The following is a 53,755-nucleotide window of genomic DNA, read 5'->3' as shown; positions in this document are numbered from 1 at the left end:
AGAAATCTCCATACTGTTTGTAAAAAGGATTATTTTCTTCATTTCAAAGGCAGAGAGACAGAGAAAGCTCCCATACACTGGTGCACTGCCCAAATGACCTCAATGGCCAGGGAGGAGCCAGGACAAAGTCAGGAGCTTGGAATTCAATCTGGGTCTTTCATGTGGATGACAAAGCCCCAAGTACTTGAGCATCACCTGCTGCTTCCCAGAGTGCACATTAGCAGGAAGCTGGAATCAGGAGCAGAGCCAGGACTTGAACCAAGCACTCTGGATATGGGATACAGGTGTACCAAGCAGGGACTTCACCACTACACCAACCCCTACACCCACTCTGCTACTTTAAAAAGCAGGAATGTCCGTCAGTATGAGGAAAGATAAATCAATAAAGGTTCATTGGGGCCGGCACCATGGCTCACTTGGCTAATCCTGCGCCTGAGATGACCAGGTTCTAGTCCCAGCTGCTCCCCTTCCAGTCCAGCTCTCTGCTGTGGCCCAGGGGGGCAGTGGAGGACGGCCCAGGTGCTTGGGCTCCTGCACCTGGGTGGGAGACCAGGAGGAGGCGCCTGGCTGCTGGCTTCCAATGGGCACAGTTCTGGCTGTAGCAGCCATTTGGGCGGTGAACCAACGGAAGGAAGACCTTTCTCTCTGTTTCTCTCTCACATTGTCTGTAACTCTACCTCTTAAAAAAAAATAAAGGTTCATCTAGAATATGTCAGGCTAAGCAGAAATTTAAAAGGATAAAGAGGAATTTACTGTACAACCAAGAAATTATCTCAAAGAAATACCAACAGGAAGAAAAACTCAGAAGGCAATACCATATGCAAATGAACCTAATTATGTATGAATAGATAACACTGTACATTATATCTTGTTTATATAATTTTAAAACAATTTTTCATATATGAATCCACGGAAACAGGTCTAGAAGGTGGACTCTCACAACAGTGAGAAATTCTGGGAAAGAGAGTGGAATTGTGGTCAGTGTGACTGAAGGCATGGATGAGGAGGGAATTTTGCTCATCTATTGATTTTTTTTATAATTACCTAATTCAGCAAATAATGATTAGAAGCCTACTATGTACCAGTCATTGCTCTAGGTGCTGAGAGTACAGACAAATCCCTTATTTTTCTGGGACTCACGTTCTAGCTGGGGACACCAGGCAGTAAACAAATAAGTTAAAGGTGTAGTAGCTGCTGTGCACCAAGGAGAAAAATCAAATAGGAAAGGGTACAAGAAATGAGAGGAAAGGCAGTCGAATTGTGCAAATTAGATATTAGGTCCTTTAAAAGTGTTAATATAGTCTTGCTTGTGCTCAGAATTTTAAATAATTTAAATTTCCCCAAATAAATAATGTGATTAAGAAGCTACAGCGCTTCAAGATTGGCAGGCCCCAGTCTTGCTTATATAACTGCAGCATTGGGCCAGCACTGGGGCATAGTGATTAAGTCTCTGCCTGTGGTGCCAGCATTCCATGTAGGCGACAGTTCATGTCCCAGCTGCTCCTCTTCTGATCCATCTCTCTGCTAACGGCCTGGGAAGGCAATGGAAGATGGCCCAAGTGCTTCAACCCCTGTACCCACATGGGAGACCTAGAAGAAGCTCCTGGCTTTGGATCAGCCGCGCTCTGGCCGTTGAGGCCATTTGGGGAGTGACCCAGCATTGGAAGACCTCTCTCTCTGTCTCTCTCTCTCTCTGTAACTCCGCCTCTCAAATAAATAAATATATCTTTAAAAATGACAATAACTGCAGAATGGTGGTGTCACTTAGCTATAAACATCGCCACCTGATGGCCAAGGTGCTAAGATGGGAAAGGTTGGGAAGTTAAAGGAACTGAAGCTATGTTCCAGAACTATTTGCTGGCACACACTTTTGTTTAGGAAGTGGGATTAGCTGTTTACAGTGCCTGTTGAATTATCTTAAGTCACATAATCTTTCTTGTATCTTTATTTCATGATCAATTCAAAGTATACAGGCCTTCAAAAAGTACACAGAAAACTTGAATTATGACAAAACAATGTGTGGATTTCATTTATTTTTGCATCCAAATATACTTACTTTTTAATTCCATTTTTCCATGAATGTTTTGAAGTATCCTTTTAAGGGTTGAGTATCCATTAACTGAAATGTTTGAGGTCCAAAGGGTTTTGGATCTCAGATGTTTTTGGATTTGGGAATATTTGCATGGACATAATGAGATATCTTGGGGTATGAGACCCAAGTGTAGACATGAAATGCATTTATGTTGCCTGGAAGCAGGAGGATCTAAGAATGCTGGGTAGAGAAATAGCTGGAAGAGGGCGAGAAAGAGGTAGGAAGGAAATATGGCCTGAAGACCCTGCTTCCTGCTGGGAGAGGAAGTAGAAGAGATCATGTCTTTTGCAGCAGAGGTCATGGAGGACTTCATGGAGGTGCTGGAGGTGGCAGTGTTAACCACGGTGGCAGTAGCAAGAATCATTTCCATGGTGGAAGACGCAACAGAGGAGGATTTGGACTGGTGTGGCTACCAACGCTTTAATGGGGACTGCCCTACGATGTCCAGAAGATGTAGTCTCATTAGAAGAGTTCCTGCACCCCTGTGAAGATGATATAATTTGTCAATGTCCACAGATGAAAATAAGGTGCTGTGGGGCCAGAGTTGTGCCATAGTGGGTAAAGCCACTGCCTGCAATACATCCATATGGGTGCCAGTTTGAGTCTCAGCTGCTCCACTTCTGATGCAGTTCCCTGCTAATGCTCCTGGTAAAGCAGCAGAAGATGACCCAAGTCCCTTAACCCCTGCACCCACATGGAAGACCTGGATGAATCTCCTCGCTCCTGGCTCTGGCCATTTGGAGAATGAATGAGTAGACAGAAGATTCTCTCTCTCTCTCTCTCTCTCTCTGTGTGTGTGTGTGTGTGTAAAACTCTGCTTTTTAAATAAAATAAATAACAAGAAACGGATGAAATATTTGGCCAACTTAGAGATTTCTGTTTTTTTCTTTTTGTTGTCAGAAAACATTAAAGTGTCTTCCCTTCAAAAGCAACAAAAGTTGTCTGTAGACACATATAAGCTTCTGCCATTGCAGAAGTTTTACCTTGAGCTCCGGGGGGAGAAACAATCGTCAAGAAGCAGTGGCATGGGAGCTTGGGTGTGAAGAAGAAGAGAAGGTGGCAAGGGCAGTGATAGAGCCGGTGATTTTAGAGGTAGGAGGGAGAGTGGTTTCCAAAGGAGAAGACATTAGATATTACAGTTGACAGACTTTTCCAATTGATTCTGCTTTAACCTGAATGTTATACCTCCATTAAAAGTGGGAAACTTGCTTCCTGAACAGCCTTAAGTATATGGTCATTTTATGACAGTGGAACTAATATGTAAAAATGAGAGCTATAGAACAGTCAATTCTGCTTTAAAAGCCCATAAACAAGTCTTTTAATGTTTCGTACAACGCCTACTATTCTGTGCATGCTTAAAATTGGGCAGGAATTTTCATTTGAAACATACTTAAATTTCTAAAATAAAGTGTCTAATTCCTAAAAAACAAAGAAATTTATTTATGTTTCATGTATACCTTATACAAACAACCTGGAGATAATTTTACATAATATTTTTAATAATTTTGTGCTTGAAACAATGTTTCATGGGATGGAATTTTCTGCCCGCAGTGTCATGTTGACACTCAAAAACTTTTGGATTTTGAAGCATCTCAAATTCCAGACTTTTGGACTAGGGATGCTCAATGTCTATTTCTCTATTGAAAAATCAAAGTAGTTTTGAGTTCCAAATAACATACTCAAAGATGTGATTTATTATAATGCAGCTTGGTTGTTTGAAAGCAAGCTGAACTAAACCTTCACTGACTTGAGGTGTAGCTCATATCACATTATTCTGTAATAGTTTTATGAAATCTGGAGGAAATAAGTGTGTCTAGTTATCTTAGATGTAGATATTTATGATTTTTTAATTTAGTTGAAAATTCTCAGAACTCTAATATGAAATGAAAGTATTGACCTTGATTTTGTAGGAAATAGTTGTTTTTAATCACTAAACTCTACATAACAGAAAACAGATATAACTGACCCCTCTTTTGCAAAAATAGACAGTAAGTGAAAGAGTACATTTGATAATCTATTGACATATTTAGAATGGGAATTTGATGAAAATACTATAAAATTAGTTTGCATGATCCAAATAATATATTTTTAAAAAATGAACACAAAAAAATGGCATGGACTTTTATGTAGCATTCATATCACAGTTCTAAAAAAGATTTCACTTATTTGAAAAAATGACAGAAACAGAGTGAGGAACAATAAGAGAGCGAGAGGGAGAGGGAGAGGGAGAGAGGAAGAGGGAGGAAGAGGGAGAGGGAGAGAGAGAGAGGGAGAGAGAATCTTTCATCTGCTGGTTCAGTCCCCAATGGCCTGAAACATCCAAGGTTTATCAAACCAAAACATGGGAATTACATCCAGGTCTCCCATGTGGGTGGCAGGAACCAAAGCACCTGAGCCATCATCTACTGCCTCCTAGGAGCATTGGCAGGAAGGCTGGGTTGAAGTGTGGAGTAGCCAGGACTCAAGCCAGGCATTCTGATATGGGGTGCAGGTTTCCCAAGTGGTGGATTACCTCATTGTAATACCAGAAGGGCCAACCTATAGTACATCTCGATTCAAATGCCACAGAATAAGGTCATTAAAATCAGTGGAAACTGGCTAATCCATTGTGGGTTTTGTGGTTTTAATGGAAAAGTTACATTCAGGTTAACTTTGAGTTTGTTGTTGTTCTTTAGATGTATTTATTTACTTGAAAGGCAGAGTTACAGAGAGAGACAGAGGTCTTCCGTCTGCTTTTTCACTCCCCAAATGGCCGCAACAGTGGAGGCTGGGCCAGGCCAAAGCCAGGAGCCAGGAGCTTCTTCTGAATCTCCCACATGGGTGTAGGGGCCCAAGTACTTGGGTCATCTTGCACTGCTTTCCTAGGCACATGAGCTGGGAGCCGGATCCAAAGTGGAGCAGCCGGGAATAGAACCAGTGCCCATACGGGATACAGGTGCTGTAAGGCGGCGGCTTTACCTGCTATGCCACAGCGCTGGCTCTTGAGAGTTTCTTTAAATTTGGGGAAAAAAAAAAAAGTCTCCTGTGTAATTGCAGATGAATCAAAAATTTCTTCCATTAAGCTGTATTTGGAAATTGCTTATTTCACTGCCATTTGAAATACTCATCAAGACTCTTGGTTTAGTAGTGAGTACATGGTTAATGCAAAGATAATAATACTGATTTGGACACTTGTGATGTCTGAATATGAGACACTGCACAGATGACCCATTTTGGCTAAGAATAATAAAAAACAGTGGGTGGAAAATGCTGAACTTCAAAAAAGCATGGGACAGGATCCTTTCATCTTGCTAATATGCAAAAACCAAATCCTAAGCGAGTGAGGTCAGAAGATAGTGAAAATGAGCAGATGTAACAGAAAATTTAGTTGAAGGAAGAAAGTGATAAGAAGAAAAACATTTTTGTTTTTGTAGGCAAAGTTAGCTACAATGGAGACATCCTCTTGATAAAATATCACTAATTTACCTTATTTGCTTTGAAAAACAGTCCAAATGATATTTTGATACATTCTTTAATTCAGTACAACAATAAATCACCCCCAATATTTATTGGGTACCTCCTGTGTGCAAAGGAATTAGTTACAAAAATTGAAAAAAAAAATGAGGATGCTTCAGCCCTTGATGAACCCACAGCATCTGGAATAATCTAATCAGCTTTGTAAAGCATTGCTTAGAAAAGATACTCGGTGTATGGATTGGTTTTAATGTCTAAACTGCACTAAGATATCAGGGACCCTGTGTATGCCATGTGCCCGTTTCAAACATGAAGGTCGCTTCCTCTTTTGTGGTATGATAGTTAATATTTACAAATCTCCTACTTTTAGCATTTATCTTACCTTCAGTTTTATATTGTAATAAATAACGTTGCAGTGGACATCTCCATGAGCATGACATCACATATTTTAGATTATTTCCTTACTCCAGTTCTCAGAAGTAGGATTACTGGCTCAAGAAACTTTCGCAACTGACTCACTTTTGGAGTTCTTCCAGATTGCTTTCTAAAAAAGCTGTCTCAATTTATAATACCATAAGCAATGCATGACAGTGATGAGAGAAGCAGCTTAATATTCTCAACACATGGTCATACTTTAAAATTGAGCTTTAATTTAAGATTCAAATAATATTTGAGAATTCAAATACCTATTTGAGAATATGTACTTATTTTGCTAGACCTGTACTATGTGATCTGCACGGAAGCAACAGAAATGTAATGGGGAGTTTTGGTCTTTAAGGAAGTACCAGACAGCAGGGTCACATGATGGGAACATGCGCCACCTTCTCCTTTTCCCCACTTGCTCATCAAGGTGCTTGATTAACAGGACTCTAAAGGCAAAGTTTGTCTAGAATAAAATATAAACATACTCGAAAGCATTTTTAGGAAATTATAGTCTCATCCATCATTTAATTTTCTCATTTTAAAAGAACAATATCATTTTTGTTAACATATTAACTCAAGGCATATAATAAAATCACACTAAATTGTACAACAAAACATTTGAAGTCACATACTTAATGCAAAATGATGTTTTTGGTTAAAAACTAATTTAAAAAGCCACAAGCTGGAGCCGACGCTGTGGCAGAGGGGGCAAAGCCGCCACCTGCAGCGCTGGCATCCCATATGGACAAGGGTTCAAGACCCAGATGCTCCACTTCAGACCCAGCTCCCTGCTAATGTGCCTAGGAAAGCAGCAAAAGATGGCCCAAGTACTTAGGCCCCAGCACCTGCATGGGAGACCCAGAAGAAACTCCTGGCTCCTGGCTTCCGACTCATTCACTTCTGGCTGTTGTGGCCATTTGGGGAGAGAACCAGTGGGTTGAAGATCTCTTTCTATGTCTCTCTGTAACTCTATCTTTCAAATAAATAAATAAATCTTAAAAAAAAAAGTCTTAAGCTACTAATGTGAACCCTTTAGGGTTATTCTCTTTAGCTCTTATCAGAGTAATTTAAAAGTTTAAAATGAGCATTAATTAAAACATAAATTAATTTCTAGAAATCTTCCTTTCTGATTTTATAATGAGACAGCTGACAGTTAATATTTTTCTCTTTACCATTGTTAATATTTTAAGCCTATATGAAACCTCCCAGAGCTTGGAGAAGTTGCTGGCTTTTCCCAGTGAGAAGCTGGATTTATTCTCAAATGGAAAACATGCTGTACATAAATCAATGTTTCAAATAAACCAATAAACAAACAAGTAGCACAGTGAAGTTCAGGATCACATGTGCAAGTACATTTAGCAATGGGATCTGAGCCAGGCACATTTCAGTTTAGGTAGCACATGATCTAAGAAACTCCAATGTCCTGTACAGACAACTGGCCAGAATATTTTAGATCACAGCTGCCCCATACATCAAGCTCACATGCCTGCTGTGGGTACACTTCCTGTTCAGCACATTCCCTGATCTTAAAATCTGTAAATCTACATTTTTGTGTGTTGAATTGCATGCTGCTTGGATTCCAGAGCCTATTTGCCAGGGTTCAAGTCCCAGCTTTGCCATTTACTAGCTGTGTGAGTGACATCAGCCTATTTACTTAAACATTCTATACTTCAAATGCATCTATGAGATGGAAGCAATAACAGTATCCAGTTAGGGACCAGTATTGTGGTACAGTGGGATTAAGCCACCACTTACTTGCAACACCAGTAACCCATTTCAGAGTGCAGGTTTGAGTACTGGCTGCTCTGCTTTCTGTCCTGCTCCCTGCTAATGAGCCTGGAGGCAACAGAAGATGACCCAAGTCCTTGGGCCCCTGCCACCATGTAGGAGAATAGGATGGCATTCTTGGATCCCAGCTTTGGTCTTGCCTAGACCTGGCTATTGCGACCATTTGGTGAGTGAAAGCTGGAAAGAAATCTCTCTCTCTCTCTCAGCTGTTGCTCTGTCTCTTGCTCTCTTTCTGTCACTCTGCCTTTCAAATTAATTAATTAATCTTTTTTTTTAAAGAAAACAAAATAGATATATTTAAACAATTTTAAAAACCTAATAATAATACTCAATTTATAGAGTTATTCAGAAGATTAAATGAGTATATATATGCAAAGCCTTAAAATAATACCTGGCACATAGTAAGAACTATATAAGTGATTGCTACTACTACTATTATCATTCTTATTAATTTTATTACTGTTTCTATCTAAATTTAAATGAATGTATAGCTTTTATTAAGGAATCAGAAAGATAATGAACACTTCTACACATATAATCCATATTTCTCAGGTTATAGTAATTTGGGCATAGGAATATAGTCTTGGAATAAAAGTTCTATAGTATACATGCACAGAAGAATAGAAATTTGAGAATTAGTCATTTTTGGGTTTGAATTCTACCTACAATACTAGCTTACTGTGTGACTCTGAGAAATTGACCTAATCCACCCCTCTAAACCTCTAAGGAAAATCATACTTGCCTAAGAAGACAACCAAGAAGCAGTAAGACAATGAACTTGACGTATCTGGCAGAGCACCTGATGTATAAGGACCTCAGACCTACCTCAAAGAACTCATCCAGTTCTTGCATCTCCTTAAAGGATCCTCTCTTCTCACTCCTGGGCTCCCTGCTACTAAGCTCCTGCCATAGATGGTCACAAGTGTGAGCAGTATATTTTCTTAAAGACTTATTTATTAACGTATTTGAGAGAGTGACGAGGAGAGAGGAAAATACAGAGAGTGGGAGAGAGATCTTTCATATGCTGGTTCCTTTTCCAAATAGCCCCTAACAGCCAGAACCAGGCTGAAGCCAGGAACCAGGAGCTTCATCTAGATCTCCACATGAATGGCAGGGACTCCAAGAACCTGCTTCACAGGTTCATTAACAGGGATCTGGATTGGAAGCAGAATAGCCAGGACTCAGTGACATCCTGATGTGGGATGCAGACGTAGCAAGCAGTGGCTTAACCCATTGCACCCCAGTGCATTACTTAAAAATAGGAATGTGACTCTCCTAATTGCAACAATGAAACTCTGGAAACCTGCAGTGCAATCCTACGTGAGAAATTTATGCTTTTTAGAACAAAAGAAATTAAAAAAAAAAAAGATGTATACATGCTAAAGACTACTTCCGAAAGATAATCCATCTTCCTGGATCTCCAGTTTGTTCGATGCTCTACCAGTCCCTTTGCCTCTGTGCTCTACAGAGTAGGCATCCTTCTAATCCTGGGGAGGAGCAAGTAGGAGAATGGGCATTTCTGCATTGCAAGGGTGAAATGTGCCTTCCAGAGCTGCTTGCTGCTTCAACATGTACACTGTGTCAGTTACTGCATGGTTACTCTTCTGCCTGGTGAGCCCACACAAGCAAGAAACAGGCTCTGAAAATGATCCCTGAAAATGTGGTATAAGCTATAATTCATGATCCTGTCAGTATTAATTGCTACGTTACAAAGTTTAGCAGTGAATAGTTGGCTTACTGGCTAAGATGCCATTCGAGATGTCCTCATCCCATATAAGATGCCTGGGTCCAAGTCCTAGCTCCACCAACAATTCCAGCTTGTTGCTAATGCACCCTGGGAACCAGAAAGTGATGACACAGTGGTTGGTTCTTTTCCACCCACAGGGGAGACTAAGATTGACTTTGGCTTGGCCAGCTAGATGGAGATTCATTTGCTCTCTCTCTCGCTCTCTCTCTCTCTCTCTCTCTCTCCACCTCTCCTTCACCCTCTCCCTGTCCTCTCTCTCTGTAACTCTGCACTTCAGATAAATAAATCTTTTTTTGAAAGTTAAAAGTCAATGTTTCTTTATTTATTTGAAAATCAGAATTGAAAGAGAAACAGAGAGAGAGAGAGATATCTTCCACCCACTGGTTCACTCCTGAAATGGCTGCATTGACTGGGGTTGGGCCCAGGCCAAACCAAGGAGCTTCACCTGGGCCTCCCATGTGGGTGCAGGGGCCCAAGCACTTGGGCCATCTTCCCCTGCTTTCCCAGGCGCATTAGCAGGGATCTGGGTCAGAAATGGAACAATTGGGACTTGAACCATTGTCCATATGGGATGCTGGCACTGCAGGCAACTGTTTAATCAGTTATGCCACAATGCTGGCTCCCAAAGTCAATGTATCTTAGAAATATGCATTAATATATATGGGACAAATGATATATGAAATTTGTTTTAAAATAATTTAACAGAAGAGAAAAAAAAGAGAAGATAACATGAAACAAATGTGGAAAATCTTGATAATTGTTTAATTGGGATTATATGCATTCTAGGAATTCATTATACTATTCTTTTTTTTTTTTTTTTTTTTTGACAGGCAGAGTGGACAGTGAGAGAGAGACAGAGAGAAAAGTCTTCCTTTGCCGTTGGTTCACCCTCCAATGGCCGCCGCGGTAGCGCGCTGCGGCCGGCGCACCGCGCTGTTCCGATGGCAGGAGCCAGGTGCTTCTCCTGGTCTCCCATGGGGTGCAGGGCCCAAGCACTTGGGCCATCCTCCACTGCACTCCCTGGCCACAGCAGAGAGCTGGCCTGGAAGAGGGGCAACGGGGACAGGATCGGTGCCCCGACCGGGACTAGAACCTGGTGTGCCGGCGCCGCCCGTTGAGCCACGGCGCTGGCCTCATTATACTATTCTAATTTGAGGTTTTGAACACTTTCATAATGATAAAAAGTTTGAAATGTTTAAAAAAATCCTTCACATTTCTAGAAGTAATACATATGGTCCCATTGCAATGAGGCATAACATTCTTAAAAAAAAAAAAAAAAAAAAAAAAGAGGGACCAGCACTTTGGTGTAGCAGGTAAAGCTGCTGCCTGCAATGCCGGCATCCCATATGGGTGAAGGTCCCAGCTGCTCCACTTCCGATACAGCTCTTTGCTATGTCCTGGGAAAAGCAGTGAAATACAGCTCAAGTGCTTGAGGACCTGCACCCACGTGGGAGACCTGGAAGAAGCTCCTGGATCCTGGCTTCAGATTGGTGCAGCTCTGGCCATTGCAGCCAACTGGAGAGTGAACCAGCAGATGGAAGACCTCTCTCTCTCTCTCTCTCTCTCTCTTTTCTTTTCCTCTCCTCTTTGATAGAAAGAAAGATAGAGAGGTTTTCCATCTGCTGGTTCACTCCCAAAATGGCTGCAATGGCCAGGGCTGGGCAGATCAGGAGCCAGGAGCTTCTTCTGGGTTTCCCACGCTTGTGCAGGGACCCAAGCACTTGGATCATCTTCTACTGCTTTCCCAGGCCATAGCAGAGAGCTGGATTGGAAGTGGAGCAGCCTGGACCTGATCTAGAGAGCTGGATTAGAAATGGAGCAGCTGGGACTCCAATCGGTGCCCATATGAAATTCTGGTGCTGCAGGCAAATGCTTAACCTACTATGCCACAGCCTCAGCCCCAGGCATTTTCAATGCAGCACCTCCCATTTTCAAAGGATTCTAGTCAAATCCGATCATACATTTTCACCATATCAGTTCTTCTCAGAACAGTAAAATACATCTTATAACTTCCAAATATTTGTCAAAACTTGCTACTTCAGGAAGCTGCCATTTTCTCCAATATCACCACCCAAACACTTCGGTAGCAGACACTTGTATGTGAGTGTTGCCAAAAGTGGGACCGTGAGATAAAGCCAAAGAACCTCCAAAACATGTTCACCTGAGTGAAAAAACCCAGACACAAAAGATGAACTGTCATATGATCCCATTTATATAAAAAGTCCAAAAAAAGTGAGAACTCTAGAGACAGAAGGTGGATTAGTGGCTCTTGTGGCTAGAAGAATTGCATTTATGGTACATGGGCATACTCAATCTTATTGGGAGAGCAGAATCATGCTAAAATTGGATTGTGTGGATGGTTGTACAACTGGGTAAAATTACTAAAAATCATTAAATCATAAACAGGTGAATTTATACATGTAATTATATTTCAATAAAGTGTTCTTGAAGATTTATTTTACTTGAAAGAGTGACAGGGAGAGAGGGAGAAACAGAGAGACAAAGAGATCTTCCATTTACTATCTACTCTCCAAATGCCCACAATGCCTGGGACTGGGCCAGGCAAAAGGCAGAAACCAGGAGCTCCATCTGGTCTCCCATGTGGGTTTCAGGGGCCCAAGCCCTTGGACCATCTTCCACTACTTTCCATGGTGCATTATCAGGGCGCTGGATCAGAAGCAGGGTAACTGGGACTCTAACCAGCACTCACATGGAATGCTGGCATCACAGGCAGTGGCTCAACCTGCTACAGCACAACACCAGCCACAGGAAAGTTTTTTTAAAACAGGTTAATCTAGGTAAGTCACAAACTTTTTTTTACATATTAGGTATCAAGGCATTTTTTCACTTTAGCACATTAAGTAGTGATTTCACAAAGCTGATACCAACTTTTCAAATAAGTCCTGAAGTTTAAAAAGATGACAATTTAAATTGATTTAATAAATTATTTTGAATAATTAACATACACTAATCATGTAACTTTACATTGATTATTAAAACAAAAATGGTGATACAAATCAAAAATCTGGGTAAATGCTAGTCTAGGTCAGTGAGTCCTTGGTGATAAAACCTCGGTTTTGTGCAGTTGTATTTTAATCCCGGGATCACAAATAAAGGTAAAAGGGAATAACATTAATGAAATGCTTTATAAATTACTAATGCTATATTAACAAAAAGAAAAAGAGCGGCTTACATAGGCTGCCTGCTATTTTAGTATGAATGAAATTTGTGGAAGGGTGTGATAGAGACACTGCAGGTGGGGAGCAGTGATGTAACCATTGCTCTGAAGGCCTCCTCTTGGGTTACCATTTCTGCAAAGGTTTGTTCCTTCAGCAAATGTTACTGAATTTCTGCCTCCTGTCTACCAGGTGCCAGCTCGGTATTGGTGATCCTCAGGAATTGTTCCATTGCCCTTTGCTCTTCTTCCCTCAAGCCAAGATGCTCTCATAGAGAAAACTCCCTATGAAGTATCCCCTAGGCCTTTTCCTGATTGAAGTGGGAAGGCATTTTGAAACTTTCCCAAATATTAAAGGGGGGGGGAGGGAGGAACACAAGCTTACAAATTTTTAAATTCCAGAATGGAAGACTCAAAAAAAAAAAAAAAAGCTCCCCTATTCCCATCCATATTTCAGTTTCTAAATTCCTGCCTCTCACACTTACTCTTCCCAAGAAAGCTAGCACAAGGTGTTTCACAATATTCGCAGAAAATGGAATTAAAAGATTTATTTTGTTGGAAAAAACTGAAATTCATGCATAGTTTTTTCATCATGTGCATTTTCAAGAAATTTTAAACATCCTTTTTATGCATGGATTTCAAAAATCTATAAATCCCATTATCCATGAACTTTTTTGAAATCCTCTTGTATCTTCCACATTAAAAAAAAAAAAAAAAGGTGTGGTCAGTGGAGTTTAAGGCCCATTTTCTCAAAACAAAGCAGTTACCATATCCTCATCCCCACAGAAGCAAGGAGTCACCCTTTCTCTTCCAATCCCTACATTGTCAAGGGTGGCTTGCTTTCAGCAAAGTAGTGGTGTTTTTGTTATTATTTGACCTTAATTTGGCTAATGAATACATCAAGGGACTTCTTGTGGCATCCAGGCGTTCTGCCAAGTTGTCTAAACTTAGCTATCAGCCAAATTTCCAAAGGCCATGAATAAAAGCCGTCAGGGCAGGGCCCCTATCTTCGTGCCTCCGGAGCACACAGCGCTGTCACATGGTTTTGTTTCATCTCCTGCCAATTCTGGAAGGGTATGCGAGGCAGATCCTAATGCCCCCTGAGAAGACGCGGCGGCGTGGTGGCCGATGCCAGAGCCTGAATTGACATCTGCTTCGGATGACCTGAGTGCATTGCTCTCTTTATCCCAAATTCCTTAGTAATAGAGAAGCACCCCTCGTGGCAAGGGAGAACCGCGTTTACACAGGGATCGATGACAGGGCAGAGGGAGGGAGAGAGGCTGGGGTCAGCCCTCAGGGATGAGGGCTTTGCCCCCGCCACGAGGCCAGCATTTTCTTCGCGCTTTAACTAACTCGGTCGCATTGAAAAGGAGCCCGTTTGCAGGGGTCCCTGGAGACTTTGCCCGGGTAGTCTCACCGACTCGCCGACCCGCCGAGTAAACAACAGACGGCATAAGAAAATGCAAAGCCTACGACACACAGGGACTCATTGTTCTTGGCCCTTCTCCCGACCCGTAGCCGCGCCCTGTTACGACTGCGTGGCTGACTCGCCTATAAAAGCCCGTCTCGGGGCGTCTCGCCGCCACAGGCTCTTCCTGTTTCTGGCGTAGCAGTCGTCGCTCGGTGCTGGAACCGCAGCGGCCGTGAAGATGGCGTCCACAAGCCGGTTAGTGGGTCCGGCCGAGCGCGGCCGGCGAGCGCCGCGGGGTTCTGGGCGGCCGGCGGGGGCGGCGGCGTCTGACGAAGCGCCGGGAGGGATCGGGGAGCGGCGGCCGGGGCTGGCAGGCTGCCCCGGACAATGGCATTTCCATGCGGCAGGGCTGTCAGGGGGTGTCGCGGGGCTGCCGAGCCGTCGACGTTACCGCCCGAGCGTCCTGGGTCCCTCTCTAACCCCGGATTCCATCCTGCGCGGGCCCCTGTCTCCCCAGCCCCTTGTCCTCGCGTCTTGTGCGGAGATTTCAACCGTCTTTTTTTCCTTGTTAATTTTTTCTACGCTTGTTTTTTCCAATCCACGGCCCAACTGGCCCGAGAGTCCTCAGTTCTGTCTCCCCTCCTCCCCCCCCCCTTTTTTTTTTCTTTCAAAGAGCGGGAAACGGTTATCCTAGGCCCATATTGATCTGACAGCTAAAAAGTTGGAAACGTCAGCGCTGGTAAGCCGAAAGGAAACTGATTACCATCCCGGCGGCCCTCCCACGGGAAGCCAGGAGAGGCTGGGGCTCATCCCAAGACTTGATTAGCCCCCTTGCTGAAGGATTGCGCTGCGAATGTTGCCGTCTGTATAATCCTGAAGAAAGTCCTGCTTGCAGAAAAAAAATTACCTAGATATGCTGAGATACTCTGTCATATATTTTGAAAACGTACTCATCTACAGGAAATGCATGCAGTGCCCTCCGAGGCAGCCTTTAATCATGTGACCTGAAAAATGCTTACAGACCCTAATTACGTCTCTCACTGCTGTTAGGGCAGATACTAGTGTTTTTGCGTGAGTGTAAACTGAGTCATGGCCATGTTGACTTTTTCAAGGTTAGTGAGAGAGTGTAGTCTAAGACTCCTGTTTCCTGTTATATCACATGATCGGCCTATGGTTAATGCAGTGTATTAAAAATATCAGATTAAGTTCTAAGCTTCTAGAGGCAACTGTGGCGGTTTGTTCTGAACCCATTATCATGTGCGGGATGGATGCATTTCATCAGGGAACGCCATTGATCACAAAATAAGCTGGGAAGGTCCAGGATAGACTCACCATATTCTGGTAATAACAACAACGAAAAAATGGGGGTGGAGCAGTTTTTGCTAATGTCTGGAAATAACTCGTGACACCCTTGTTTATTGATTGTAATTCTGTGATTGAATGCTCAATCATAGTGTCTGGGTGTCGTTCTGTCAGCTAAGGCTTCCTTACAGATGAATGGAAAACTTCAGCTTCGCTAAATGAGGCTTACGTTCTCTCGTGACAGTTATTTGGGAGGTAGCCGTATCTATGCACAGCGCTTGCATATACTGGAGCAGGAAATTTTATCTGTAAAAAGCTAATGGTACACATAAAATAAAGTCACTGAATAGATTGTTTACACAAAGAATACACCAAACTTGATATACAGATTTTTTTTTTTCAGGCATATCCATCTCCTAAATTTACATGTCATTGTGGTTAATCCATCTTTCAAGGTTTTCTACTAGTGAAACAAAGTAAATGTTAGTATTTCTACTTTTAGCCTCCCCCCCCACACACACACACAATGATTTACAGGCAGTAAAAATTGGTGTTCTCAACAGAGAAGAGCGTGAATGTTCTGAGTTGAAAGTGTAAGCTCCACCACTTATCTTGTGACTTCAGGCAAGTCATAATCTTTAAAATGGTGATAATGCCTATTTTGTGGGATTGTAGAAAAGGTTGATGATATTCAGTGTATAGCACTAGGCAATTGATAGCCATAAAATGAGATTTGCGATTATGTGGTGCCTTAGGTAGTCTAAACTGTTTTAACATCATTGGTGGTAGTTCTTTCCCTTGCTTCCCTATTTCTCTTTACTTCCTCCCCCACCACTGGGTTTTCCTCTTGTATGTTTTGTATGAGTACTGTAGTGTGATTTCATTTCACTTTAGCTGGGTGCACAGTACAAAAGCAAAATACCAGACTAGACAGTGAAAAGTAGTCTTGTTTTCTCCTAGCTCCCAGCATCTAATTCTCCCCAGAGCATCCATTGTTTTGTTTTGGTGTTTTCTTGGTGATTATGTTTTAACAAACATGCATGCAGTTTTGATCTCTTTTCACCCCAAAATGTAGCCTGATGTAAACTGCTTTCACCTTACCTTTTGCCTCTTTTATGAACTTAGCATACAAAGTTCAAGTACACAACTCAGCTACAAAGTGAGGACATAGGCATAGCCACCACCCAGGTCAAGAAATCAAATAGTCCCAATGCACTAGCTAAGACAGTAACAAAGTCTCCTTTGTGTCCTCAGTCAGTGCCATGTCCCCAAGAAAGCCACATCCTGACTTCTACCTCCATAGATTTATTTTGTGCCTTTAAAGTTTATGAAAATGGCACAAGTATTCTGCTGTTTAGTTTCTTGGTTAGCTTTTGAGATTCATCCATGTTATTGCATGTAAGTAGCTCAGGTGTTTTTAGTGTTGAATAGACTCTATCTTCACTTAACATATCTTTGAGATTCCATGTCATTTATACAATACTTTAAGGTTTTCTGTATAGTTTTTAATAGCGCAGAAATCTTATGTCAATCCTTTGGATACTGTGTTCCATATGGCATCCTGTACTACTGGTTTATACTTAGTTATTCTAGTGCTTCAACGTAGTTTTGTTTTGTTTTGTTTTGTTTTTAATAATTTATGCCAGCTGCTTAATTTTGACACAATTTTATTGAAATATTTTACTTAAGGAATCTATTTAATAGGCTGAATTTAAGCTATATCTGGCACCATTTTCCTAGTTAGAAAATACAATACCTGGTTAATTTGACTATATAAATTTGGGAGATACTTTTTTTTTTTTTTAGTTTTCTAATAGATATCACCTTCAAAGTTGAGAGTGAACATCCTGAATTATATTTTAAGTACAAGAAGAATGTTTATCCATAACCATAAATATCCTATTTATATACTATAAGAACATTGATTTTAGTCTTTTAGGTGTATTTTTGTGATAGCTATAACATAAATATTTTTGTATTACTTTTTTTAAATGTGTTCTTTTCGATAATAGAGCATCTGTGGTTGTGAGTTTATACCACCTGAAATAATGATTAACTCTGTTAAATATGGTTATTGCTTTTAAATTTGATTCTATCAAGTGATTTCAGGTTAATATGTCTTCCCCAAACTGATGTATTGTTTTTTGTTTGTTTGTTTTAAGATTTTATTTATTTGAAAGGCAGAGTTAGAGATCTTCCACCCAATAGTTCAGTCCCCAGATGGCCGCAACAGCCAGATCTGGGCCAGACCAAAGTGAGGAGCTTCATCAAGTTTCCCATGTTAGTGTAGGGGCCCAAACACTTGGGACATCTGCTGCTTTTCCCAGGCACATTGGCAGGGAACTGGATCGGAAGTGAAAACAGCCAGAACATGATCTGGCACCCCTTTCAGATGCCAGTGTTGCAGGCAGCAGCTTAACCTGCTGTGCCACTACTCCAGTCCCTGCTTTATTGTTTAAGGCAAGATAATTGAGCAAACTATTAATATGGAAAATTAATTAAAAATCAGCTTTTGAAACTGTTTCCTGAATGAGTGCTAAAAAATTCAGTTCTAGACTAAATGAAATCAGCAGGTGTTAAGTTCTGAAGAGCCATATCTACTCTCCACTTACTTACTTGTTTCAGTGTACTATTCTGAAACTAATAAAACTAACAAGTAGAAAAATACAGACTTGAAACTTACTCTCTGACCAAAGAAATAAATTAGAAAGGGTATAAATCAGATGGCTCCATTTAAGTGCCACAGGCTGTGATGTTACCTAGTCATTACTTATCAAGATTTTTAAAAATCTTAGTAGCCTATATGTTAAGAGAGAAAAACACTTGTTATCTATTTCAAGTTTTGAAAACCTTCCATATCTACAAACCAATAACTGTTAAAAAAAATTCTAGTCGGGGCAGGCACTTAGCATAGTGGTTAAGATGCCTGTGCCTCAGATCCATGTTGGAGCACCTAGGTTCAATACTTGGCCCTAGCTCCTGATTCCAGCTTCCTATTATTGCAGACTGAGAGACAGCAATGATTACTCAGTTATTGAGTTCCTGCCACCCACATGGGAGAACTGAATTCAGTTCCTAGCTCCCAGCTTCAGCCTAGCCATTGTGGGCTTTTGGGGAGTAAACTAGCGATGGAAACTCTTTGTCCTTCTGCCTCTGAAGTAAATTTTTTAAAAATACATTTTTAATGAATAAAAAATAGTAATGGTTCCATTGAGTGTACTGTTAATTACTAGCTAGAATTTAAATTAACTGATATGTTTACTTTGAAAAATTGGGTAAAATGTATTATAAATATACAATATTAGAAAAGTGTTCAAACCTCTATTTATTATTTTGTTACATGTTTGGAAGATACAAATTATATATATTTTTTATTTAGTTTGGATGCTCTTCCAAGAGTCACTTGTCCAAACCATCCAGATGCAATTTTAGTGGAGGACTACAGAGCTGGTGATATGATCTGTCCTGAATGTGGCCTGGTTGTAGGTGAGTAGTTATTATGGTTTTAATGTAAATTGCTGTTTATGGTACTTTGCTGTTCTTTTTTTCCTCAACTGTTTTTCAGTGAAGAACTTTAGATTTTTCTCCACCTACAAGTAATTCATATTGTAAAACAAACAAAAAATTAGGAAACAGAAATAAGAGTAAAATCATCTGGAGATACCAGGTTTTATTATATATCCAACACATACTTTATAATGGGAGCTGATAAAAAAGAAACATAAGGCCCACAGTAATTTCCTGAGTCCTTAAGTATTTGATAGGGGGTGTGGGGAGAAAGGGATGCCACTTACACAAATCAAATAATGAATAAATAAAGTATGTCTTCATTCCATTTTCTGTGAACTTTTAAAAAGTTTTCATTTATTTATGAAGTAGCAAAATGGAGCTTGCATCTGCTGACTTACTCCCCAGATGTCAGCAGTGGCTGGGGCTGGACCAGGCAGAAGCTGGGAGCTCAATCCATGTTTCCAGTGTGGGTGGCAGGAACCTAACTGTTTGAGTCATCACCTGCTGCCTCCCAGGGTGCACACTTTCAGGAAGCTGGAATTGGGAGCAGAGCTGGGACAGGAATCCAGGCACGCCAGCATTGGATGTGGACATCCTAACCAGAATCTTCACTGCTAGGCTAAATGCTGGTCCTTCCATAGACTTTTTGAAGTACTCTCATGTATCTGTCTTGAGTCTCATGCAGGGCTCTCCTGTCAACAATTTGTTATAACTTTAAAATAAAATCATTTACTTAAGAATAGCTACTGTAAAATTGTTGCTGTCCAAAGATAACACTTATTAAAATTTTACTTTTATTACTACTTCTCACTAATCTAGTATGCAGTAGAACTTTAAAAATAGGGTTTGTTCAGAAAGTATTGTTACAGTGAAATTCCAGCAGCACTTCAGAATGGGTGTGATACTTAGTAATTTGAATTTCTTAGGAATGGAAACGTTAATAGGGTTGCAGGGAGTGTAGCAGAAACATTCTTATTGGTGTACTGTGAAATTGTTTTACTGAGAGGTTATTTGTCATATTCATTCCAGAGGACCACTTGCCTCAGAGCTGCAGTGAAAGTTTTAAAACAGAGTTGCTAATAGGAATTGAGTTCCACTTGCCATTGTAATCTTCTCAATAAGCAATAATAATAGCTAGTACATTTACTATATCTCTGTTTACTAGTCATTATTCTAAGTGATCAGTATATTCACACAGTATATCCTAACAACAAACCTGGCAGGTGAGTACTAACATAATCTTTACTTTAAAATGGAGCAACTGAGGCTTAGGTGGTCTGGTAGTCTGCTGCATTATTTCATGGGAGCTGGATCGCTATCCTGCATTATCTTTCGTAATAAAATGATTTCAGAGATAGATGTTTGGTGCAGCAGATAAGACACTGCCTGGGACTCTAGCCTCCCATTTTAGAGTGCCTGGGTTCAAGTCCCCACTTTCTCCCATTCAGGTTTCTGCTAATGTACACCGTGGGAGGCTGCAGGTGATGACTCAAGTACTTGGGTCTCCTACCACTCGTGTTGAAAGTTCAAATGGAATTCCAGGCTCCTGATTTCGGCCTGGCCCAGCCCCACCTGTTGCAGGCTTTGTAGGAGAGAACCAACAAATGGAACAACTCTCTATGTCACTGTGCCTTTCAAATAAAATAAATATGGAAATAAAACTTTAAAAAATTATTTTCAGAGCAGCTGTTTGGCCTAGCCATTGAGATGTCTGCATCCAGTATTGGAGTGTGTGGATTCAAGTTCTTCCTCTGGCTGCTAACTCCAACAGATTCTTTTTTTTTTTTTAACAGGCAGAGTGGACAGTGAGAGAGAGACAGAAAGGTCTTCCTTTGCCGTTGGTTTACCCTCCAATGGCCACCGTGGCCGGTGCGCTGTGGGTGGCGCACCGCACTGATCCGAAGGCAGGAGCCAGGTGCTTCTCCTGGTCTCCCATGGGGTGCAGGGCCCAAGCACTTGGGCCATCCTCCATTGCACTCCCGGGCCATAGCAGAGAGCTGGCCTGGAAGAGGGGCAACTGGGACTAGAACCCGGTGTGCCAGCACCGCTAGGCGGAGAATTAGCCTGTTGAGCTACGGCGCCGGCACTCCAACAGATTCTAACAGGCAGCAGATGATGGCTTAAAGTCTTGAGTCCCTATCACCCACTTAAGAGAACTGAATTTACCTTTGACCTGGCCCAGCCCTGGCTGTTGTGTGCATTTGTGAAGTGAACTGTGCATAAGAAGCCCCATATCTCAATTTTAAAAAAAACTTTAAATAGATTTCGATCTAAAGTAGGCAAACTACTTATCCAATGCTTGTTTTCATATAGTCTGCGTGCTAAAAATTGCTTTTACATTTTTAAATGGTTGAAAAAAAATTAAAAGAACAATACTTTGTGACACATAAAAGCAATATGAAATTCATATTTCAGTATCCATGAATAAAAATTTATTAGAACCCACCCACACACACTTGTTTACATAATATTTTTGAGTGCTTTCACATTTGAACAGCAGTTTAGTAGTTGCAATAGAAACCAGATGTGGTGCTTATCACTTGATTTGGCTGCTCAGTGGGCTACAAAAAGTGAAATTGAACTCCCGTGCTTTTAAGGCATAGTGGAGTGTGAATTATTGTGGTACTGCATTAGATGAAACTTTTTGTTTATTATGCAGTGATACTGTAGCTGTGCTAAAAGAATAAAATAAACATAAGCGTCACAATATTCTAACAAAGCAGTCATCAGAAAAAACAGTGTAAGATAAAATATTTAATCATAGCAAAATTTCTTTGCAAAAATATAAGAATAGGGGCTGGTGTCGTGGTTCACTTGGTTAATCCTCTGCCTGCGGCGCCAGCATCCCATATTGGCACCAATTCTAGTCCCGGTAGCTCCTCTTCCAGTCCAGCTCTCTGCTGTGGCCCGGGAAGGCAGTGGAGGATGGCCCAAGTGCTTGGGCCCCTGCACCCGCATGGGAGACCAGGAGGAAACACCTGGCTCCTGGCTTCAGATCGGTGTAGTTCTGGCCGTAGCGGCCACTTGGGGGGTGAACCAATGGAAGGAAGACCTTTCTCTCTCTCTCACTATTAAAAAAAATAAGAATAAAAATGAGACTGCAATTGAAGTAAAAGTCTTTGAGTGGTTTACTTGTAGATCAAGCAAGGAAAGATATTTACCAATGATGAGTTGATCAATTTGTGTTTGATTGCAGCAGCTAAATAAATGTGTCCAGAGAAAATAAATTTGTTCAAGACTTTTAGCTTCTTTTCAAGTTATTTTAAGAGTTGAGAACATTGGTGGCAACATCAGTAGTCAATTAAAAATCAAGCCAGATTTAAATATTTTTTCTTGATACTTGATGACTAGACATGTTATTGATATTGCTCAGTTGTTTGTTCAACAAGTCAGTGCAGAGTTTGTAGTGACAATTAGCTTCAGTGAGTTTTCTGCATGTAACAACTGGCAGAAAATATTTCCAAAGGAGTTATGGAAATACTAATTGAGGACAGCAAGTGGAATCTGCTAAGATTTCTTATAACTGATAGTGGTAAAAAAAAGTGTGTGCTGCAGAAGACCGACTTGACAAATTTACAAATATTGTGAGTATCTAATATGTTTAAAGCCAATTAGGGTTATTCATTATATTATTCCTTAGGAGGTACATTGTAGGAAAAATTTTAATCTCTTAGTTATTTTTGAACCAGTAGTGTCAACAGTGAACTTATTCACTCTTTGGGTTGGGTACTTAATCATCATCAGTTCTGTGAATTAACTGTTAGGAATAGAAGCTAAGTATCCTGCCTTGTCCTGTCACACAGTAATTTGATGACTTAGCACTGGAGAAGTTTTATTGAGATTTCTTGAGTTTAGGGCCAAGGATGAAATCTCTCTCTAATCAGTAATGCGATTGTATACTCAGTAGTTTTGGAAATTAGCTTTTGATGCAGACTTGCTATTATTTCTTAATGAATTTAACTTAGAATTGCAAGGCAAAACAGCACTTATATGCAAATCAGATATTTCAGCAAAATCAGTTTGACAAAAGCTAACACAATTTCAATCACAAGTAATGTCAAATTGCTTTTATGTGCTTAATACATATTCTTTTTTTTAATTATTATTATTACTGGAAAGGCAGACAGAGTTTTAGAAACAGATTTTCCATCTGCTAGTTCTCTCCCCAAATCCACATAATAGCCAGGGCTGAGCTGGGCTGAAGCCAGAGCCAGAAACTCAGTCTAGGTCTCACCCATGGCTGGCAGAGACTCAAGTACTTGAGCTATCACCTGCTGCCTCTCAGGGTGTGCATTACCAAGAAGCTGGAATAGGAAGCAGAGCTGGATCTCTAACCCAGGTATGACTCCTGTATGGGATGTCGGGATCCCAAGGTTAAAGCATCTTAACTTCTGGACCCAATGCCTGCTTTTATATACTTCATGTAAGTATATACTTGTATATTTCCATGCTGTCAGAAGTTGTGGTGTAGTGGTTAAAGCAGCCACCCACATTGCGAGCATCCCATATGGGCACCAGTCCAAGTCCTAGCTGCTCCACTTCCAATCCAGCCCTGCTAATTGCCTGGGAAAAGCAGCAGAAAATGGTCCAAGTGCCTGGACCCCTGCTATCCACATAGGAGATCTGAAAGAAGCTCCTTGCTTCAGCCTGGCCCAGCTCTGACCATTGCAGCCATCTGGGGAGTGAAACAGTGGATGGAATATCTGTCTCACTCTGTTTCTAACTCTGGCTTTCAAATAAATTAGTAAACCTTAAGCAAAAAATGTTGAAACAAGATCTTCATTACTATACAGATTTGCAGCAGCTAATATTTGCCAAGATCAAATGTTTTTCAGGCTTGGATGCAAATGCAAAGAAAATTTTCGGATTTTAAAATCCATTTTACTATGCAATTAAGGAGCTTCTACCAACCTTCAGTTGAAAATTATTAATCTGTAGTATAACAAGCAAATATCAGGGGTGGGCCTTTTAGGCTAGTGGTTTACATACCCACATCCCACACAGAGTACCTGGGTGCAATGTCTGGCTCCAGTTCTTTTGTTTTGTTTTTAGATTTATTTATTTATTTGAAAGGGAGAGTTACAGAGAGAGAGAGAGAGAGAGATATCTTCCATCCACAGATTCACTTCCAAAATGGCCACAACAGCCAGGATTGGGCCAGGCTGAAGCCAGGAGCCAGAAACTGTCCATGCTTCCCAACATGTGTGATGGGCTCAAGCACTTACTTCCCTAGGCACATTAGCAGGAAGCTGGATCAGAAATGGGGCATCAAGGGCTCAAACTGGCGCTCATGTGGGATGCTGATGTTGCAAGAAATGGTTTAATTTGCCAAGCCACAGTGCCAGCCCTGGCTCCAACTTTCTGCTAGTACAGATCCTGGGAGGCAGAGGTGATGGCTCAAGTAATTGGGTTTCTGCTACCCATAAGGGAGACCCGAATTGCGTTCCAGCTCCAGGCTTCTGCCTAGATGCTGTAGACATTTGGGGAGAGAACCAATAGATAGGAGTTCTATTTGTCTTTATCTGCCTTTCAGATAAATAAATTTTTTCAAAGGCAAATATCAGGAGAAGAATGTAGTAAAATTATATTATGCCTCCCAAACAATAAATATGCTCAATTAAGATCACGTGCTTAGGGATTAGTATCAGTATTTGGTAGTATTTAAAGACACGTGAAAATGAAATACGTAAAATAACATCATTGGCAGGTAAACATTAATTGATTTTGATGATAGGAAACAGCAACTTTGAATTCTAGTTAAGTGACTTGTTATCCCCAAAAAAGAATTCCTTTTCCCTCATTAGTATATGTACACTGTAGTAAATTATACTGTTGTCTTATTTGTAACTTTATCAGTGGATTTATATCAAGAGGACAGATTTCATGTATTTCATAGATAGTTCTAATTTGATAATCATGCTTCTCTCAATCCTCCCTCCTTCCTTTCTTGCAGAATGTCTGTGGCCATTTAGAAAGAAGTACAGCAAAAAATATTCCATTATATTTTTAGCCCTTCATCAACCTTACTTCCACTTTAACCAACAAGACTGTTGGGTCAGATTTATCAGCTAAAGATGGATGTTGTTCATGATGTTTCTTGTGCTTGAACTCTCTAATTTTTACTCACATTGTTCTGCTGTGTCATACTAAAGAAGTTCATTTTCTTTCACTTTTGCTCGATTAAACTTACCAGTCCTGAACATCAACATCAGGACTACTGTATTTTTCTCACCTAAAGTTATTAGGTTAAATTTAAAGGTCTGAACAATATTAAATAGAAGTTCTTAAGACTTCTGAACAATATTAATTAGAAATTCTTAAGACTTCTTTTCTATAATATATAGCAGTTTTTCTTTGTGCTGTTGTCTTCCTGACAAAATAGAACTAGTGGTTATTTAAAACCATAGAGTAAGGGTGAGCATTTTGGCATAGCAAATTAAGCCACAACATGGGATGACCACATCCCATATAGGAGAGCAGGTTTGAGTCCCAACTACTCCACTTCTAATCCAGCTTCCTCCCAATGTGATGGGAAAGCAGCTGATGATGACCCAAGTACTTAGGTCTCTGCCACCCATCCGGGACATCTGGGTGGAGTTCCAGATTCCTGATTTCAGCCTGGCCTAGCTCTGGCTGTTGCAGCCATTTGGGGCATAAAGCAGATGGAAGATCTCTCTCTGTCTCTCTCTCTCCCTCTCTGTCACTCTGCCTTTCAAATAAATACAGCCTTACAAAAGCATATACAATAGACTTATTCATAACATTTATGATTAAACATATAATATGCTGCAAGTGAAGAATCTACCCCATGACCAAACAGTATTAATGAGAGAAGGATCTGGTCACAGAGTTCTATTTTGTTGACAGTATCATCAAACAAATTGAGTTGAATATGGCTTAATTGAACATAACACTCCATGAGTCTAATGTGTGCAGATATATGTATATATGTGTATATATACTTATATACATGTTACCGTATGTCCATAATAAATTTAGATTGTACTAAATATGTCCTTGAATTTGTATCATCTCACTGGTTTAAAAGCACATGCTCTTTGTTGCCAGCTTAATTTAGCCTTTACCCCTTATACTAAAGAAAAAGGGAGGAAATCAGGTTGGACAGATATTCTGCCACTCATTTATATACTATTTTTTGCTTTTTTTCATATTGAAGATTGATTCTCATAGAACTTTGAATCCAGACAACATTATGTATTTCCTAATTCATGATCTTAGTATACATGGTTTGATTATGTTTACCATAAAATTTTATATTTTGTGAAACTTTTTAGATTCTACCCTGTTTATTAAAAAAAGCATTTTTGAAAAGCCTTCATTTTAAATAACAGACAACTTTAGAAACAAAAACTCTTGAATTTGGTTTTGGACAACCATGTATTTAATGTTTAACTTTTGGTTGAAAATTGCATCAGCTTATTTTCACTAGTTCCCTTTAACATGAAATGCAAGACTAGATGGTCCCCAACTTTCATTTTTAGAGTCATATGTTACCCCCTCAGCTAGATCAGCAGCTAGGCTGTCACCTTTTTAGTGAAGTAATTCACTGTATGGAATTTATTTTATTTATTTGAGAGGTAGAGTTACAGACAGAGGGAGAGACAGAGAGAAATGTCTTCCGTCCATTGGTTCACTCCCCAAATGGCCACAATGGACGGAGCTGCACCGATCCAAAGCCAGGAGCCAGGAGCTTCTTCCTGATCTCCCACGCAGGTTCAGGGGCCCAAGGACTTGGGCCATCCTCCACTGCTTTCCCAGGCCACAGAAGAGAGCTGTATTGGAAGAGGAGCAGCCAGGACTAGAACCAGTGCCCATATGGGATGCCGGTGCCACAGGCGGAGGATTAACCTACTGCGCCACGGCGCTGGCCCCATAATTCACAGTATGAAAATGTATTTCTACATTGTTGTCTACCTTTTCTCCAGCTTCACGAACACTTATCATTGTCCTTCAGATCCTCACTTAGTCTTCTTGAGGCCTCCACCCAGTCGCAAAACCATGTGATTTTTACTTTTTAAAAACTATTATTTATTTGAAAAGGAGAGAAAAAGAACTCTTCTATCTGCTGGTTCCCTCCCCAAATGGCTGCTGTAGCCAGATCTGGGCCTGGCCGAAGCCAGGAGCCATGAATTCCACCTGGTCTCTGACCTGTGACATGGGCCCTGGTACTCTGCCTTCTCAGGCACTTCACAGGAATTTGATTTGGAAGTGGAGGAGCTGGGACTTGAATTGGCACTCTTGATGTGGCATGCCAGCATCACAAATAGCAGCTTAATCTGATGTACTACAACACTGAGACCATTTTTTTTTTTTTTTAAGATTACTTATTTGCAAGAGTTACACAGAGAGAGAAGGAGAGGCAGAGACAGACAGAGAGAGAGGTCTTCCATCCACTGGTTCACTCCCAATTGGCTGCAGTGGCTGGAGCTGCGGCAATCTGAAGCCAGGAACTTCCTCTGGGTCTTTCCCATGTGGGTGCAGGGGCCCAAGGACTTGGTCCATCTTCTGCTGCTTTCCCAGGCAATAGCAGAGAGTTGGATCAGAAGTGGAGCAACTGGGACTTGAACTAGCACCCATATGGGATGCCGGCACTGCAGGCAGTGGCTTTACCTGCTACGCTACAGCACCAGCCCCAACACCGTTTTTTAAAAGGTTTATTTATTTGTTATTTCTTTGAAAGGCAGAGCATGGCAGGCAGGAAGAAAGAGAGATTGACTTAAGCAACCAGCTACTTCATTATTTCACTTAAATGCAAAAACAACCCCCAAATTTATTAATCTGTAACAACCATATTGCTCATGATTTTATGGCCCAGTAGTTTGGGAAGGACTCATCTGGGGAGTTGGCATGGATTAGACCTCTTTGGAGGATCTACTTGTATGACAGTTGTTTTACTTGGATTTCTGGTGCCTCTGAGTTCCTTGGCCTACTCGCATGGGCCTGTCTTCCTAAGGGCTTCTTCATAGTTGTTCCAGTCATTAGATGTGGTAGTTGGTTTCTGTGAGACATATCTCAAGACCAAGTGTTATGAGAAAGAAAGTGGAAGCTAAACCAGAGTAGTTAAGATGCCCAGAACTGGCACTGGATCATTTCTGTATTCTGTTAATTAGTGCAGTCATAGGAGCCACTTAGATTGGAGAGCATGGAAAATGGGCTCAACCTCAAAGTGAGAGTGACAGGGTCATATTATAGAACAGCCTGTAGATAGTAGATATTGCTGCCATCTTGGAAAACAAATTTGCCACTGTGTTTTTAATATTTTTCCCTTAACACTTAAATAGTTAAGTAATATTTAGTCTCTGCTATAACATGTATTTTTGTGGCTTTTTAAAATTTATTTATTTGGGAGTAGATAAAGCAATCTCCTATCCTCTGGTTCACTCTCCAAATGCCTGTAGTGGTCCAGAATTCCCAAGAGCTGGGAATTAAATCTAGGTCGTCCAGGTTGGTGGCAGGAACCCAATTACTTGTGCTATCACTGCTGCCTCCCAGGTTCATATTAGCAGGAAGCTGGAGCTGGGAATTGAACCCAGATACTGCAATGTGGGATGTGGGCCTCTTAACAAATAAGCAAATGCCAACCTTTTGTGGCTATTTTAATGCTATTCAACATGTAGTAGTTATCTAATTGACTTTACTGAATTACAAATTTTTTAAACATAAAGTATTATGATTAAGTATTAATTGTCTCATTTTGTCAGTGATCCTTAAATATTGGTAACATTCTAAATTGGACCAATTTGTAGAGCAGTTTTTCCTTTTTTTTTTTCTTTTTTAAAATATTTATTTATTTATTTGAAAGGCAGATAGAGAGACAGAAGCAGAAAAAGAGAAAGAGAGGTCTTCCATCCATTGGTTCACTCCCCAAATGACCACGATGACTGGGGATGGGCTGATCCAAAGCTAGAAGTGAGGAGCTTCTTCCAGGTCTCCCACATGGGTGCAGGAGTCCAATGGCTTGTGCCATCTTCTACTGCTTTCCCAGTCCATAGTAGTGGATTGGAAGTAGAGCAGCCAGGACTTAAACCGGCACCCATAGGGATGCTGGCACTGCAGGTGACAGCTTTACCTGCTATGTCACAGTGCCGGCCCTGAGCAATTTTTTCTAAATACTTATTTATTTGAAAGAGTTAGAGAAGGTGAAACAGAGAGAGAGAGAGAGAGAGAGAGAGAGAGAGAGAGAGAGAGAGATATGTTTCATCTACTGTTTCATTCCCTAGATGGCTGCAGTAGCCAGGGCTGGGCTAGGCTGAAGCCAGGAGCTTTCTCTGGGTTTCCCATGTAGGTAGCAGGAGCCCAAACACTTGGGCCACCCTCTACTGCTTTCCCCAGATCACTGTCAGGTAGTTGAATCAGAAGTGGAACAGCCAGGACCTGTATCAGCACCTGTATCAGATGCTGGTGTCAAAGGTGGCAGCTTTACCTGTGTTGTGCCACAACGTTTTTTCACTCCCAAACCTTAATAGTGACTGTGTCACTTTAAAAGTTGGGCACTAGGTGGCAGTATAATCATGTTTAGATCATCATTGATTTATAATCAGCAAAGTATTAGGTTAGTAAACTGTTAGTAGCTATTACAACATGAAATTGGTATGCCCTGACTTTTATAAATTAGGATTTCATAATGAAGAATTGCTTTAATCTAGTAGTACCATTTCTAGTTAAAGCCAATTTTTGCGTTCCATTTAAATTTTACTTTGTTCTTTTTAAAAAATTATTTAAAAATTTGTTAACAAGTAATATTTGTGAATGTCTCTAGGGTATAGTGCAGTGTTTCAGCAGAGCAGACTGTAGCGCTGGTCACATTAGGCACCTTGCCATTTTTATTCATCTTCTCTTTGTATTTGGAATCTGCCAGCGATCCTCTTTTCCAGTTATTTATACAGTGTACAATGAATTATTTTGAGCCATACTCACCCTGCTGTGCTGTGGAGCACTGGAACTTGCTACTTCTGTGGTTGTTATTTTGGTACCATTATCCAGCCTCCCTCTATAGCCCTCCCCCAACCTTTCCCCGCCTCTAGTAATCACTATTCTAAGTTCAGATTGACTGCGTATGTATGTCTGAATTTAACATTCATGCATGAGAAAGACCACGTAGTATTTTTTTTTTTTTGCTTATTTGAGTTAACATAATGACCTTTAGTTCTACCCATTTTGCTACAGATGTCAGGATTTCATTTTTACTTATGGCTGAATAATATTCTGTTACGTGTATGTGTATATGTGTGTATATGTGTTATGTGTATGTGTGTATGTGTATACATATGTATGTATATGTATACACACACCACATTTTCTTTATCCATTCATTCATTGATAATTCCATGGATAATTCCATGTCTTGGTTATTATGAATAGTGCTGCAGTGAATGTGTGGGAGTAGTATCTCATATGCAAATTTCATTTCCTTTGGATATATTACATTTTTGTTCTTAAAAGTGGTATAGGAAAAATGCTAGAAAATAGGTAGATTTTAAAGAGAAATGAGTCAATTTTATCTCATGTTTTGGATATTGTTAAACCAGTGGATACAAAATATGAACGCATAACATGCATTAAGAGTCATCTGGGGAATGTGTTTTAAAAGACTAGACTTCATTCTTAAAAATTCTTTTTTTTTTTGGCCAGGCAGAGTTAGACAGTGAGAGAGAGACAGAGAAAGGTCTTCCTTTTCTGCTGGTTCACTCCCCTAATGGCTGCTACGGTCGGTGCTGAGCCAATCCGAAGCCAGGAGCCAGGAGCTTCCTCCTGGTCTCCCATGCGGGTGCAGGGCCCAAGGACCTGGGCCATCCTCCACTGCACTCCCGGACCACAGCAGAGAGCTGGACTGGAAGAGGAGCAACCGGGACTAGTACCTGGCGCCTCAACTTGGACTAGAACCCGGGGTGCTGGCGCCGCAGGCAGAGGACCAGCCAAGTGAGTCACAGTGCTGGCCAGAAATTCTAATGTTGGGGCTGGCGCTGTGGCATACTGGGTAAAGCCGCTGCCTGCAGTGCAAGCATCCCATGTGGGCACCAGTTCAGTGATCTGGCTCCCTGCTGTGGCCGGGGATGGCTGTAGAGGATGGCCCAAGTGCTTGGGCCCCTCACCCGCGTGGGAGATCCGGAGGAAGCACCTGGCTCCTGGCTTCGGATCAGCTCAGCTCTGGCTATTGTGGTCATTTGGGAATGAACCAGCGGATGGAAGACTTCTGTCTCCATCTGTCTGTCTGTCTCTCTCTTTCTCTCTGCCTCTGCCTCTCTGTGGCTCTGCCTTTCAAATAAATAAACACTAAAAAAAAAAAAAAGAGAGAGAGAGAAGAAATTCTAATGCAAGTTGTATATCAGTAACATACTGAGATCTATACTGTTACCTCTATAATTTAACACATTATTTGGAATCATCTGTCCTTTGGATTTTTCATCTCATCCTTATATTTTTATATTTTCTATGTCTCCTGGCTTAGACTGCCAAGTCCTGTAAGTGTGATATATCTTATAATTATGTGTCTCCATCACTCCTGGAGTAACTAGGAGTGTCTCTAGTGTCAGGGCCTGGTTTTACAACATTGTAAGCTGTGTAACTGGTTAAGTTACACAATTTTTCCAAACTTAATTTCATTCATATGTAAAATGTCTGTCTTTCCTCCCCACAAAAGGTAGATACCATACATCTCAGAGTTAAGAATCAAATGAAAGGGGCAGGCCTTGTGGCATGGCCAGTTAAGCTGCCTCTTGGGATGCCTGCATACCTGTGCCAGTTCAGGTCCCAGCTGCTCTATACTTCTGACCCATCTTCTTGCAAATGTGCCCAGGAGGGAACAGATGTTGGCCCACATACTAATTCCTGCCATTCACATAGAAGACCTGGATGGATTACCTGGCTCCTGCCTTCAGCCTGGCCCAGACCCAGCTGCTGGGGCATGTGGGAAGTGAAATAATAGACGGAATGTCTTTATCTATCTTCCTTTGGGTTCCTCTTTCAAAGAAATATGTATTTTTATAAATAAACATGTATATATGGAGAGGGAAGGTAGATGATGTGTGTTTGGGGGATACAGATGCTCCTTTTTCCTTTAGCTTGTTTAAAAATTATAGGGTGATTCCATGCCCAAGATGCCACTTTTCATAGCATGTCAGCTGCAACATGTTGGAGTGATTGCTGCGACTCTGGCATACTTAGTGTTCAGTTGTAGTGTTTCAGAGATTATTTGGTTGCATTAACAGTGTTCCCTAAAGGGAAATATCCAGGTTTTTTTAAGATGGCCAGATTATTTCTTTAAAGCCTATTTGTAATAATTTTCAAAGCCTTGTTCTGCTATCCTATGTAAGCCCTCCCTTACAACCTTTTTACCTAATTTAAAGTATTTAATATAGGTGTAACTTTCTCTTAAGCATCAGACAGTTACTAAATTTACCTGGTTAGCACATTGTGCTTTGAGATAATTTTTTTTTCCATTTTACAGAAGGAGAAACTGAGGCTCAGAATGCTTAGGTAGTTGGCACAAGAGTCCCTGTCTCATAACTGACAGAACCACTTAATTCCAGGTCTGTAGGACTTAGTAAGACTTTTGTCTTTTTGCCACACATCTCTGATAAACACTGTTTTGATTGTTGAAAGTGTTAGAAAGATGAGATTCTATATAAACAACCCTGGACAACTTTATCCAGACTTTTTTATTTAAGATTTATTTATTTAGGGGCCGGCGCGGTGGTGCACTAGGTTAATCCTCTGCCTGCAGTGCCGGCATTCTATGTGGGTGCTGGATTCTGTCCCAGCTGCTCCTCTTCCAGTCCAGCTCTCTGCTATGGCCTGGGAAAGCAGTAGAAGATGGCCCAAGTCCTTGGGCCCCTGCACCCACATGGGAGACCAGGAAGAAGCACTTGGCTTCTGGCTTCAGAATGGCACAGCTCTGGCTATCGCGGCTATTTGGGGAGTGAACCAACGGAAGGAAGATCTTTCTCTCTGTCTCTCTCTCTCTCATTGTAACTCTACCTGTCAAATAAATAAATAAAAATCTTTAAAAAAATATTTATTTGAAAGGCAGAGAAACAAAGAGACAGAGATATCTTCCATTCACTCGTTCACTCTCCAAATGGCTGCATTGAAAGGGGTTAGGCCTTGCCAAAGCCAGGAGCTTCATCCAGGTCTCCCATGTGGATACAGGGGCCCAAGCACTTGGGCCATCTTCCACTGCTTTCCTAAGCACATTAGCAGGGAACTGGATCATAAGTGGAGCAAACAGATCTCAAACTAGTATCCATATGGGATGCTGGTGCTGCAGGCAGTGGCTTAACCTGCTGTGCCACGACACTAGCCCCCAAAGAAATTACTGGCTTTGAATGTATGTATGGAAGAGAGGAGAGTAAATTAGTATAGTACAATGTGGCAAAAGCAGTATTAAAGACCTGCAATACATGATTAAACACAAAGGAAGTGAGTTGTGACTTCCTGGGGAAAGTTACTGTTGAAATTATGATAAAGAACAATCCAAAAAAGAAAAAGGGCTTCTGGAGAGAAAGCCTTTCCAAGTAGAGAAAAAGAAGTCTGTGCTATAAAATAGAGACCTGAAAAATATTTATGTGGGGGGTGATTAAGTTTGTTTTGGTCAAGTCTTAACTCCTCAGTTTTGTTTTGTTTTTTAAGAAAGATTTATTTATTTATTTATTTATTTGAGAGACAGAGTTACAGACAAAGAGAGGGAGAGACAGATCTTCCATCTGCTGGTTTTGCCATAGCAAAATTGCCATAGCAGCCAGAGCTGGGATGATCCGAAACCAGGAGCCAGGAACCTCCTCCAGGTCTCCCACTTGGGTGCAGGGCCCAAGCACTTGGGCTATATTCCACTGCTTTCTTAGGCCATTAACAGGGAGCTGAACTGGAAGTGGAGCAGCCGAGACTTGAACTGGTGCCATATGGATGCCAGCACCATAGGCGGAGGCTTAACCTGTGCTACAGCGCCAACCCTTGATTCCTCAGTTTAGATGTCCAGCTGCTGCTGGAGCTGACCTGCCTGATTTGAGGGAAAGCAAGATGGGATAAGATTCAGGAATAGAGAGAGGCTGATGTTGTAGCATAGAGGGTAAAGCCACCTACAATACTGGCATCCCATCTGATTGCCGGGTTGTATCCCAGCTGCTCCATTTCCAATTCAGCTACCTGCTAAGAAACCTGGGAAAGCAGTAGAACATGGCCAAGTGCTTGGGTCCCTGCCACCCACTTGTGAGACCTGGATGAAGCTCCTGGCTCCTGGCTTCAGCCTGGTTCAGCCCTGGCCTTTGCGGCTATCTGAAGAATGAAACAGCGGATGGCAGGTCTCTCTGTAACTTTGCCTTTCAAATAAATAAATAAATTTGTTTAAAAAAAAATGATTCAGGCATAAAACTTGTAACATATTTTATTTCTGAAACTCTTTTCCAGGTGATAATTACATCGTCAGTTTGTTTAGTGGTGTTTTTCAGGGTCTAAACATCAGAGGCGGGGGCCAACGCTGTGGCATAAATGATTAAGTCTCCTGCAGTGCTGGGTCTCCTCCTGCAGTGCTGGCATCCCATGTAGCAGCTGGCATCTCAGCTGCTCCACTTCAGATCCAGCTCCCTGCTAATATACATGGGGAAAGTGGAAGATGGCCCAAGTACTTGGCCCTTGCACCCATATGGGAGAGCTGGAGGAAGTTCCTGGCTCCTGGCTTTAGCTTGACCCAGCCTTGGCTGTTGGGGCCATTAGGGGAGTGAACCAGCAGATGGATGATCTCTCTCTCTATCTCTCTATCTCTGCCTTTCAAATAAATAAATTCTTAAAATAAATAAAAAATAAATATCAAAAATAAAGTAGGAAATCATCCAAAATATGGTTTGTTTCTAGGTGATAATGCATTTTGTGTTCCTGCCCAGTTGATACAAGAGCATAAGCCATTTAGAACCGACTGTATTATTTATAGAATTTTTTAAGAAGTATTCTTGATCAAAAATGCCTTTAATAGAAGATTTCTGATAAGAATGCATAGTGATGGCCAGCGCCACGGCTCACTTGGCTAATCATCCGCCTGTGGCACCGGCATCCCAGGTTCTAGTCTCTGTTGAGGCGCCAGATTCTGCCCCAGTTGCTCCTCTTCCAGTCCAGCTCTCTGCTGTGGCCCGGCAAGGCAGTGGAGGATGGCCCAGGTCCTTGGGCCCTGCACCCGCATGGGAGACCAGGAGGAAGCACCTGGCTCCTGGCTTTGGATTGGCGCAGCGCACCAGCCATAGCAGCCATTTCGGGGGTGAACCAGCAGAAAAGGAAGACCTTTCTGTCTCTCTCTCACTGTCTAACTCTGCCTGTCCAAAAAATAAAAATAAAAAAAAGAATGCATAGTGACTCTAGGCTCAATTATCAGGATCCTTGGAAAGATCTTGAGAAGAAATGTTGGAAAAGATTAAATGACTGTGGAAGCTAATGATGCATTTCATTTTCATCCTTAGGCTTAAATACAGAATGTCGGTTTAAAGAGTTTCTCAAAGTACTTTGAATTTCCTTTTTTGTTTTTAGCTTTTAATTTTTAAAATTCATGCCTTGAGTTGCTCCATTTCAAATAATACACATTGATTCTTAAACTTTTAGACTTATTAGCACTTTTTGGGGAAAAGTATTTTTTTTAAGATTTATTTATTTATTTGAAAGAGTTACAGAGAGAGAGGAGGAGAGGCAGGGAGAGAGAGGTCTTCCATCTGTTGGTTCACTCCCCAGCTGGTCACAACGGCCAGAGCTGTGCCAATCCAAAACCAAGAGTCAGGAGCCAGGAGCGTCCTCTGGGTCTTCTCAAGTCAGTACAGAGGCCCACGGACTTGGGCCATCTTCCAGTGCTTTCCCAGGCCATAACAGAGAACTGGATCTGAAGTGGAGCAGATGGGACCCGAACCAGTGCCCAAATGGGATGCTGACACTGCAGGCGGCAGCTTTACCCACTATCAGCACCAGCCCCAAAGTATTTTTAAAATATGAGAGTTTCAGACAAATCCAGCCCATGAAAGCAAGTAATTTGGGAATACTGTCCACCCATTGTAGCCTTTGGGGAGTGAACCAGTAGATGGAAGATATCTCTCCCTGTCTCTGTTTCTCCATCTCTTTGATTGTGCTTTTGAAATAAATAAATAAACTTAAAAAACAAATGAATTGAAGCTCATTTACCTGTAGTAAAATGGTAATACTCTACTTTTTGGTGCTGAGCATTTTTTTCCCATGAAACACTCAAAGTTTAGGTCAGTGGGAAAAAATTCTAATCAAAGAATTGTATGTTTCTTCCTAGATATCCTGCTGTTTATTAGGATGACATTGTGATACATTTGCGATACATTTGCTACAAGTAAAATATTGCAAAATATTTATAGGAAAATATTTTAAATAACTCTTGCAAAAGGCAACATGAAATAAACTGGTTTTTTAGGAATCTATACTTCAGTGCCCATAGCTCACCAACAAGACAGTCGAAACGAGTCACTGCTATTCTCCTGATCACAAATTTACAAAGAGCTGGGAAAGGGGGAGAATTAGAGTGAAATGGTGGTGAAAACGGGCTGGATGATAGCAGCACTGCTTCAATAGCCAATCTGATCCGAATGAAATGCCCTGTCTTACGTGCAGTAAATTCTGAACAAGGCTAAAATTTAGCATATTCCTTGAAAAATTAGAAAATAGCCTGACAGTTGAAGTAGCTCCTTTCCCATAGTTTGGTAAGAACCTCTTTCTCCACGAACCACTGTTGTGAACATAAGCCTGTTCTGGCATCAAAAGCTGTCCCAGTAGTTGTCATATCTCTAATGGAAGCTTCATTAACATCATCGTTAAGTTTGTACTGACCCAGGAATAGCAGTAGGAGGTTTGCAGGCTGCTTTGGCAAGAGGTACGCAGAATCATCCTCTGACTTTCTTTGGAGAGTAGCAGTAGCCCCTTTACTCTCCCATTGTATCCTCAGCACAGTAGGCACAGCTCCAGTAATTTCTGTCTTGGAGTAAGTGATCTGTGGCTTTGTGCACTGATGGTTGTTGTGGCTTTCTTCTCAATGTTAGCTGTACTTGTATCATCCTGTGTGGGTTGCTGACGCAAATTGGGCCAGGGCACTTAAAACTGGGTTCAGCAAGGAAGCTGGTGGGAAAAGCCCAGCTGGGGGCGGGTCCAAGTGAAGGAACTAGAGGTGGGTGTGTCATGCCAAGACAAATTAAAGGGATACCTGGAAGTGATGGGGAAATTGCCTTGGTGGCGTTCCCTGAGCAAGAGGGCCAAGTGGAAGACCTGGGTGGACCTGATGGTGGCACTGAAGTAAAAGTCAAGATGAAACCTCTCAGAGTCCTGGCATTCCGGGTACTCTGAGGAACAGAGAATTCCCTCGAGGTACAGAATGCTGTAAGGTAGCACAGGTGGTGGTCCAAGAGCAGGGGCCCTGGCAAGGGAGGTGCTTGTTTCTGAGAGGGGGAACAGATTGGTTAGGCTGCTGCTGTGAAGTAGTGGGTATGCCATCAGAATGGGGATCCTCTTGATGTTGTTTTTGTGATTGCTTTTCTGCTACAGAATCATCTTCATCATTATACTTTGAAATTTGCTCTACTTCCTGTCCCCCCTCAGGGTCTCACTGACCTGCCATTTGAAACATCTTTGCTTACAGAGGATTCATGTTCTTTTTCTTCCTTGGTTTTCCAGGCATATTAACAAATTGCTTTCTGCATTTTTGGCTCTCTTGTTATTATAGTACACAGATTAGTCCCCCTCGCCTTCTCCATCTGATCTGGTCCACAGGATAGCCATCATCTTCACTCGTGCTGGCAGCATCATCATGACCCTATTGATCAAGTTCAGAACTATATGACATGTCTTCATCTTACCTGCAAGGGGGAAGCCCGCTTCACAGCCATCCATCTGCAGTACTCGAGGAGATGGTGGACCAGGGGAGAGGGCAGCAGGTTTTCCATCCAAGGGCAAGTGTAGAACACCTTGTCCAAGAAGAGGAAGTATAAAAACTAGCCAAGTTGGAGGTCCATAAGTTGTTTTCTTAAAGATGGAAGGTGGCAGGGTACTAGGAAGTACAATGTCCTGGATCAAGATGTTGGAAAGAGTATGTGGCATAGCTGGCAGAGGATACCTACCCTCCACTTCCATGTGCTCAGCAGTCTTAGCAGCATCAAATTCTGGCTAAGTTGAGCACTCATCTGTTCATATTCTACTTCGAGCTTTCTCAGTGCTTTGTAATATATGTGGATCCTCTTTTTCTTAAAATCATAGAACATGGTCAGAGGTCTCATGTAGTTGTTTTCACTTGTTTTTCAGGATTGTCTCATTTAACTGTTAAATTGTGTTAAACTCCATTTCATCCAGTTTCTCCACAACCCAGATATTTGTTTAGGATCATTCAGCCTTCCATCTGCAACGTGTGCCATCATGCATTCTTTTTCATACTTTCTGTCTTCCATGTGTCTTTTGGTTTGATCTGTGGGATTCATCAGTTTTCCAGTCTTGGTGGATAATGTAGTTCTCCATCCTGTGTTACAGTTTATATGGTTTTCTTGTTCTTTTAAAAGGGAGGGAGGGAGGCAGGGATGGAAAGCAAAGCAGAGAAAGGAAGGAGAGGGAATGGGAAGGAGGAGAAGGAAGGCAGGGTAGGATAAGCAGACACTTACACTGGACTCCCAGGACTGAGAACAGTGGGCAGGTGACAGTTCCCCTCGCCTCTAACAGGGGCCTTCACTAACACCTCTGGGTCAAACACCTATCCCCCACCATCTTGAAACCTGATAATATTCTTTAGGCACCACTCTAATATATAAATTGAGTAAATATTCATGTGTATAATATACATGCACAAATTTATAAATATACATGTGGGGCATGTTTAATTTTTTAGATGGGACATTTGATTAAAAGTGTTAACTGTAATAATAGTATTATTATTTTGCTGTTAAAATTTTTCATATATGGGGGCTAGCACTGTGGTATTGTAGGTTAAGCCTCTGCCTGCCGTGGTGGCATCCCACGTGGGTGCCAGTTGTAGTCCTGGCTGCTGTACTTCTGATCCAGCTCCCTGCTAGTGTGCCTGTGAAAGCAGCAGAGGGTGAGGCACAGAGGAAGTTTCTGATTCCTGGCTTCAGCCTAGCCCAGCCCCCATCATTGTGGCCATTTGAGGAGTAAACCAGCAGATGGAAGGGTTCTCTCTCTTCTTCCTCTGTAACTCTGCTTTTCAAATAAATAAATAAATCTTTTAAACATTTTTCATATATAGAGATTATCTGGCATTAATTATACAAAAATCTACAGTTTGGACAGGAACTGATAAAAATTGGCATGTTTCTCTGTTTCTTGAAAGGTTAAAAGCTCTATAAGGTTTTGTGTTTGTATGCTTGCTAACTGACAAACTTCTTCCTCATCAAAGGTTCATTATACCCAAACATTCTGGCTACTTTGCAACATGTGTCTTGATAAGCTTCTGTATTACAGTTTTCTTCCAGTGCAATTTTTAAAATGCTACTTCATTTAAATTTTCTTCAAATGAAAATCCTTTACATGTTCTGATATTTTTCTGAATGCTCTTGTTTTTTTCTTGCTACTCATGCACTTAATCTTCTGGGCTAGTTGTTTTGTGGTATGCTGAGTTATTTTGGAAAAATTATTATAAATACTGTTTTGAGCAGTTTAAAAAGAGGGAATGAATGGTTCTTAGTGCAGACTACAGATTCTTGAATGAGTCATTTAGATCCAGTCCCACATATATGGGGAAATTACATCACTATTCAGTGCTGGATTTTCTATTTAGACTATTACTAGGCCATCTTTTTTTTTTTTTTTCCCCCATATCCATATTGGCTGTTTTAAAAGTGCTACAAAGCAAGCAGTAAAAGCAACTTGTGGTAAGGTACTTTGGGACCAAAAGGAAAATGCTGTAAAATGAAGCATCTTGGCTAACTAATGCTTTATCTTAAAATTTCTGGAGGCCAGCGCCGTGACTCACTTGGCTAATCCTCTGCCTTCGGTGCCAGCACCCCGGGTTCTAGTCCCGGTTGCTCCTCTTCCAGTCCAGCTCTCTGCTGTGGCCCAGGAGGGCAGCAGAGGATGGCCCAAGTGCTTGGGTCCCTGCACCCATTTGGGAGACCGGGAAGAAGCATCCGGCTCCTGGCTTCGGATCTGCGCAGCGCCGGCCGTAGCGGCCAGTAGGGGAGTAAACCAATGAAAGGAAGACCTTTCTCTCTGTCTCTCTCTCACTGTCTATAACTCTCTCTCTCTCTGTCTGTCTCTTTCACTGTCTAATTCTGCCTGGCAAAAAAATTAAAAAATAAAATAAAATTTCTGGTGAGACTTAAAAGTTACTAGCAAACCTACCTCCTTTTCATTCATACTTTTCTCTTAATATATTCACTTGTGTTAATTAAGAATACTACAAGTCAGGGTAGGTGTTTGGCCTAGCGGTTAGGATGCCCTCATCCACCTGGGTCGAAGTCTAGCTCCAGTTCCTGACTCTACCTTTGCTGCTAACGCAGACTCAGGGAAGCAGTAGTGATGACTCAAGTAATTGTATTCTTTCCACTCACACGGGAGACTTGAATTAAGTTCTCAGCTTCAACACTGGCCATTATAGGTATTTGGGAAGTTAACCAGCTGATGTGAGCTTGCTCTGTCTCTCACTTTGTGTATCCATCTGTCTTGCCTTTCAAATGAATTTTTTTTTTATTATTTAATAAATGTGAATTTACAAAGTGCAACTTTTGTATTGTGGCTTTCTCCCCCCACAACCTCTCTCCCTCTCCCTCTCCCATTCCACCCTTCATCGAGTTTCATTTTCAATTACCTTCATATACAGAAGATCAACTTAGTATATACTAAGCAAGGATTTCAACAGGCTGCCCTCACACAACCACACAAGGTATCGGGTATTGTTCGACTAGTAGTGTTGTTTTTAAGTTTCATAGTAAAACACATTAAGGGCATTTGATCCGGGCATTTGGATCAAATGAATTTTTTTAAAAAGTACATGTTGGGAGGCCAGCACTGTGGCGTAGTGTGTTAGGCAGCTGCCTGACATCCCCCATGAGCACTACCAGGAGTTTCGGATGCTGATGTCCGATCCAGCTCCCTGCTGATGTTCCTAGCAACCCAGCAAAAAGTGGCCCAAGGCCCAAATGCATGGGCCTCTGCCACCCATGTGGGATACCTGGATGGAGTTCCAGGCTCCTTGCTTTGGCTTGGCCCCGCCCAGCCGTTGCAGCCTTTTAGGTGGTGAACCGTTGGATGGAAGATCCCTCTGTCTCTGGCTATCCCTCCCTCTCTTTCGGAGCCTCTGTATTTCAAATAAATAAATAAATCTTTTTAAAATAAATTGTAAGTTTTGATGACATTCAATTTTATTGAAAGTGACTTTTAAGAGACTTTGAGAGGCAGAGAGACAGAGAACTGGTTCACTACCAAAACATGCACTGTGGCCAGGGCTTGGCCTGCTGAAGCTGAGAGCCAGGAACTCAATCCAGATCCTCAATTCAGGTCTTCCACATGGGTGGCAGGAACCCAGATACTTGAGCATTACCTACTGCCTCCTGGGATCTGAAGCAGAGCTGAGACTAAAGCTCAAGTACTCCAGTATGGGATGTGGGTGTCTTACCTGGCATCATGTCTTAGAATGGAAGGGACCCAGGTACCTGAGCCATCACCTCCTGTTGCCCAGGATACGCATTGACAGGCAGCCAGAATCTGGAGCAGCAGAGCTAGAATTGAAACCCCTGACACACACCTCTGATTTTTTTTTTCATAACTTGTAAATGAGGACTCCATATCTGGAGGCCATAGTGTTTTGTTTTGTGCATCTTTATTTTTATTTTATTAACTAAAAAAGTCACTTTTTTTTCCCATTGAAAACAGATACAGATATATGTGAACACTGTGGTATCATTTTAATTGCTGGGTGCTTATAAAAGGACTACATTTTGTCTTAATTTGTTATTGTGTTTATGATTTAAATATAGTAAAAGGAGCTTATGAAAAATTAATTTCTTTAGTGTGATCTCTCTGAGACATGGGTTTGCTGATTCGTGGACATTACAGTAAGACTTAAATGAACAATGACACACTTTATGATACTGTTAGGTAAGTGTAAAGTGTAACATATAATTAGAGTTGTTTCCCCAAGGTAGTGATGTTTTTTATTATGTCAAGGAAGCAGAGAAACTCTTGACAGTTCCACCATTTTAGCTTCTTCCTCCTTGGGCCACCAGTTGTTCTGATATGCTGAAATTGCCTTAGAGTTGAAATCTCTCCTGCTTTCCCTGGCTGTTCTAACTGCATACTGCAATGGCAGATGGGTACTCTGCCTCTAATCTCAGTTCCATTGTGATGTGGACATAATACCCCAGGTCATGGTCTGATTTTTTTCTAGATAATTAGTTCAGCAATTCGAAGAGAAAGTAATTTTACAGTGTCTTTCAGAATGAATCATTCTGTTGGGCATTTACCTGTTTTCTTAAACATACCACTAGGATTAGATTATGAACATTAACTCTGTTTACGAGCATTTTGTTTAACATGCTATAAGAGTTAGCATGGTTAGGGCCAGCGTTGTGGTGTGACATGTGAAGCTGCCACTTGCAGCACTGGCATCCTGTATGGTCACTGGTTTTAGTCCCAGCTGCTCCCCTTTCCAACCAGCTCCCTGCTGGTGGCCTGGGAAAAGCAGCAGAACATGGCCCAACTGTTTGGGCCCCTGTACCCCTGTGGGAGACCCAGAAGAAGCTTCTGGCTTTGACCCAGCCTGGCCATCACGGGAGTGAACCAGTGGATGGAAGATTCATTGATTCATTCATTCATTCATTCTCTCTCTCTCTCTCTCTCTGTCTCCCTCCCTCCCTCCCTCCTTTCCTCCCTCCCTCCCACTCTGCTTGTATCTCTGACATTGTAGTAAAATAAATGGGTCTTTGAGAAAAAAAAAGTTGCAATGCTCTTTTTCTGTTCCTTCCCTCCTTTGCTGTCCTGCTGATCCAGTACTTACAGCAGAGTACTTGAATGCTGTCTTATGTGGAGATTAATGTTTTAAAACTTTATCAGGGCTGGCGCTGTGACGTAGCAGTTAAAGCTGCTGCCTGCAGTGCTGGCAGCCCATATGAGCGCCAGTTCGAGTCCTGGCTGCTCCACTTCCGAACTAGGTCTCTGGTAGAAGATGGCCCAAATCCTTGGGCCCCTGCACCCATGTGGGAGACCCAGAAGACGCTCCCAGCTCCTGGCTTCAGATTGACCAAGCTCTGAATGTTGTGGCCATTTGGGGAGTAAACCACTGGATGGAAGACCTTTCTCTGCTTCTGCCTCTCTGTAACTATGCCTTTCAAATAAACCAATAAATCTTAAAAAAAGAAAAAAGCTTTATCACCCACAGAGGGAGAGAGTTTCAGAATGTACTATCTTCTTTTAATTTTCTTAGCTGTTAATAACTAGTATTGAACATTTAGAACTAATTTTAGGTGCTTTTTACATAAACTGTATATGTGTTTTAGCTTATTTAATCTTTACAGTCTTTACAGTCTTTAGAGTTATGGCAGAGTCCACGCTCTTGAGATCTTGTTTGGAGATCTAGCAGGGGAGTGCAGATCCTCTAGCAAGGAAGGTCATCCTCTTCAACTGAGTGTGCAGCTTCATGGAGTGGTAAGGCACGAAGGAGGCACTGTTTTGGCCAGCCAGATCATTCAGATCAACCCTGGTGATCCATGGGGTGACAGATGTCGCAGCCAGATCGCCCTTACATCCGTGAACCCACATTCTTGACGGGGGTTTTAGACTTTTAGCACAGAAGTTCTTTCTAGCTTTCCTTTCTCCTTTGTGCTTGTTGTGTGTACACGTGAAGATGAAAATGGCCTTGCTCCTGCTTTCAACCTTGATCACGCTTTATTCAAAAAACTCATGTTTTACAAAGCAGTACAGAGCTGACTCTGGTTTTGTATCTTAAGCCAGTTAATCTTACTTGTAAAGTGATAATAAAAGTTGGCACTTGCTTTTATAAGGCCACGAGGATTAAGTGAGAACATTTCCAAGGGCCCAATGGCTGGTATATGTGTGTTCAGTGTTAATTCTTATCTACTCTAAAAGAAAATATTGGCAAATACTGAACATTACCCTAAACCAATCAGATTTCCTTATGTCTCTCTCTTTCTCTCTTCCTCTCTCTTGCTCTTGCTTTAAAGATTTGTTTATTTATGTGGAAGACTTGTGTGGCAGAGAGAGAGAGAGAGAATCTTCTGTCTGCTGGTCTACCCCCAAGATGGGCACAACAGCCAAGAATAGGCCAGGCCAAAATTAGGAGCCAGGAACTTATCTAGGTCTTCTACCTGGGTGGCAGAGGCTCAGGTACTCAGGCTATCACCTGTGTCTTCCTAGATACATTAGCAGAGAGCTGAATCAGAAGTGGAGCAGCCAGGACTTGGAACTGGTACTTCAGTATGGGATGTGGGCATCATAAGTAGTGGCTTTACCACTGCACATCCTTGTCCCATATTGTCTGACTTTTTTTTTTTTTTTTTGAGATTTTTATTTATTTATTTGAGAGGTGGAGTTACAGACAGTGAAAAGGAAAGACAGATAGAATGGTCTTCCTTCCGTTGGTTCACTCCCCAAATGGCCTCAACGGCGGGAGCTGCGCCAATCCGAAGACAGGAGCCAGGTGCTTCTTCCAAGTCTCCCATGTGGGTGCAGGGGCCCAAGCACTTGAGTCATCTTCTGCTGCTTTCCCAGGCCATAGCAGAGAGCTAGATTGGAGGAGGGGCAGCCGAGTCTAGAACCAGCGCCCATATGGGATGCCAGCGCCACAAGTGGAGAATTAACCTACTGTGCCACTGCACAGGCCCGTCTGACTTTTGACATGGCATATTTAGCTGTTGCTGCTTTGCTTAAAAAGAAAAGTTTGCCTACCTGTGTTTTTTCTTACTAATTCTAGGCTTAAAATTTATTATATATGCATATATATAATTTGTACAAAAATATTTTTTGTGAAATGGTGACTTTGAAACTTAAGTTCAGACTTATTTTCTACAAAGCACTTCCCATAAAAAACTAAGAAGTTTTTATATTAAGTTGTGCATTAAAACCATTCTGAACAGTTGTCTGGTTTTGTCCCATGGCTGTTACAAATTTTATGCAAAAGTTTTGTTCTGAATCATTATATATTGTTTTATCTTTGTATCGTATACAGATAGCATTATTTTGCTGTTTTTGACCGATTCTTTCTTCCAAGAGTTGGAGTATAGAGAAATGTTTAAAAAGGGTTATTCATGAACTGGCACAACAGTTAAAAGGATACCTCAGGACTGTTGTTTGAGATGCCATATTTAAGGGGAGGCCTATATGTCCTTTTTTAGATTTCTTGGGAATAAATGGGCTGACGTGGGCTTGGCAGTGTTGTCAAATCATGTCATCTTTACCAAACAGATGTGTGCTTATATTCTTAGGTGACCGGGTTATTGATGTGGGATCTGAATGGAGAACTTTCAGCAATGACAAAGCAACAAAAGATCCATCTCGAGTTGGAGATTCTCAGAATCCTCTTCTGAGTGATGGAGATTTGTCTACCATGATTGGCAAGGTAATAAGTCTTTTCAATAGGAAATACCAGGTGTAGGGAGACTAAAGACTTAGGAGCTTGAAATCTTTGCAAAATTATCTGTGACTACCCCAGTGGGAAATCCTGACCTGTGAATAAGATTTGTCAGTAATATTGTTGTGAAGGAGGGCTGATTTGTGCGTATTTTCTTCTGTCTTAAGGAGAGTATACCATCAGATCTAAATGCAGTCTTTATATCTCTGCCCCCCTTTTAGTTTTTTTTTTTTTTTTACATCAAGCACATGTTTAACAAAAATGTGGTCTTTATAAGTTACACTGATATATCTTGAGTATCAAAATGCCCTCTGTTTCCCATCCCCACCATCTAAGATAAATGGGAGCTCAGTAGAGCTTCTGATGGTGAACTTGCCTTGCCTAAGCTTCACAGTGCTCATCTGTAAAGTGAGAATAGCAGAACTTTATAGAGACATTGAGGGACCTTGGGAGTGTATCACAGCATTTTAGGTATAATATGTGCACAGTAAATGGGAGCTGGTATTCTTACGTTTAACACTATCATTGTTTTCCTGGTAGCTTGGCTCTTTTCTTGCTGTGTTACCTGAATCAGAAGTCACAGTGGCAATATTCCAAAGCAGTAATCAACGAAGTATTTTAGGACTTACTCCATTCTACTGCATAGTCTATGTTTAAGGAGGTATCATGGGAGGGGCTAGCACCATGGCTCACTTGGTTAATCCTCCACCTGGGTGCTGGCATCCCATATGGGCGCTGGGTTCTAGTCCTGGTTGCTCCTCTTCCAGTCCAGCTCTCTGCTGTGGCCCAGGAAGGCAGTGGAGGATGGCCCCAGTGCTTGGGCCCTGCACCCGCATGGGAGACAAGAGGAAGCACCTGGCTCCTGGCTTCAGATTGGTGCAGTGCCGGCCATAGCAGCCATTTGAGGAGTGAACCAACGGAGGGAAGACCTTTCTCTCTGTCTCTCTCTCTGTCTATAACTCTACCTGTCAAATAAATAAAATAAGAAAGAAGGTATCATGGGAAAAAGCAGATTGGTTTATGCTCTGATGAATTGCATATCAAATTTTAAGAAACATGGTATGAATTGATATAAATGTTTACAGTATTATATCCAGAAATAACTTTAAGTTGGCTAAATCTTCATTTGCTTTAGTCTTATAGCCTGGAGAAGAAATATACTACTACAGATACATATATATTTTTAAGATTTTTATTTGTTTATTTGAAAATCAGAGTTACAGAGAGAAGGAGAGGGAGAGAAAGAGGTCTTCCATCCACTGATTCACTCCCCAGTTGGCCACAAAGGCTGGAGCTGTGCCTATCCAAAGCCTCCTCTGGGTCTCCCACGCCACGTACAGGAGCCCAAGGACTTGGGCCATGTTCCACTGCTTTCCTAGGTCATAGCAGAGAGCTAGATGGGAAGTGGAGCAGCCGGGACTCAAACCACCAGTGCCCATATGGGATGCTGGCACTCCAGGCGGCAGCCTTACCCGCTACACCACAGCGTCAGCCCCCAGATGTAAAATTCTAACTGATTGACACTGTGACTTCTTTAACGCTTAATTTTTCCATAGGAAATACATGACACAAAAACAGAAGTTTAAAAAGAATACAGTTAAATATTCCTCACTTTTGACCCCCAAACTCTCAGTTCCCACTGCAATCCTCTTTCTCTGTCAAAAACAGGTAACCACTATTTATACTTCTCTGGCAAAAAGAAATAAAAACTTATAAAAGACTACACATATTTTATACTGTTACTGTACCTTTGAGAATACTGATGGACTTTCTTTCCCATCCTTGTCCGGTTAGTAAAATGCCATTTCTCCACGGTGTTTCACTGTCCAGTAACATTAACCTTCCTTCCTTGACAAAATCTTTTTCAGCATTTTTTTCACTAGTCTTTTTTGTTTACAGGTTAGGCTAACTTTGTCCCATTTTTAAAAAGAAAGCCATTTTGTTGTTAAATAGGTTTACTGGGATTTTGCTTAGATTTATTTGCAGGTTGACATAAGGAAAATTTACTTCTTATTGAGGTCCTCTTCTCCAGAAACATGGTATGGCTTTCCATTTCCTTAGGTCTTTTATCCGTCCATCAAGTATGTTTCAAAGTTTTCTTCACAAACTCTTAAGTTTATTCCTGTATGTTTTTGTTGTTGCTATTGCTTTTATAATTGGAATATTTTCATTCATTGTCTTCTAACTAATTGACTGTATATGCAGGGGCTGTTAATTTCTGCTTATTGATCTTAACCATGTCACTTAGGTGAATTCTCTAATAGCAAAAGCAGTTTTTTAGTGATTTTTTTTTAGTACTGTAGGATTGCAAAGGTACCATCTGTAAGTAGCTTTTCACCTTTTTTCCCATTTTGTACGTCTGATTTTTCTCTTGAAAATATTAGTTTTCTTCTCATAGTGTAATCAAATGGCAGTTATAGTGGGTACCTTTGTCTTTTGTCTGATTTTGGTGGTAATGTTGGTTTTTCTCCATTAATCAAATGGCTGTTTTGAGCCTAGGGGAGTGATTTTCAAATATGAGTAAGTACCCATCTATAGTTTTGTATACATTTTTATCAAAAATGAATTTTGAGCTTTGTTCACATACATTTTTAGCACTTTTGGAGATGATTGTATGATTTTTTTTTTCTCCTTAGACCAATTAATAAGATTTATATTTAGATTTCTTTATATTTGTGGAACAGTTTCTCTATAGTCATGGTAAACTATCTCTTAATATGCAGTTCGATTGTATTTTCTAATACATAAATTTTTTTTAAGGGAAAGAGTGTATTGGGGGAAACCCGACAGACTGGAGGGAGGGGGCGAAAAAGGAAAAAGAGAGAGAAGGAGAGTATAAGAGAGAGATACAGAGAGAGATCAAGAGATAGATCAGGAGACGGAGAGAAAGAGAATCTAATACATAATATTTTGTATCATTTATGAGTAAAACTGGACTTTAATTTTCCATCTTCTGTGCTCTTGAATAGTTGTTTAGAATCAGATATTCCTTAAATATTTGTCAGAAAACCTCTTTAAAACTTCATAACCTGGTTCTTTAAAGCTTCATAACCTGGTACTTTTTCTATTTAAGGGATAGACAAGCTGAACAGTACAGATTTCTTCAGCATATGAAGTCAGATTATATATTTTCATAGGAATTGTCCATTCATTTAAGTTTTGGCAAGATTGTAAAACTTTATTTTATAGGGCACAGGAGCTGCAAGTTTTGATGAGTTTGGCAATTCTAAGTACCAAAATCGGAGAGCGATGAGTAGTTCTGATCGGGCAATGATGAATGCATTCAAGGAAATCACTACCATGGCAGACAGAATCAACCTCCCTCGAAATATAGTTGTAAGTTCTTGCCTATGTCCTTTAGCCATTTTGGCACTGACTTAGCATAATTTAATGAACACGTGAAATTTTGATATTACAACTAATTAAGTAACCTAGAGTTAATTAAACTTAGTTTCTCTCCTTTCAAGGATCGAACAAATAATTTATTCAAGCAAGTGTATGAACAGAAGAGCCTGAAGGGAAGAGCTAATGATGCCATAGCTTCTGCTTGTCTCTATATTGCCTGTAGACAAGAAGGGGTTCCTAGGACATTTAAAGGTAGGTTTTTAGTCCATAAAATTAACATACCACAGTGTCCAGCAGCTTTGCCTTAGAAGCCAAGTTGTGTTTTCATTGTTAACAAACAGTAATCCACCTGAGAGTCATTTATCTATGCCTGCTTACTTTGTTCATTCACACATTCATGTAGTGATCTTACTGACTCTGTTCTCTTCTAGCTGTTTCTTCATGTACTCACAGAGGTGATTTAATCCATGTTTTAGTCCACTGCTTGCCTTCTCGTAAGATCTTTTAAAAAAAAAAAAAAACAACACATTTTTTTATCTGCTGCCGCCCAGGCGTATTAGTAGCAAGCTGTATCAGAAGTAGAATAGGGACTCAATCCCAGGCACTCAGATAGGGGTGTCTGTGGGTGTCTCGAGTGGCTGATTACAGCCGTGCCACACAGTCACCTCTAGGAGATGTTTCAATGTGGGCTTTCAGGCAAAGTAGGCCTTTCGTAGAAAGTCTGTACACCGGATAGATGAAAACAGCTTCGGTTCCTAGCACAGGTCTTTATAAATGAGAGAGTTAAACCCTTGAAAGCGTCAGTGAAGTGTTTGTTTGTTTGTTTTAGGTATTTAGAATGTTTGCATTTTCACCCCTCAGTTGGGAGCTTTGAGAGAACTGGTGCTTTCCATCCTTCTTGCAGTTACGCATGAATACACGGCGGCCTGTTCAGTGTTAACAGGGTACTTACGCTGACTTTCACTGCAAAGTCCAGCTTAGCTGACTGCCACACTTACCCTTCATTCAGCCAGTGAACATTTAGTATTTTGCATGTTTTCTTGGGCCAGAGTGAAGAGGTGATGGCCTTTATCATCATCTTTTTTGTTGTCAATAAAACGGGTGTTTGCTAGATTGATTCTAAAAGCGTTTGGTGACTGAATGTTTAGACTAACAGGGCTTGCTTCTCGGCCTTTTGCTAAAATCAAGTGTGTGTAGACTAAGAAGAGTAAGCATTTTATCATTTAACTCTGGCCTGTGAGTACCAGGATCACATGTCCACGTGACATTGTGCAGCTTAAGAAGCAGTCTTCAACTGGAGTATATTCTTTGATCTCCTTGATGCACTCCTTCTAGCAGATTGATATATAAATATATATAGCAGGTTGATATGTGTCAAAAAACAAAGCAGGCTTTTGATAAGTTGAAATTGCAGAGAAATTAACATTTAGAGAGATTTAAGATCTGAATTTATCTTTAAAGTATAAAGATCATTTAAGTTAATGGAAAAATTTTAAATTAGCTCTATGAAATTACTAAATATGGATTAGGGTTTGATCTTTAAGGCATGATTGAATTTTTGCAACTAGAATATATTTTCATAATTAGAAATAATAGATTGTTAAATGAACAACATGACTACCCTGGCTTGCTTACTTAATTTTTTTTCTTTTAGAAATATGTGCTGTATCACGAATTTCTAAGAAAGAAATTGGTCGATGTTTTAAGCTCATTTTGAAAGCTTTAGAAACCAGTGTGGATTTGATTACAACTGGGGACTTCATGTCCAGATTCTGTTCGAACCTTTGTCTTCCTAAACAAGTGCAGATGGCAGCTACACATATAGCTCGTAAAGCTGTGGAACTGGACTTGGTTCCAGGGAGGAGCCCGATTTCTGTGGCGGCAGCAGCTATATACATGGCCTCACAGGCTTCAGCTGAGAAGAGGACCCAAAAAGGTAGGATTCTTGATCGGGAAGAGTGGTTTTGGAGTTGTGAACACTCATGTGGGATTGTTTTATCATTTTAAGTGTGAAGCAAGTAAATGTCCAGAACATTTTCTTTAAATATATTTGAGAGACAGAGACAGACATAGATAGATCATCTATCCACTGGTTCACTCCCCAGATGCCCATAGCTGTTGGATTGGGCCTGGCTGCTGCCAGAAGCTTGAAATTCCATCTGGGTCTCACCTGTGGATGGCAGGGATCAAGTACTTGAGCCATCACCTGCTACCTCCCAGGGTGTCTTTAACAGCAAGTTGGAATCTGAGCAGAGCTGAAGTCTAATCCAGGTGCTGCACTATGGGATGTGGGTGTCCCAAGAAGCAACAACCACTTTGCCGGGTGCCCACCTGTAGAACTCATATTTAATATTTAATATAAGATGTGGTTCTTCAGCATCAATACTTAAAAAACATTTTGTTTTTAAGGGGCTCATAAACAAAGATGTTTAGGAGTATAACCCTGTTTACAAATTTGCTTTTATTATTTGAATTTTCATTTATAAATCTTGTTTTTATTTTTTTCCTCTAAGTATTCGTATTCCTGGTCATTTTTAATCTTTCCCCTAAGCTTAACTTTTTAAATCTTGATGATCACAGAGGCGTGCTTTATTGCTCACTACTTGGCATGGTACCCTACAGATTGATACACTACACAGATATGTGTTGACTGTCAACACTTAACATCCCATGAAGGCTTCTCTTTTTCTCTTTTTGTATAGTTCACAGTTTCTTAATGAAAATTCTAAAGTAAGTAGGTAGAAGTAGTTCAACTTTCTGGACCATTTTTAAATTTAATATTGTAGGGAATCTTTCAAACAGAGGTATTAAGTGAATTTATTTACAGAAATTATTCATAAATTAGTCCTCTGATCCTCCAGAAGATTTATGAAGAGAAAGGAGCAGTCAGTTTTAGATTATTGGCTTCAATAACTTCAGAATACCCTTCCACCTAACTTATGCTGTATATTGAGAAAAATAATAAATGACACAGAGTGTGATTAGAGAGAGTAACCTCCTGAGTTATTTAAGGCACCACTACCTATTCATTTGACTTCCATTCATATTTTTATAATGACATTTTGAGCCTTTTGTTAAAATTGAGAAGTTGGATCTTAGCAGATTGTTCTTTTTTTTTTTTTTTTTTTTAAGATTTATTTATTTGAGAGGCAGAGTTAGAGAGAGGGAGTGACAGAGAAGTCTTTCATCCACTGGTTTACTCCCCAATGGCCAAAATGGCTGGAGCTGGGCCGATCCAAAGCCAGGAGCCAGGAGCTTCTTCTTGGTCTCCCACGTGAGTGCAGGGGTCCAAGGACTTGGGCCATCTTCCACTGCCTTCCCAAGCTATTAGAGAGCTGGATTAGGAAAGGGGTAGCCGGCATCACAGACGGAGGCTTAACCTACTATAGCACAGTGCCAGCCCCCAACTTCTACTTTGATATGACTTTAAAAGGTAAAAAATGGGCTATGGCCATAAAAGGTAAAAAAAAAAATGATTTTTTAGGATAAAAGTGAATCTATTCCTAGGGATTCTACAATAGACTAGAAATATGTGAGCTCAATACCAGTATATGCTTGTATATGTTTGTAATAGTGAAAAACATCTATATATGTTATAATGTGTGTTTGATCTATGATGTATTAGGCAAGGAAAAAGGAGTATAGAACAATATTTATATTGTTCCATTTCATTTCTAAGAAAAATCTCTTAACGTAAAAGTTAGCTAGGGAAGAGGTTGCCAGGGGAGCTTTCAGACAGAAAATTTCAAGTGAATTTCTTTCTGAAAATTATTCACAGATTACTTCAGTGATCCTCAAAAAGATTTATAAAGAAAAAGAGCAGTCGGCTCTAAATACATTGCCCAGTGTAATAATTAGCACTCAGTGCTCTGCTCATGTAAAAATGGTGACAACGCTTTAAGGGGCAATCGCACTGCTGCCCGTTGCTGCTGCTGTCACTTTAGCCCCTGCTTGCTCTTTTGAGTATATATTTTCAGTATCAGTTTTTTTTTTTAACAATCAGTATTTTGGGTTTTGTTTTTCACTTTGGTAGAAGAAAGGAGATAGGATAGAAGATATGCTTAATAATTTGATTTTTGTCTTTTAGAGATTGGAGATATCGCTGGTGTTGCTGATGTTACAATCAGGCAGTCCTACAGATTAATCTATCCTCGAGCCCCAGATTTGTTTCCTACAGACTTCAAATTTGACACCCCAGTGGACAAACTACCACAGCTATAAGTTGAGGCTGCTAACGTCAAACTCTTACATAAACAGAACTTTACCTATTGTACATTGCCCATGCAAAGGGCTGGGCTGAGCCTTTAAGGAGGAAAAAGGACGTGGTACGCATTCCAAGGCTAAATATTATTGCTTGGCATTCTGTATGTATATACTAGTGAAACATATTTAATGATTTAAATTTCTTATTGAATTTTCTTTCTTTTGTAGCAATCTAGGAAACTGTATTTTGGAAGATATTTGAAATTATGTAATTCTGGAATAAAACGTTTTTCAAAACTAAGGTTTTTGTTATTGTTATTTGTAATGTGGAATATATCATAGGTAAGTAATACATACAGTTGGAACTGATAAGGCTGATGAGGTTCCTGTTTTCTATTATTTTTCTTTTAGATATTTAGTGGTTTTTTTATTTTAATAAAGTGATGAAAGTAGCAAAACCTTTTGAGAACCAGTGTTAACGTCCACACATATCTGGTTGGCAGTGAGAGGACTTGTGTATGTGTGAGATTTCTTAAAAAGCAAGAAGTGATGAGCCGGCTGGACCTGGAAAGGCACTAGCCTGAAGGATGCTCAGGTGTCTGAGTGTGTGTCTTTCTCAGTGAGTTTACCAAGCAGAGACTGATGTTGGTAATAAGTAACGGAGCACAGCAGCAGGTTTTAGTTTGGGGATGTTAACGCTGATTTATAGAATGTGCATTTCC

General features: G+C 40.9%; 1 protein-coding gene and 1 pseudogene across 1 annotated transcript; one reads left to right on the top strand and one right to left on the bottom strand.

Annotated features, from left to right (window-relative positions):
* The first annotated feature begins 14,234 nt into the window (after positions 1 to 14,234).
* GTF2B (general transcription factor IIB) lies at positions 14,235 to 53,334 on the top strand. The gene is made up of 7 exons (XM_062191673.1): positions 14,235 to 14,344; positions 18,771 to 18,877; positions 45,340 to 45,473; positions 48,675 to 48,821; positions 48,953 to 49,082; positions 50,485 to 50,766; positions 52,918 to 53,334. The coding sequence occupies exons 1-7, from the start codon at positions 14,328 to 14,330 to the stop codon at positions 53,049 to 53,051; spliced, it is 951 nt and encodes a 316-aa protein (XP_062047657.1). The 5' UTR covers positions 14,235 to 14,327; the 3' UTR covers positions 53,052 to 53,334.
* Positions 36,567 to 41,526, bottom strand: LOC133760494 (WW domain-binding protein 11-like; annotated as a pseudogene).
* Positions 53,335 to 53,755: the final 421 nt, after the last annotated feature.

Source organism: Lepus europaeus, chromosome 5, assembly GCF_033115175.1.
Source record: "Lepus europaeus isolate LE1 chromosome 5, mLepTim1.pri, whole genome shotgun sequence".
In the NCBI taxonomy this organism is placed as follows: Eukaryota; Metazoa; Chordata; class Mammalia; order Lagomorpha; family Leporidae; genus Lepus; species Lepus europaeus.
Note: the sequence above shows the minus strand (reverse complement) of the source record. Positions and strands in the feature narration are given on the sequence as shown.

Bases quoted from the DNA above. Each gene is read 5' to 3' on its own strand.
- GTF2B (XM_062191673.1), top strand. The intron at 49,083-50,484 runs GTAGGTTTTTAG...TTTTTCTTTTAG, and splicing joins GGTTCCTAGGACATTTAAAG to AAATATGTGCTGTATCACGA. The intron at 50,767-52,917 runs GTAGGATTCTTG...TTTGTCTTTTAG, and splicing joins TGAGAAGAGGACCCAAAAAG to AGATTGGAGATATCGCTGGT.